We start from the raw sequence: 69,984 nt of genomic DNA, 5'->3' as shown, positions 1-69,984 counted from the left end.
TCCATGTCTATCCACAACTTCGAAATTCTTGCCATGAATATGTGCATGTGGACAAAGTGTTAGATTCAGAAAATGCATTATAAATCAAAGCATGGTAATCTCAAATTCATTAGACCTTACTAGAGCTAGATTTTGAAGAAAATTTCAATGGAAGAAAACCTACGCATTCAAAAAAGTAAAAAGATAAAGTCGACCACATGACAAATTTCATATCCTCACAAAAAAGTTCAACATTAGTTATTAGTACTTAATGCATGCCATCTTTTCCCCTTTTCATACACCAAAAACATCTATTATCACTTTTATTTTTTAATTTTGTCCCATTTTCGACGTCCATCAAAATATCTCGTCCATGTTCAATGCATTCTTTATTTCTTTTCATGGAAAAATAAACTTTCAAATTTTGTCGCATTTAATAACGCAGACGTATCACAAATTTGAACCAACAAAATTTAAGAGAAAAAAAAATGTCAAAATGTTTATAATTTGTTTGGTTGGAATTTTTAGACAGTCCAGATTCAAGGTTAGGAAGGTAAGTTTTTGTTCCAATTTCGAATAAAATTTTCATTGGTGAAATATTTCTTCAATATCTTCTTAATTGTTTATTTCAGAAGAAAGTAAATATAAATACTACGATAAAAAGGTAATGAAGTTCATTTGATCCTCGTAATAACTATATTTTATTTATTTATTTAATACATACCTAAGTATCAAAGATGAGAAAAAAAAATGTTTAATAAGAGGAGAGAGAAAAAGATTCCTTTCACAAGGAGAGAAAGATAGGCCATAAATAAAAAAATATTACTGAAATATACGCCAAATAAATTAAATGTTTATTTTTGTTTTCTATTTGAAATAATCCAGACTCTGGAATAATTCAATTGATGAAGACACAGATTTTAAGTCTGGTTAGGGTTTGCAATGGAAAAACTAATATATCAAAACTATTTAGCGACAATAAACACATGCATTAAGGAAATAAAAATACCAAAAATCAGTGGAAAGGGAAATATTTATTTTATTTAGAATTCAAAATATTTTATACTTGTTTCTCAAGTTATCTTAGTATTTAGACTTTTGTGTCTGAAGTCATCAAGTATTTAAACTTAACGTAACTTATACATGAAATACACATAATAAACTAATGTATTCGATTAGAGTAATTGACTTTTTTCAAATATTGGTTATATCTAAACCCACACTCCCGTGCAGGCACAACTAATTTTTCTAACAATTTTATCTGAATAAACTATGTGATATAATAAACACTTGGAGGTGGATGCCAACTTCTATAAACAATGTAATATTTAAAGTATTTAACGGTATCATTTACTTCTAAATTATAAACAATGTAATAGTTTGAAGTATTTAACGGTATCTTTTGCTTCTAAATTATCGCAGTTGTTCGTTCAATATTGTCAAAAGTAAATTTGTAGAAGACGTTTTGAAACTAAAGTTAATTTGAGTTCGAAATTCAAATTTTAAACAGTGTATTAAATATATTCACCTACATTTTTATCTTAAATCTATATTTATAGTTTTCGAAACAAGTTTTGATTACTGGTGACCTACTTACCATTCAATTTGTAGTAATTATACTTTGTCTTAAGTTATCTATGATTAGAGTTAATCTCCTTATGGACTATGCTCGGTTCTACTCTTGGTCGTTCAGTCTCGTGGTATTTGATGTTGACCGCTCGGTCTATAGCTGACCGTATGGTCATACGATACACAAGTCCCTTAACTCTAAACCTACTATGGCAAATGAAGGGATTTGTATTGTGTTGGTTCTTTTGTTGTTTGGCGTTTCAGAGATTATGTTGGTCATTTTTGTTAATGTGGAGGGTCTGTAAACCGTTTGATTAAGGAGTTTGTGTTGTTTAAAATTTTAGAAAATATGACCGTTAAGGAGGGGATGCATAGAATCTCGCACCATACGGAATGTGAAGAGTTAGATGATGTGGGTCATTGGATCTTGCTTGATCTGACGGTTGTGAAGCTAGCTGAGGGGCCCCTTTTGGCAATAGATAAAGGTAGGCCTCACCTATCATTTTCACTTTTGCCTTCTGATTTCCTTTACTGACAAGTCATCCAATTCTTCTAATTTGAAAGTAATAATGTCGACCTTTGATTTGTCATTTGAGGAGTCTGCAGAAGGGGCAATCGGGGTTATGCTGATGAGCATCGTCATCATTTGTGTCATTGTCGGTTTCTTCTTCAATTTTGGAATCAACTAAGCGATCATTAAACTTTCAACGATTTAGATATCACTATAGTGGCGCCTGCTTCTTATACTGAAGCGAATGTTGCGTTAGAGATTGATGCCTCTAACGAAGGGGATATGGCTGCACAGACTCTCCCGACCATCACAAGTTATAAGTGGGCATCTCACGAAGTGGGCGAATACATCACCTGTTTTCGCATGGGGAGTCAATTGTAGTGGTGGGATGATAGGTCCTATTTTGTTAAGTCCCCGTTAATGGTGAAAGTTTCAACCTGATTATTTGTAAAGGAAAACAATGGGTGTACCATGGGAAGGAAGGTAGCCTAAAGGACTTTTCTACATGTATTGTTACAAGTTTATTGTTACAAGTTTAGGGAATTTCTCATTCGTGTTCCTTTCAATGATTTTCATATATGCATACTTAAGGAGCTTAATGTGGCGCCTATCCAACTCCAACAGAACGATTGGATTTTTATGCAAGGCTCATGTTATGTGCTGCGGTTGACATCACTCTCACTCCCCCATCTTCCTACACTTCTTCTACACAGAGGGGTTGTTTCCTTTATCTTTAGAAATGGGAGGTGGTTATTTATTTTATATGTTGCCTCCTTCAAAGGGTTCAAGAACAAATACTTTAAGATTATAATAAATGATTTCGGCCAGTCAAAACCTTTTTATGAGACGGTTGACCAAAGTTTTCGTTGTATTGGATCGAGAATCTTAAGAAAATAACTTTTTGACATAAGACGACAATGACACCGACCGAGATGGAACCTGTGCACCTAATCAACGAGCTACCCCACCACCTCCTTTACCAGATTCTTGTCAATAGTCTTGGGTTTGATAACTTTTGTAATAAGGCGTTTGGTATGATGTATCATTTACTCAAGTTTATTAGTCAGTCAAGGTTAACTTGCTAACTTTTTTGTTTTCTTTTAGAAATAACGGCTTCCTACAATCCAAACAAAGGCTTATTTAAAATTATTGTAGTATCGCGCGGTGACAAATCGGTAGAAACATCCAGTCGCCCTGTTGTAAGATTCTAAAAAATTAAGTATTAGATGAGGCAGAATGTTTTAAATAATTATACTCCATTATTTTATTTTTAAAATGTCAACAATATAAATATAATTTTCTAATAAGGAGTTTCATTATCTAAGAAACTTTATCTCTCTAAAACTTCCTTCTTTAAAATTTATTTTACCTTCTCTCTAGAAATTCTATCTCAAAGAAGTAATGCAATTGAATGCAAAAACACTATTTATATTCAAATTTGAAGGTGTTCAAGGTATATGTACAAAGAGACCTTAGATTGCTTATAGAGCACTAGTAGATGAAGTAGGTGGCAAAAACTAAAGAATTTAGGACTTGGAGGCTACATGTCTGGATAGTAGCTCTTAAGGTTGTTTTAAACCCCACATCTCTTAATTCTACAACCTTCTAACTGTATATATAATACCTCTAAAGAATAAAATTAAAACTATACATGAGAAAACTTGCACTACAAGCAACTAAAAGGATAAGATACTTATTTATTCTCCTTTCTTTTAAGTCCAAGATATGTGAAGTCTCACATTGCTTACACCTTAAAGAAAAGAAGAATGTGTAAGCTTCTTTACAATCAAACAAAGAGAAAGAAACTAGAAACTATAATAGACAAAGTACAAGCCTAAGAAAACCTATGCTATTTCTTTTTATGCTTTTTGTCACTCTTTTAACTCTTCATCCTTGCCCTAAGTATGATCATATCAGCGAATATATTCTCGCTCAACTACCACTAAGTCAATAATTTTTTGTCTTTGACTTTGCCTAGCGGATATATTTCCGTCCAACAAGTCTGTATAATTTTACAAAACATAATTATGTAGATTTATGTCAGTCGAATATTGTAAGTCCAACCCAATAGCTAACACAAATGTTTATTTCAAATTTCATCATATTCAATGATTAAAACATGATTTATTGTAGGCAAAATCCTCAATTTCATCGTGTAATTCACATAAATCAATTTATAATCTTAATTTCAATTCCATTCACCAATTCTTATTCACACAGTTCAATTATACTAGCAAACACCATACAAACATATAATTAAAAATTTCAATGTATCAATCATATAAAAATTGTATGATTGTATTCCACAAATATAATAAAATTCATTCATAATAAAATTATTTATATTAAAACTCTTTAATATTAAAATAATATAATCTTTCAATTTTTAAACCACTGATAATCAGGTAAAACTAAGTGTTTGAAGAATATATTCTAGATTGTTTTTGCAATTAGCATTACCAACCTAATTCATTTAATAACCGTAGAATTAATTTTTGGAAAAGTTGATTTGTGTTGATTAATAGGAATATAAAAGACATAAATGTTGTGAGCGTAACGGACGGACCGAAGAAGGTTGAAAGTTTCAAGGGCTGTGATCTTGCGGATGACGCCAGGAGTGTGGACATAACGCAACCTGAAAGAGGGACACGTGGCGGAGTATGGTGGAAGGGCATACATAACATAACGAGACACAACATAACAGAAGCAACGTTTCCCATGCCACCACCATGACTCAACCAACTAAACAAACAAGAACCATTTTCCTGAGAAAAAGCAAAGGAAACTGCCAAAAGCCCTTCCCCTTCCACCGGGTAACCGTACCCCTATGCACTACTCTGGGTCCCACGCCCTCTTCCACGCTGGCACCTCGCACGTGCCCGCTTCCGTTGTTCCCCCACAACCCTGCCACACACGTGTCCCCCGACCCCACCACCACCACCTTGTTATTCCTTCCAGCAACACACCCAAAAACCATTAAAATATAATTAAAGCTAAATATCAACACTGCCTACGTGGCACCGTCTAGTCGGCAGCTCTTACCTGACACCATTGCTTTACTCATAGTTTCATTTGTTATCTTATCACCATTTTATTTAACTACCTTATAATAATAAAATTACAAAATTATCCTTTCAGCCTGCCACATCAAATATCTCTATCTGTCTATCTGGTCGCCCTGCTCGGATTATATTATATAGACAAAAGATCTCTCTCACGGGAGCAATTGAACAAACAAACACTATCTTTACTCTTCCTCCTTTTCTTATTTTTTAAATCTATAATTTATTGGTCTAACGTTTGGTCCACATTTAATAAATAATAATAATAAATATAGTGATTAATAACGTGGACCGAGAACCCGAATAAACCACACCATCCAGCCTGGCCACATCTATTTGCATGTCATTCTCTCTTCCTTCCGTACTGGTTCTATTTTTTTTCCTTCTTCCTCTCTCACTCTTCTCCCAATAAGAAGAATCACACCATCTTCGCACTCTTGAGAAAAACCATACAATACAATCTTTATGGCCGTTGAGGCGCGTCATCTCAATCTCTTCCCCTCCCAACTCGTAACCAACCCGTATGTTTTCATTTGCCTCCTTCTTCTTCCTTTCGCACTTTCTCTTTGAATTTGTTTTATCCGCTCATTTGAAATGTTGTTTTACAATGTTTTCTATGTGGTTGTGCAGCGAAGTGATGAATTCTGTGGATGCAAATGTCAACATGTATAACGGGCAACAGATTGCTTATTCTTCGTATTTTCCGTTATCCGGCGCCGTCACGGAAGCGGTGCTTCCTTCGTCGGTTTACAATTCGCTCGGAAACGCCGTCAAAACTGAAAGTGGTTTAACCAACAACAGCGTTGTTGTTGTTCCTCCGTTGTCGAGAAAGCGGTCCAGGGAGAATTACAGCTACAACGACTCGTTCTCGTTTCTCGGCCAAGACTTTTCTCTTCAGATCCAACAACAGCAACTTGACATCGAGCATTTAATCATGCAAAGAGTATGTTTCATTTCTTCATCATGATTTCATGTTTCTGTTTCCGATTAACTCCATGTGTATATGCTTGAATTTGAAATACCGATTTTGATGTATGATGTGTAATGTCTTCAGATGGAGAAGGTGAGAATAGAAATTGATCAGAAGCGAAAGCGGCAAGCGAAAAGGATAATCGACGCGATTGAGGCAGGCGTGATAAAGAAATTGAAGACGAAAGAGGAGGAAATAGAGAAAATCGGAAAGCTTAATTGGGCGTTGGAAGAGAAAGTGAAGTCTCTGTGCATGGAAAATCAGATTTGGCGTGACTTGGCTCAAACGAACGAAGCTACGGCGAATGCTTTACGGCTAAATCTAGAACAAGTGTTGACGCAACGCGGAATGGTGGACGATGGTGATGCCGCAGCTTTGATGGACGATGCTCAGTCTTGCTGTGGAAGCACCGACGAGGACGGTGAAGAAAAGAAAGAGGTTGAATGGCGCACGATAAGAACGGGGTGCGCAAGTGTGAAGGATAAGAAGGACGGTAGTTGCCGGGAAATGATGATGGGTGAGAGTAATGGAAGGTTTTGCAGGAACTGTGGGAAAGAAGAGTCGTGCGTACTGATTTTGCCGTGCCGGCACCTGTGTTTGTGTACTGTATGTGGATCTACGGTCCACATTTGTCCTATATGTAAATCCTTTAAGACTGCTAGTGTTCATGTTAACATGTCTTAAATTTGGAAAATGAAAAACAGGACTAGACTAGGACCATCAAACCTCTCCTTCTCAATCTCAACCATATATATCGATTTTTCATAAATTATAAAAAAAAATAGTAAAAAGAAATCATTTTGATACATTTTTTTTATTCTTTTAATGGCTGGTATTTATTTTTATGTGAATTTCGATTTCATTGAAGGTTAAATTGTCTTTTTTACAACCATTAGATTCAATTCTATTTAATTGAAATTAGCATCTAGAGCAGTTGATATGCCAATTTGGTTCCACCAAGTCTTGTGCATTTAGAGTAAATTGAATAAAATTACAGGAGATTTATTAATGTGACTGCTGTTTAACTTATTAAAAGGTCTGATTTCTGTGTCTGTTGAGAAGGTGTGGGAGGTGGAAATACTACCAGTGCATGTAAACTACATTTTTGTGAAGATTAATTGATGGAGAGGAATGCACAGGGTGGGAGATAAAATATGTGAGTGGGGGACCCAGGGTGCATGGATGGAGAAAGTGAACGCGCGTGGGAAGGCAGCGCGTGAAGTCAACGAGGTGGGGACAGAAAGTGACATTAGTGCGGCAAAAGCTGACACGTAGGACGCTCGTAAATGTCGCTGTTATTTGAAGAGTGCCTGCAACGGCCATTTTCTTAGAGCTCAGGCTTTGGACCAAAGGCCAATGCACAGGGCACAACCTGACACGGTAACCGGTGGTTTCCAACACCCGCCAAAAAAAATGTAATCTTTTTAATCTTTTAATGCTTTAAATAAATAAAGTTTTGTCTTTTAAATGAAAATTGAAGACGAGAAGCGTGAAGGGAGGGGAGAGGGAGAGAGAAAGGTTTTGGGAAGGTGACATCATTGATGGGCGTGGAAAAGACGAGGGCGTTTTGTTTTGTTGGTTTTATTTATAGGGCTAATAATAGAATAGAAAAAGGTGGTGTTAGTCTGGGAGGCGGTGCAGGTAAAGATAATATAGAGATGGTTTTGGAAGAGTGAAAGTGAAAGGGTAGGAAAGGTGATACGGTTCTTATTGAATTCAATCTCTCTGGTCACTGTTAAATAGGGACTAGAGCTGCCAATACAGTACCTACCCCAATTATATTCTCCCTTTATGTCAATCTCACTCCAATATCATTGAACTCAACATTTTCTTCAATATATATTTTTTATTTTCTCCTCCCTACATTTTTAATTTATTATTTTTACCCCCTGAATTTTAAAAATAATAAAAAGAAAAATTACTGTGAGCAGCGACCTTTGACTAATGATGGTTGGTGCAGGAAAGAAGATCCGTTGCAGTTGAGATTTGGGGAGGGTGGAGAAGGCAGTTAAAAATGGAAACCCTATTTGAGTGTTATTAATATCGGTGAATTTGTTTCTTAGGATACAAACGAATTCACACGTTAGATAAAATAAAAATAAATATGACTTTATATATAAAATATATTTTTATTAGTAAAAAGTTTGTTCAAAATAATATTATAATTAAATTTGTAATATATTTATTCTGTTATTGGTTTAGAATAACATTTATATGGTGTTAAAATATTGTAAAAGAAATGGTGTTAAAATGTTCTAAAAGAAATATTCTCATCGTTCATCTTTTAATTATGTGAATTTATGTGTGTTGTATTCTTAGGTTGGACCGAAGCATTGCGTGTGTACTATCCAATGCTATGTTTCTGTTCATGAATCATGCATGCCCTTTTGGAATGGATTGCTACTATTTTCAGTATTTTTTTCTTCATTCCCCTGGAAAGCACCGAAAAACAATAATGGTAACAGGGAGGGAAACGTGGCTCAGCCACCCCACATGTGAGCGCCACGTGACTCGTGAATGCTTCATTAGTTTCATTTTTGTTTGTTCTGTTCTGTGGCAAGTTTTGAAGTCAATGATCGTCATAAGAGGTGCCCACGTGTATCTGTGTACGTAAATGTAACGTCTGCCTTTTATCAGGAAATCCCACTTTTTATGTTTTTCTTTTCCTTTTCTTCAAATAATCTAGAAAGAATGGAAGAGAGAGAAACAAAAAGAGTAAAAACTGTTATTAATTAAATTTCTTAAACAGTGTGAATTATTTTTTCTCTTCCGCTATTTTCGACTTGAAAAAATTATTACTTCAAGTATTATACGTTAATCGAAAGATTTAGATTTAGCTAATATCATTTAATTATATTTAATTAATCTAATCTATTTTTTATTAGAACTCCAATAAAATATAAGAAAGAGGGAATGATAATTAAGTAATTAGTTATAAATTCTACTAGGATATCATTAATCAAAATAAATTAGTTAACATTATTTATATTTAATTTAATATTTACCTGCGTTGAGTTTTGGACCTTTTTTATTTTTAACTATTATAAACCAATACACAATTTTATTTAACTGTTATTGTCATTTATATTTTTCTTTTCAACAAGTCACCTTCCATTCCCTGTATAATTAATTTCTAACTTACCAAACACAAGTTATATTTTACACAACTAAAGAAAGTATTAAATACTTTTGTTAAGTTTCTAATGTATTATAAGTATTCAATTTTCTCATTTAATACTCTTTGTATTGTTTTATTTTACCAAAATAGCACACTTGGACAAATTAATTCTCCCATTAAAATATTCTCTCAAGTATTTACATAAATTACACGTTTTTTTACCTAACTTTGATCGAGTGTAACTTGACAAAAAATAAACCGGTTTCATTTCATTCCTGAGAAACCAAATTTCAAGTTAACTTTTGTATTTTGTTTTTCATTTTAAAAATAATGGAGGGAGGATAAATTATTATTGATTTGAAATTAATTAATTTGTGAAAAAAATTTATAAACAGATACATTATAAGGAAGTTTAAATTATAAAAATATGTAAACAAGAACATTTTTATACAAAATAAATAAGGGAATAATTGCAAGAAAGTAATGAAAAGTGTGCGATATAATTAAATTTATTGAATTATAAAAAAATTATTTATTTTAAAAAAATAAGTGTATGTAATATATTAATTTAGATTTTTTTTAAGAAAAAACTATTTACAAGTAGGCATATTTTAAGAAAATATCAATAACAAAAATATGTAAATAAGAAAATTTTATGAAGAAGAAAGAAAGAATTATAAAATAAGAATGGAAAGTGTTTTATATAATTGAAATTACTGACTTGTGTGTAATGAATAGGATAAATATTATCAATTACGAAATTATTTTTTGAAATAATGATTAAAAGGAAATAAAAAAGTTTATAGAAATAAATTTGACATTCGTATGATAGGCCTATTAAAAACAGGTTTATAAAATTTTATTATCTTATATATATATATATATATATATATATATATATATATATATATATATATATATATATATATATATATATATATATATATATATATATATATATATATATATATATAATTTAATGTAATAAATTTGGAAAGAAGCTTAGATGTGAAAACTTAAAAAATGATATTTTAGAAGTGGTAGTGAATTGAAAATAACGAGACTCGATTATTTTAATATTATAAGGTTTTAATATAAATAGATTTGTTATAAACAAGTTTCATTATTTTAAAACACACAATCACTAGAAACCACTTTTCTAGAGTTTTTTAACTTTTCTGTAAGAGTTCTTCTTTTCTCTTCATCTGATTGAAGAACTCAAATCATATGAGTAATCTTGGCAGTGAGCTCTTCAATTAAGACCGATCAGTTTCACCGTCTAAGTAAGTTAAGTTTCGATCCCTTTTCTTTGGTCTTTTTTTCTTCTGTTGCATGTGGGTCCTGCTCATTTTGCATGTAATGTTCGAGACTTTTATAAGACTCTATATTGATCAGTGGTACTAACGATATACCCTGATCGTGTTTCTGTTGTCTGTGGGTACAGATAGAGCTCTTTGAGCTGTGTGAGCGGAATAGGATTTTCTAGAACGATTGTCTTCTAAAAGGTATGAGAAGCTAATTTGTTTATCTTTAATTTCATGTTATAATGTATGAGTTATGTTTACTAAATTGTGATGAATTATGTTTGGATATGTATATAAGGATAGAGATAACATTGTGTGTGTGATGTTGATATGTGTATGAATAATTGCGGTTTTGATTGATTATTGGTATTGGTTGGAGTGTTCTTGATGTTGTGTTATGGTCTCTTTGTGTATAAATATTGTTGTAGGATTGCATGTAATGGTTGTCTTCATGGAAATTTAGGGGTTTTAGTAGGTGAGATTTTGAAGTAATGGTCAAAGGGGGAAAAACAAAGTTTTAAGATCTATTTTGTGATCATTTGAAACTTGTTAGAACTTTGAGTTAGCATAAATTTGTTATAGAAAGGGTGGATAGTCAATAGGTTGTGTTTTCAAATGGTTTTAGGTTTATTTTAGAGGTTTTGACTAGTGAGATTATAAAGCATAGGGTTTGTGCTAAAGTAGAGGATTTTGGGTTTGTTGTTAAGTCATTTCTGACTTGTTTAAACTTCTAAGCGGTCAAATTTTGTCTTAGAAATGATGAAATTGAGTTATGGGCTATAAAGCGATATTTTAATTGGAGTAAGTTAGAAATTCATAGAAAGATAAGTCTAATGGGGTTTGAGTTGAGTCAAAAACACTTGAATAGGTTCAATTGAGTTGTAGAATGCTAATTGGAAGAAGTAGATACATGTGGAGGTAAGGGAGTTTGAATATGTAAGGTTTGGAGGTGCAAATTCTGTAGAATTGGTGTTATGCAGAATTCTCCCCCTTTTTAATGTTTAACAAATTCACATTTAAACGATGTACGCATTCTTTAGTTCAACTTTTAGTTTTGAGTTTTGTGTGTTTTATGTTTTTCTGTTATTATCTTTTGCATGTTGTTAGTGAACACAGTCGAAAAATATATTGCAAAAGTAAATCAACGAGTAAACGAGAATAAGAACAGATAAAGCGATAAATAAATAAACATAAAATTAAACAACACTCACATACACTTTTATTAAAATAAAACGAATTACAAGAATGTAAACATGGACTCCTAAGATGAACTCTAAGAATATGGAAAAACTCCCCTTGATTATATACTATCTTAACGACATCATGTTATTCTATGCTATCCTATCATGCATCATAATACTATTATATGTTGATTCTATACTATCCTATTCTATGCATCATAATACTATTATATGTTGATTCTATACTATCCTATTCTATGTTATCCTGCCATGCATCATGCTATTATATGGTAGAGTTTTAGGTCTAATCCTATCTCCCTCTTATATGATAAATAATCAAAAAGGGTTCGTGGGAAAAGTACCATCATGAGAAGGTAAGAAGTATTCAACTATACATGTAGTTACAACGATTAATAATGTCTAGTCGTGCAAACATTAACTACTATATAGGTTATGCAATCAAACAAGTAACAATTGTCATGAAATATGCAAAATATTATAAACATTTTGCTAATATCATTAGATAACAATGTTTTGTGTAGAAGTTTTGAATGAAAGAGCACATTCGTCAAGACTTATTGGTTTGGGGTTTTCGGAAGTAGGTGATGGTCGATGGGATGTGATGTGCTGGAGAAGGAATTGAATTTAGGATGTTAGGGCATCAATCTTTGCATCTTGTTCTACAAGTGTTGTCTTGACAATCACTAGTACATGTTCAGTTGCAAGTTATGATGCAGTTGTCTTGGAGATTGTTGACTCCAGTTGATTTCCTTCCTTCGAAACTTCCCGATTAGCCACTTCTTCTGTAGTTGATGGTCTATGAACAACGGATTCAACTATCTTGTTCTTTTCATTTTGCTTCTTAACCAATCTTTCAACATTTTTGCGAATAAATTCAATAGTTGAGACCAGACTTAAAGTGTTTTCCTACCAACTGCAATTTGTTCTTCAACGTCTAGACGCTATTGCAACCAAGTCCTTGTCAAACGATCTCAATCCCTATAATCTTGAGTCATAAACACTTAGGTCTAAATTAGATGCTATGATAAACAATTCCCAAATTAAAGCGTCTATGAGTGTTATGATAAACGCAAAATCTATACTATACCAAATGGTAACTAGTTAAACTCTCAAATAGATAAGGATATTAAAGTTTCTAGACAATGATTTTGGTAAAGCCTTAAGAGTTTCAAGTAATATTCTAAAAACATGAAGAAAGCAAATTTGCTAAACACTCTAAGTGAAGAAAGTAAAATCTCAAAAGCGTTTACAACAAACTAGATGATACCATGAGCTAAACCCTTTACTTCGTCCAACGATGATAAAATGCTTTGTATTCAATGCTTTGTATTTTAGATAAAAGTTTAAATGATAAAATGTTACCTCAACGGTAAAAAATGTAAAGAACACTTTGTTGTTCTGAATAAGCATTAAATGATCAACGTTAAAAAACAACAAAAGTGATAAGAGAAAAGACATATCTGCTTCATGCATATTTATTCTATTTTGTGCAGATCACCTACTACATACATCTACTTGCTCTATTCGAAATATATCTGAAGTAGACGTTACAGACAAATAAGTTATTTTGTTTAATTCTCGTTTAAAAAAGTCTTCTTTATTAATTTTTGAGAATAGGTTTGATTTAGTATCGAATGTTTTTGCTCTTAATAGACCTAATGGAGATGTTAACATAAATTTTATAAAAGAAAGTTAGAAATTAATTATAAATAACATTCCCCACCCTTTGCATACATATTTTATTTTAGAAATAGGTCTGAATTGTAAAGTAAAACTACATATAAACATACTTATTGAAATTTCAAAGATTAGTTTGTCGCACTAATGAAAATCTAATTATTAATAAACTGATTGATTAATGGGAGAAATCCAAAAGAAGGTGGTGTAATATTGGAATCATGTACAGTTATGTATAGTGACACTCAGCCCACAGAAATTAGAAAGTAGAGGTAGTAAATAAATAAAATAAAAAGGAAAGATTTATGACAGTGAGTTCCATTAGAAAAGGTAGCTAGTGGTAGCTAGCATTAGCAGTGAGCTTGTTCGATGTATATATGTTGTGCAATGCATTGTGAAGAGCCAAAAAGGCTTCCAACTCCAAATGAGTTGTTAAGTGGTTGGAAAGGGAAAGAAAGGAAAAACAAAAATGGTGTTTGTTGATTTGATGCAGTTGGGGAACAGAGACCTTGGGAAGGACCCCACGTAGGGTAGGTACAAACGCCAAAGGTAGCATTTAGTGACCAGTCCCTAACAAGGACAACACTAAAATAATGGGCAGATTTCTTTTTTGTAGGATGGTATCTTTTGGGCCTCTTGTGGGCCCCACTCGATTAGGACAATCTGTCCCTTTGTGACCGGCAGCTTCCCCAAACACGTGAATCTGATTCCCACTCAATCTCTTCATTTTTTTAATACTATCATCTTAACCTTTGAATTATGTTCAATAATTATATATTATTTATGAGTTCAAATTAATGATAATTTAAATGAATATCTAAGAATTTTTCAATAACGTTTTCAGTACTCGTAATATAAGGTTATAAAATAACTTGACCAAAATAAGTTCTTATACTATTGTTTTAACGAGATTTGATTCCACTAAAATTTAATGAAGTTTGATATGATAAAGTATAAATGACTAATTTTTAATATAAGAAACTATGGAAAATTTTGTTTTATTTTACTTTTATCAATTTTATCATTGTAGTACATTCTGATCTGGCGCATGAATCTGATAATTTTATACATCCTTCGAAATATGAACAAGTTTATTTAAAAATATTAACACTGCAATTGATGGTCAAATTGTTTAACAACAATCATAGAAACCTAGTGGAGTGGAACTTGCCACCTGAATATGCTTTTTTATAATAATAATAATAATAATAATAATAATAATTTTTATCTTAGAAAACATCTATTGCATTGCAGGCTTCAAAATTCAGACACTAGGGGATATGATCTGTGATGCAGAGATATCGTCCTTATTTTCTTCTATGATTGTTTGTCCTGCATTTGATTGCAATTTGAATAATTGAAAGTTTTAGTATTTACTATTATTAATGTTTTAATGATTTATAATTCATTGACAAACCATATTAAATTGACTAATTTTCCATTTTCATCACGGATTGTGGATGGATTGAATTGGGTCACCTCTCACTATGCTTTCACAAGAATATTTTTTTGAATAATTATTTATTTAGCAATGGATATGGTGATACCCTAAATGTATGATTTAGAAATGTTCTATTTCCCATCAATTTGCCGTGTTGAATTTGATTGCCCATTTGAAGTGTTGTTATGTTAGATATCATATTCTTGGTGGTGGTTGTTTTCTCCTCCTCTCACATTTTTTTATTGCCATTTTCAACTATTTCCTTTGAAATTAAGAGGTCCTTGTCTTACTATGTCATATCCTTGTCTTCTTGCTTACAAAAAGAGTACACAAATTTAAGACTTATAAAATACTTGTTTTTGGAGCTATTTGATTGTAACCATGGCCACCAACATCTTCCAACCATAACTATGAATATCTGCAAGTTACAATGTACTTAGCTAAAAGTTTACACAAGTCATTTCAATGGTTGAGCCACTAATATTATCAACCTTATTTTCTTTTTATAAATCACATTGAATATTGACATCTCAGCGAGACAAATACTCTAAAGTTTATCAAAAATTGAATATTGAAATTAATATCAGCGAGACAAATACAAGTTTATAAAAAATATATTGAAAAATATAATATACAAATATATATAAATAAAAAAACATGGTTTATTATGTAATTTTGTATGTTTAAAAAAAGGTGATGAGTTGAAATTCAATTTTATGATTATTACATTATTCCTTATAAGTTTTATCAACTATTAAATTCCATTCTTGAATTGTTTTTCAACTATTGACGCACAATATTAGGCGTCTAATTAAAGCAGTTTGAGACATCATATGAACCGCAATGTTTGGTTAGAATGAACTTTGATTTTGATATAATTTTAAATCTATTCACAAGGGTTGCTTATTTGAGAACTATACTTGATTTGACTTGAGCATGATAGAGAAACATTTGCTCCAAGTTCCACGCTTTAAAAAAATAAACATAGTCTAAAGAAAAAGTAAGGCAAAGAACACCAATAGTTATAATAACAAGGAACAGTTATAGTTGATTGAGAGAACTAAAATGTAACTTGTGATTGACAAGGACGTTGTTTTTAATCAATTATCAACCTAAAAAAAATCAATTGTAAGCATAATCTTTTTTAGTGCATACACATTGATGAATGGGTGTGGGCCATTGGCATACCATCACAAGGTTCAATTGATGGTGATGATGCAACGTAGGAATATATAATTAATTTTAAAAAAATTGTAACATTTTTGTGTAAAGAAATGAATTTTAAGTTTAATTTAATTTCATCCATTTATATATTATAAATTGATTTTATCTGTGGACATGAAACCTCTAATTTTTTTTTATTAGAGAAATGGGTAAGCTGTTTAGAATGATGTTTTTGAAGATAATTGGGATTTGTGAATTTGGTGTATTAATTTGATTTGAGTTTGTGAAAAAGGCACATTTGATGAAGTGTGTTTTGGTTGAGTGGTGCATTGCACATAGGAATACCCCTACTCATACTTTTCCAAGCTTTGAATTGCCTTTACGCAAATGATCAAAAAATTCAACGAATCAAAAAATTATAAATATTGTTATTGCCCAAGGGAAAGGCTAACCAACAAAAAACTACACCACAGTACCCCATGTCTCCCTTTTGAGACAAAGACGTGTGAATAAACTAAACCACTTTCATTGCTTTGGTCCCTCTTCTTGTGCATAGAATCACACATCCATTTTTTGTGGGGTCCAAACCTTTCTTCCCACCCTCTCCATCTTCTCCATTTATATCACTAAATTAATCATTAAGCATATCCTTTTTCAACCCATTCATATGAATAGTTAATTATGAAATTCAAAACCATCAAGCTCTTGGTTCAACTTAATCCATAGTCACGTAAACACTACGCATTTGTTCTCCAATTTATAAATATTTGTTATATGTGTTGTGTAGTGGGCAAGGAGATTGAAAATGGTTGTAAGTATCTAGGCCCATGGCATGTTGCTTTCTTTGATTATGTTGGTGAAGAATTTGTAGACGTGTTGGAGTTGATGCAAAAGGGTTAGAAATGTGTGTGACATAAGTTGTCCATATCGGTGATATACATATTCCAAATTTTCAGTTGGGGGTTGGGTGGGCCTGCTCCAAGTATGAGGACAGTACAAAGCATATAATATGGATCCAAATAAAGAAAGCGCGAGGGGGTCCATCGTGCCTAACCTAACTTTCTTCCCTTGTGAAAGGGGGCACTCATGTACTACTCCATCATCATACAATTGATTTTGTTGCTTCCTTTTGTTGTATCCTAACACATGTTTTCTTCTTTAAATAAGAGGGTCTCACTATTACTGTTACTACTAGTGTACTATATGATTGTCCGGTCCAACTTATCAATTAATGACTGTTCCAGACCGATCGATCATTCTCTCGCTAGATGGTCGATCACCCGATTCTTGATTGACCGGATAACCATTCGGTACACTACTTCTCCACACTTGAGAAAACAAAGAAATTAAAATGATAACCCCTAGGGCAAGATAGAATTGGAATGAGGGTGGCTCCTAAAGTGTCATGTCCAATTCTCTTCTTCATACACAAAAATTGTGAATCTCAAAGACTAAAGGTGCCACAGTGAAAGGTGTTTTAGAAAGCCAAATAATGGAATTCTTACCTGGTTTTCTATCTCCAATGACATGTTGCCTTTAAAAATAACATTTTTAATTATTTCTGAAATTAATGTGGATGGTCATACTCAATTCTCATTATCTAAAGGCTCATTCTCTTTCCTTTTTAGTCATTGTGATGAGAAAGGATTTTGTTTTCCTTTTGATTCCTTTTCTTTACGAAAATCTTATTATAACATTGTCAATTACCTCTATTTTGCTAGTTTTTATTGCTCTCTTTTAAGATTTGCTTTGAGATGATGGTCTATATGTATATTATACCTTTTATTCTGAATTCACTTTGTAAGGATAATGGGTGATATGAATATAATTTTCAAAAAGGACATGGTGGGTCAAGATAAGCAATTAAGAATCCATAAAAGAAAGAGGCATATACCATTCACCTAGAAATCCATAATCATAACTCACATAATGAGAATTTCTTTAGGAGGGAATTTGAATGACCTGCCATGAGGGTACTTTTTACAAGGGATGATGGATTTGGTGCGATAGGTGGAGTAAGGCTAAAGATAAGGACATTATTTATTGCATTTTTGAATGAAGAAGGCCCTTCTCTCCCACTATGGATGAAATATGGAAAAGAGAAAGCTAAAGGAAGATGAGAATAAAAAAGGAGGAACATTGTTAACTATTGTTTTCCTCTCACCTTTAGACAAAATATTGGTACATGTGTGCTAGTGTAAACATCAACTCCCTCCACTAACATAATATCCATGTGCCAACATCACCTAGGCTTACTCATCCCATTAATTGTTTGTTGGAGTTTGTGGTCACAACCCCATCTCCCCCCATCTTGGGTAAAATCATTATGCCTTTGCCATCCCTCTTCTTTCTTTTAAGTGGGGGCTTTGTCTAAAAGTGTTAATAGCTCTTTCTTGTCTACATTAGACACACTTCTAAAAATTTTGCTTGTGATCATATGTGGGCACTCATTATATCTAGTGTCATATAGATAGGAATTTTTTCTATGTGGGTTGATAGTGTTAGTGTGTGTAGTGGGATGGGATTGGAATAACAATTTGATCACCAATCAAGAGCAAGGTTGACATAGATATGTACTAAGTAAACCCAAACCCACTTTGAAAAAGATATGCATTTTGCAAATTGAAAATTTAAAAATATTTCCCCCCTCTCTTTCTATCCTCTTTCTTTTTTATGATAGTCCTACATTGAGTCATGAACAAGAGAATTGAGATTGACATCACAGAGAAACGACCGCTATATATCACTTTTGGACCGAATATATGAGAGGAAAAAAAATTTAGTATTATCATCAATATCAGAGTGCATCATATTGTGCTGTCCACGATTCTTCTGGTGAAGGAGGAAGATCAGGCCCACACTCATAATGGACCGTAAATTTTTGTTGTTGGAATTGACACTCCATTTTCATAGCTCTGGCAGATTCCCATTGTGGGTTTTCTACAATCACTCAAGATTCTGTTTTCTTCCTTTTCTTTTTCAGGAATAAAATAAATAACAAAAGATATGAACATAAAACAAAACATAATTACTTAAGGCATGACGTTTTTTTACATTATTATTCTAGTCAAACAGAAGCTGCACCATCAGTTTTATTTACCTTTTCCCCCTCCCATGCTTTTTAAAGAAGGATAATATACATATAGTGTTTTCACACTTGATAATGTTCTTTCCACTATTAGCATGTCCAATCAATTCACAGTTGAGTAATTTAGTGGAGAGGATCAATGGAAAGATGAAGAGATTGCATCAAATGCAATATCACATCCATTCAAATCAGACTTTGATGGCAGGCGCACACACACACACACTATTCTCAGTGCCTGTTGTCTGAAATGGTAACAACATGTTTCGTGTTCCAATTCTATTTTACAGCATTATTAATTTTGATCTAGGTAATATTTGTTTTGTTTTTCCTTAGATTGTACTAGTGGGGTGTACCCTACAGCACGGGGATAGATAATAATATGTCACACTTATGATATATAGTAACATAGTAACTCAAGGACTAGCACACTTCATCTTGGAATTGTCTTCTAGCTATTCCCATTGTATTTTCAATTTCCATCATCACTTTTACACACTCTCACTACTCATAATTGAGGTCTTCTCTACCATCTACAATCTACCCACTTGCCACTTGAAGCTTCTAATCATACTGCACAACCTAAAATGCTATATAGTTTATTGTACTTGCACATGAAAAAACAAATAGGGCCATGGGTGAATTAATGTGTGTTGGGCCTCAATCACACTTGAATGGCAATAACAGTCTCACCTATTTGATCAAGCAATGTTCCTGTTTTAATAATATCTCTCTCATTTAGCCCTATAATGGAATATCAGACAGTGACTGCACACCTTAGACTTGTCCCCACCTTATAGTGTATTGTGTAATATGAGGTTAACACTCCCCATGTGCTTATCATTCAATGATGTTATACTGTTATAATATCCCAGAAATTAATAATAAAATCAAATCACACACTTCAATACAATAATTTATTATTCTCACAAACTGACAACAGGTGTATTAAAGGCTACAGAAAGCTATTTCTTACTCTACCGTCCAAAATGTAACATTGTTAGAGAAAAGTGTGGATGAGAGGAAAGTCTGATTCAAGATGATCACCAACTTGAACTAATGAATGCTAGCTGATATACATGATGTAACAATATTCTTGTATATATATATATATATATCTCAACTAAAAACTAAAGATAACCCTAAATAATCACACACCTTAAAATGATGAGTAATGAGAAGAATGTAATAAAATACAAAAGTCGGTGTTCAATTAGTGATGCACAATGACGAATCATGGAGATGCTGAAACAGACACCCGTGTTTGGTACCAGAAAACGAAAACATGGATATGCATGTGAAGCACAAAAGGGAGTGCCACAGACAGACATAATGCACACGTCAATGCAAACAGGCAGCAGATAATAACGTCGAGATGAGTGTCTTTTAGTCACAGATCCTAGTGGTTTGCATGCTTTGAAACTTGAAAATGACTTATATATGAATAAGGCCTCTGCAGAATTAATGCAGTGTGTAATCCTAGAAAACTGAATTTTGATACTTCAGTTTCATGCTTACTGTTTAATACAGTATCTCATTATCAAAAAACAAAAAATAAACCACTGTTTACTCATTCAAAATACAAAGTATTCTTGTATATATTAATCTATAAAACCTAAGAAACTGAAAATAGTGATAGTATCTACAGACCCTCATCACAGTAACTATATTTAAGTCTATGGATATTTTGGATTTGAGAATTTTGTAAGATTTGAGTGACAGAGAATGATGTTAGGTAAAGAAAAAGTTGTATTCGTATTGAAAAATGAAGGGCTGGTATGAATGACATTATTTTTGGTTAAAGAGAGAAAGGAGTTAATAAGAGGTCCTAACATATCAATAACAGTTGATAAGATTTTGATTGAACAACATTAATATTGAGGGACAACTGGTGTGCATGCAAGAAAAGAACCACTTGGATTTGTTGTTATGAGAAAATCAGAGTGAAGTGGAAGCTTGTTTTTGTCTTAATAACTACGTGAAAGCACTCTGCACGTGTAGTACCTGACGTTTTCATCACAGAAAGAAGTTCCTGCTGCTGCTAGCTGTATCCATTTATCACCATTCAATCACACAATTTAATACCCTATTTTTTCCCAAAGCTTTTTAGAATAATTTGTCATTTTAGGTTTTAGGGTCAGAGATATTTTTAAGAAAACAAGATCTAGGTCCCTAACATTGATGTCTTTGCTTCCGCAAAAACCTCACGGATTATCTGCATAATTTGCAACTTCATGGATGCAAATTTAGGTTTGTAATTTTAACTTAAAAATTAAATATTGGTGTTTCAGGTAGGGTTGAGATCCTTTACTCAAAGCACTCAAAACTGTCTACTCAAAGCTTTACAAGGTCCTCCATCATCCAAGTTATGTTGTTTGGTTTCTCTCTTTCGTGTCTAAGCGATGTAGGAGAGTACCTATCAAAAGTTCTCCTAAGGTCAAGTTAGTGATTTTGCGTAATAATTTTTTTAATAAAAATTAGTAATTAGAATTAATTACCTAATCTCGTCATATATATTTATAAATACTATATTGAACTTATTATTAGGTCTGTCCCATTTATTACTAATGATTATTATTTTCATTAACTATTCATTAATAGCTATTATTACTCAAATTAATTTTCAAACTGGTTGATCATTTTCTCACTGAATGGTCAGTTGTCCAGTCTTTGAGTGACCGGATGTTCCTGCAGTAGAGTTGGTTTTAAAATCGGGTTTATATTACTATCCATGATTAAACAAGTTTTACCTTTGAAAGTTGTGATTACCGCCAAAACGGCAATCATCCACATCCTATGTAAAAGAAGTTCAATATAGTCTAACATATTAGGTTTATAGATTCCTATTGTTAGAATTACATTGAGCTTTTTCCAACTAAATGTTCTAACAATGAAGGTGATTCTCGTCCTCCTTATTCCACTATAGTTTGCAACTAAATTTCACGCGAAATTGTTAGGACCACCTCCACATGTTGAAAGATGTTTTCCTAGTTCATCTTATATATTTAAAGATCCAACTCACTCTTCAACTAATGTTTCACCACTTCAATTTCAATAGCAGAAGCTTTCAATACTTGGAACCACACCTCAAGTTCTCACACTCTAGATCTCCTCTCATATTTTATCTACAAATATTCTTAACTGGATTATTATGTTCCATTCATTTCGATTTAAACTTAAAATTGTTTGATTTATTTTCTTTTTACTGATTGTGATGGTGTCTTGTTATATAAATCTTTACTCTTATGATTCCTAATTACATAACTTACAAATAATTTTGTGGTGAGGAGGTAATATAAAAATAAGAATTTCAAAATTTGCTCTACTATTCAATATATTCAATCTATGTATATCTAAACACTGCATGCATGGTTACATAGATACATGTAGTAGAAATTGGAAATTATAAAAGACTGACCATATATAATTTCATCCATAAGTTCACAAATTACTAGCATATTAAAATAATTAGGACAAATTAATTTAATGGACACGTCTGTTTATCAGTGGTTAAAATTTAAATGAAGGGCTAGTGAGATTGTGGGTTATTGTATGTTTAAATGTCATTTAACGAGGATTTAAAAGTATTTTTATCTTTAGAATAATATATACTGTTTTTTTTGGTGACTTGAATTCTGAGAAAAAATATAACTCTGGATTAGTGATTAAGAACACGTTAGGAATTGTTGAAGGTAGACCCTCAGCACAATTTAATACATTTTTCATTCATTGAATTTGGAAAGAAAACCAAGCACCCATTTTTTTGGGGGATAGATTTTGAATTTTTTGATTAAAAAGTTGGAAACCTTCATTTTGAGTAGTTTTAGTCTATTAAGATTTTTAGTTGAATAAAACTATGAGCTTACTAAATATATAATAAATTTGAAATTTAGTTTTATAAATATGATAATTTAAAACATTTTAAAAGAACTTAATACTTTATTGGATGGATGTGAATTTAACCCATGATTCATGGGTGAGTCTAATCCATCCTTGAAAAAGTTCTTTCATAGAAAGTCTCATCAAGTAGAAGTAAAAAAGACTTAACTCCCAAAATCCATATCAAGTGAGTTAGGGTTATAGTTAAGAGAGGTGGGTTATAGTTAAGAGAGGTTTGACGCTACTACAAACTTTTAATTAACTCTTTAAAATAAAATCATTTAAGTACACATATAAAAATATATATTTTATTAAATAGTCTAATATGTTCTAATTTTATTATATTTAAATTAATATTTTATATCATACTTATTATTATGTTATTAAATAAAATATATAATATATAATTTAATATTGTTATTGACTATAATCTATTTATTAATTTTATAAATTTTTAAAAAAATAAAACTTATAACATTTAATAAAGCAGTACGTGATAAAATCTCAAAGATAACTAAGAAATATGTAGTCTAACCAAAATGTAAAAATATTTGATTAATATTAATAAAACTCACTAATTTTTTTTTATAATTACTATATATATATATATATATATATATATATATATATATATATATATATATATATATATATTAAAGAGAATAAATAGTTGGTAGAATTTAAGTATAAATTTAAGTCATACATTAAAAAAAATAAACAACATATAATAAAAAAAATCCATAAACTTATTATTCACAAATTCATTATTTTAAACTTTCATATTGAGACGTTGTATTTAGTTTTAAGTTAGATCTAGATGAATTTTTTGTATAACAAAATTAAATGACTATCTTATATACTTTAAAAATATGTTTAGCCAGTCAAAGAAAATTAAATATGTTTAATGAGTCAAGGATTTCAACATCATATCTTGCTGCATAATTTTCCTATATAAACAAGCAACCAAGTTTATTGAAACTTACAAAGTCTATGTTAATTTGATTAAAATGATTGTATATAATTCTTTGACAAATTAAAACTATTTAGATTTGCAACAAATTAGGAGTTAATTATATTTTTTCTTTTATTCAAAATAAATATTTTTTCTAAAAAGAAGGCCCATGGGTTGGCCCTAACCCACAAGGCTATTTTGACCCTATAGACTTTTTCAATGAGAGGCTTTTGACCCTATGAATTTTTTTGCCCCAACCCATGTGGGTCAAGGCCAAACCATTTGATGGGGCCACATTAACAAGTCTACTTGTTGGATAGTCTAAGCCAAGGTTGACCATCCAATAAGCCACAAACCAGACGATCATACGGTACATTGGTCTACGTAGATGACATGATTATTGTAAAAAATGGTTAAACAAAGAAATTGAATTTAAAGGAAAATTTGAGGCCCAATTTGAAATGAAAGACTTGAAAAAAATTTGAATACTTCCTTATATAAAAGGTTTTTATTGACAAAAGGAGATTTCTCCTAAAGAAAATATGAACTTTATCTCCTTAAATAAACATGTAAGTTGGGATGTAGAACCTCAACTCTCATAATTGAAGTGAAGAAAGCTTTTCAATAGGAAAAACCAAATATTAGAGATTGGTATGAAAACTTATTTAATTATCACATACATAGACAGACATTGCTTATGAAATTAGTGTTGTATGCCAATTTATGCATAATTTGAAAGAAGAACACACGTAAGCAGCTGTCAATATTCTTTTGTACTTGAAATCAAACCCAAGAAAAGAGTTATTCTTCAGGAAAAAAAGACATTTTGGCCATGATGACATATCAATGTAGACTATGCATGTTTTATTAATGACAAAAAAAAATCTACATTTGGAGAAAACCTAGTAACCTAAAAAAACAACAAATGGGATAAAGTATTTTTGCTCTAATATAGAAATAGAATTTTAAGTCCTTTCTTAAGTTGTGGTTAAGGACTTTAGATGAAGATGATATTTGATGACCTTAAAATAAAAGTTGACATCTTCATTAGTGTTAGGAAGAGATACAACAAAAGTTTTTTCGAAAATCGATAGCAATTCTAAAATTGAGGCATATTAAGACAAGATAAAAAAGGAAATTTTTTTTACCTCGATTATACTCGACCTGATATAACATTTGGTATAAATTTGTTAACCAAGATATAATTTTCACCTACAAAATAAGTCATTAAACTAGAGTAAAGCATATACTTCGTTACCTTAAAGGTAAAATGAATATCAACTTATTTTATCCAAATTATTCAAAATCAGATTTAATTGGTTATGCAGGTGTAAGTTATTTATCAAATCCTCAAAGTGATTGATCACAAACAGAATATTTGTTCAAATGTGGTGGTACAACAATTTCATGGCGATCTATGAAACAAACTATGCCGACAACATCACCATATCATGTAGAATCTTTGCACTACATGTGGTAAGTCATGAATGTGTTTGGTTAAGGTCTATAATTCAACATATGCAACAAACTTGTGGTCTATCCTAAGGAAAATGGACTCAACAGCCAAATATGAAGACAATAATGCATTGTTCAATTGAAAGGATTGTAAAAAGATCCAAAAGATTTGCCAAGAAGAACTTTTGAGCAATTGATTTATAAAATTAAACTCTGTCGTCTTAATGATACATGTTTACATGAGGGAGAGAAATAGAAATGTAATTAACTATATTATATTGAAAAATAAAGAATGATGTACTCTTTTTTCTTTCAGTTTTTATCCCAAAGAATTTTTCCTAGTAAGGTTTTAAGAAATACATTATCTTAATGAACACATAAGAATGTGTTATGAATTAATGGTTGTCCATTGATTTGCTGCATTTACTCATATGATGGATTGATTTGCTATAATTACTCATATGATTAATTACTCTTTATGATATTTAAATATTTGTATTAATTATTTGATTTGTATAATTTTTTTGATTACATTTTGTATTTATGAATAAAAAATTTCCTATTAGTAATAATACAGACGAAATTAGTCTTTATTATCTTTTATGCTCTCTTCTTTCTATTTCATCTTCAGCTTTTAGGTTGAAATACGTTTTAAGAATTTGGTCTTGTTATTAATAAAATGACTCTGATGATCACTTTGCATTGTCATCATTGATGCGTTTACGTCCTTACTTAATAAAATTTATATCAATAAAATCCCTTCCGTTAAATCCGTACAAACGGCATAATTGAAGCACTTTTTAAAGGAGGGACTAATTTGATATTTTCGAGCGAAACTAGGGACAAAATAGGGTATTAAGCCTTTTTTTTAATATTTAGTTTTAAAATACAAAAATGATGTTGTTTTTAGTAAAGGGTATCAGGTTCCACATCTTTTTTCTATGTCTTTTAGTGTTGTCCAAATTCTGTCTTGTGCTTAATTGACTATCGCAACTTTTTCTTTTCCATCAAACACCATCTAATTTACACCCTTTTTTTTCACTTAATGATATCGAACTCAATTTAAAACATCAAATCAACGAAAGAAAGCGACAAAACACGATTATCTGTTGGTGTCAGGAGTTGACGCCAAAGTGTGTTAAGGCACAGCCATTTTAGCTGTACATGTCTTGTTCTTACTCCATTCCACATGTTGTGGTTTGCCATTACAACACATGCAAAAGTAAGATCCACTGAGATTAGCAACAGACAAACATGAATACAGAACATGTAGTTCCATTTCAAAATTCATTCACCTAAGAAAATGGTCGACGAGGTTAGTGAATCCATTCTTCTCGTTCTCGTTGCACCAAACAAAACATGAATCAGATTTCAATTTTACAAAAATGGAAAAGAAATCGAAAATGAAAGAGATTAAGTAACTTTGATTTACTCTTAATATATCATTTAACTGTTAATATATCATTTGTAAGTTAGAATAATGTCAAGTAATATTCACTCAATATATTAATAGTAAACTTTAACATCAAACCTGGACACATAATTTAACACCAGACCTCAATACATAATTTAACAACAAACTTCAATATTTATCATGACAGATGTGTTAACATTTTCTGTTAAGGATTACATAATGTCAATGATAGATCTAAATTGCTTAATTTTGAAAAATTGAACAACCAAATTACATTCAAAAGTATCAACCAAATTTCAAACTTTGCTATGAAATTTTGTTCCTACTTTCTTACCACAAATGTTTATATATTCTCAAAGCAATGATTCTGATAAACTTGGATGCTCCAAGTACAATTGCAAACACAGAGGTTCACTGCTCATTGATTTGATAGGGGTTATAAGTGGAGGCTGCTGCCACTGTTTTGTGTCAGTTGGGATCCACAACTCTGCTTCTTTGCTTGTACCAGTCTCCGGTAGGGATCGAAAATAAGCAGTAATCTCCCACCTGCAATCTGTTTACAGGAAAGGAAAGAAAAAGTTTAAACATGTGTGTTTCAGTTTACACACACCAAAGGAAAAATTTCAGCATGAGCTTTACAAAAGTATCAAAGAAGTCACAAACCACATCCACTTGATTCAAAACTAGCAACCTCTAATATGTGACTATGAACTGAAGTTGATGATAAGATATTGACATAAAAAATGAGCAGATGATTTGGTAAATATGCACACACACAAAGAAAGGAATTGTTTATTTCACAAGAAAAAGAGCACATCATTATGAAGTGAAAAAATAAAAGGCTAAATTGCATTTCTGATCCCTCTTTTATCGTTAATGTCCAATTTTGGCTATCAATAATGTCTTGCAGCAATGAAATCCCACCATTTACATACTTAGATGACACTTTATTGAGTTTGCGTTTTCATGGATACATTGATAAATCCAATCTATTTAAATTACTTGATAAATCAATATAGATACATTATAGGGTCAGCTTGGTTCAACTTTAAATAAATGTTTTTCCTCTGAAATAAGCAGTTTTTGAAAAAATGACTTATTGAAAAGCTTTTAGATACTTTTAAATAAGTAGAAATCGGTTACAGATTTTAGAATAAGCAAATTAGAGTCATCAGCAGGTACATTAAGGTTCTTAACTCAGTACAATGTTGTTAGATAAGTAGATCATTAGCCGTGTGACTAACTTCTGTTATTAATTGGATTAGAGTTAGACTGATGAAGAACCTGCTTTTCTTAATTAGGAAAATTAAGGGATTTGATAGTTACATAAGTTACTGGGAGACAAAATCATGCTATTCATATCATAGTAGAGAGACCAAATGTGGCATTAAGTCAAAGGGAAATCAAGGAGAAGTCAAAAGGGTCGCAGAACTCTTTGCAGCAAACATAATTACACTCGCATTTACCAGGAGGCAGCCCTTTAGAAAGAGATTTTGAGTTTGACAGTTTTATCAGAAATGATCTGAGAGAGATCTCAAGATCAACCTCTTCCACCTCTGAACCATAAGCTTGGTTTACTGCAAGCTTGAATACAAATTTCTCCAATGGAACATTGTCAGCATTGAAGAAAATAACAGCTACTGTCTCCACCATTCCCTAGCAAATGTAAGGTATAGAAATCAGCATGCCGAAACAAAGCAATTACAAGCAAGCTTGGATGCAACATGATAGTGTGTGTTCGTATAGGATAATGGACCTTAAGTGAAGCATTAACTTATTTAAATCTTCCGAAAAAGAATTAGTCTGCAACACACGTATCACTCGGAGAAATCACTAGTAATTATTTAATGATTCCTGTTGAAAACAATAACTACAAAGGAGTATGTTGTAACTAGACACACACAACACAACATCATCACATATTACATTGTTATACGTTGACATGACATGGCTAGCAACCAATATTTGATAATTCAAATCCAATGGCAGCAAACAACAACTGCTTAGAATATAAGGTTGAGTGCATAAAAGAAGAAAACAATTGAAATTACCAAACAAGACCAACCTTTTGTACAAAGGGTAGAAGCCCAGTAACAGTAGCATGTATGTAATATCTAAGCTGAGGATGGCGAGCCCTTTGAATCACCACATTCCTATACCTTCTCCGTTCGAAGGCACCTTTTGCACACACAAACTCAAATAATGAAAACTAATTCCAATTAATTTAGTTTCCAATAACTAGAACAAAAATTCAAAGTGAATTTTACAATCAATCCTTTTTTTCTTCTTCTTGCCACAAACCAAAGGGAAAAAGCGTATGCAATAACCAACTAACCAGAAGGATAAACCCCATTGAGAAAAACAACAGCGGTAATAGCCACCTCCAAAAATTCAACCAAAACCCTAGCTATTTGGCCTGCAAATTTCCACGCAGAACAATGGTAACTCCAGACCTATTATGAAATTGATGAAAAATTAAAACTTTTATTGATTAATTTCAAACCTTGCGGAGTTTGATTATGCCTGCGTTCCATCTTCTTCAAATTCAGTTCCCCAACACACTCCAACTGAAGAAAACAAACTAAGCCTTTTCCTATTAGACCATGAAAGTTATGAAAATTACAAATTTACCGCTATATCGACCCGAAATTTGATTCGGATCTCACCAATGCTTAGTGGGTCGGTTTTATGACCCGAATATTCGTCTTCCTTCATCTACACTCTAAAATTCTTCTTGACTGAGTCACTACCCCAACGACGGGATTTTGATTTTCCATTGACAAGGGAAATGGCAGGTGAGATTTTGATAGATTTTGATTTTCTCTCACCACATTTTGTGAGAGAATTAGCATTTGGATTAGGGTTTTGGCTTAATCGTTTCGTTGGATTTTGATGTTGGGTTCCAAAAGGGAAAAACAACGAAAAGAAGGGAGGCAGAAGAGGGAGAGCATGCGTGGTGGTTTTGGGCGACATTGGACGGAGCCCTCGAATGCAGTATCACGCTCTTTCACTCGGCAATCAGGTTTCTTTTTTCTCCCCTCATCTTTCCAATTTCCTGTAGTAATTTAATTTAGTTTAATTTGATTTGACTATCTATTTTTTTTCAGTTTTTTTTTTTGTTTTCATTTTGTTTCGGAATTCATGCAAGTATTTTTAGTTAGTTGTAAGTTTGCCAGAACGTGGATCATGTTAATGCCTTTTGAATAATTCTTCTGATTTCATGTTTGGATTGGAGAAAAGAATGGTCTTGATTTATAATGTTTAGGGAGTTGGATCATACATGCCATAATTCTGACGGTTTCTGCAGCATGATTCTTAAATTCAGTGCAGACATTTTCATGTCATATGTTTTAAGTTTTGTGTAATCAATTGAGAGCTCCTTACCTGGTAGCTTCGGCTATTAGATGTTCTGAGACCAATTGATGCTCAAAATTTCACTTTTTTTTCTGTAATTTAATGTTTGCTTAAGGATGATGTAGTCTTGGGGATTCATTTAACCACAGTGGTTAAGTCGTTATTTGTTATCTGAAACCTCATTGGTTTAGTCATGTATTACCGATATTGTTAAATCTACACATAATAATTTGGAATTTCCATAACTGGGCATAAATGACCTTTCTTTCATATTTAGGAATGAGGATTAGGTATATATTCACACTATTTAGTCATGATTCATGAGTTACTTAAAATGTTTAAACTTTTCAAACACTTTTATTTATTTGAGCTGTTCGTTGATTCACTGCCTTTTCTATATATGGTATTGCAGGCTTCCCTGGAGGTTGACGTGGTTGCATATGGAGGTATCGTTTCTAATTTCAAGTTTTTTATAATGAATAATTAGAGTTAGATTTAATTATATGCTAAATTTCTAGTGCAGAATGAGTGCATTTTATCGTTTAATAACGATTTGTAACAGGTTCAGAGCCCCATACTGCACTTCTTGCCAACCCATCTATTCATTTTCACATAATGGTATCAATGTTGCCTAGATCTAATCTTTTCCGGGCAAGTTATCCTCGTATTTTACTTAATTTGATCTAGAGTGGAACTTTATCAAATTTTCAGAAGCAGTGGTTTACAGCCAATCAACGCTTACCAAAGATACTTCAGCCCATTATGCTTTTGTTGAAGCCGATAGTTCAATTTCTCATGCTTCTTTGGTTCCTTTGTGTAAAAATACCATCTCCTGATGTTTTTATTGTCCAGGTTAGCCTTTTAAGTTTTCTTCCTATTTTTCCATCTTGGTATTTAAGCTTACTTTTTTTGGCTTCCTTGATAGATTCAATACTCCTTGTTCTTACTAAGTTAGACATAATATTGGAAAGCTTATACCTGCAAAATTTGATTGTTGTCTTGGATCATAGCCTTTGTTTGAGAAGCATCCTTATAAGCAAATAAACAGTAAAACTATCTTTGCCAAGTATTTTTTGTTATAGGTCGGTTTGGACTACTAGAGAAATTCTGATGTGCCGAACTTCACTGTGCCTCTTTCATATATGATATTGGGAACTCAACACTTTGAAGGATATTTTATTAAATGTGTAATGATTCTGATAGGACCCTGAGGGTAGGAGAAAATGGAATAAAAACAAAACATAGTTTGTTAGGAGGTGTAGGGGATGTTAGGCGGGGGTTGTTAGTCTGGGTAGTGTCCCTTGGGGTGATAACTATATAGGGAGGAAGGTGTCTTGAGACAAGCATGTTGCTTTTGTATCTCTGATAGTAGACAGGATTTGTTACATCCTGTGTGAAGGGAGGTTGGTCCCTTGGATGTTTTCGAACATATTCATTGTTTCCAGAATAATAATACAGATTTCCCATCGTGAGTTTGTGTGTGTCCTGTAACCAAAACCAAAGAATTCTGGGCTTCTTGTCACCAAGAAACCTATCAGATTCATTGATAAACAAAGCAAAATGACCAGAAATGGAGGCAATTTTGATTTTGTAGCTTTTTGCATCACTTATCTCACTCTTTTGTTTGTGCAGAATCCTCCTTCAGTTCCAACCCTTGTGGCCGTAAAATGGGCTAGCTGGTTGAGAAAATCATCTTTTGTTATAGATTGGCATAATTTTGGGTATACTCTACTTGCACTGTCATTGGGAAGAAATAGTCATTTTGTCTCCTTATATAAATGGTACTACTGTAGCGTCTTTTTAATTTTACTCGAGAACTTTTTACTGGTGATATGGCTTTGCTTTTTCAAGGTTGCTGCAAATGTGATTATTTTCTTGGCTCCAATTAGGTTTGAGAAGCATTATGGGAAAATGGCAGATGCATCTCTTTGTGTAACAAAAGCAATGCAGCATGAATTGGCTCAAAACTGGGGAATAAAGTAAGAGAGTCGACTCAGTTAAAATATATTATTTAACATAAAATTGCTTCTGTGATCAGCGGAGGAATCTGATGTCTATATCTTAATTCTTCATTTTATAGTGCTACAGTTTTGTATGATCAGCCTCCGGACATCTTTCATGCAGCTTCATTGGAGGAGAGGCATAAGGTAACTCTGGTTATTATTATTTATCAAGAATCCTTAGAGATTTCCATATATAATATAGACAATCTACAGTTGTTTTGCAGATTAAATGAGGACCTGTTTCAGCCTCTTGGTGTCAGAGATTGTGTCAGTAATGGTAAGATTGCTTTTGTAATCTAGGCATATATCAATCTTAGTCGTTAGCACATTTTTTGTTTATATGCTTACTTCTTACAGGAACTTCCTTGATTGCTAGCCGTTGCCAAAACGAGACCCTGTTTACAAATGAGGTTGGTTCAAGCATATATTTCAAGCCAAATCGACCAGCACTTGTTGTAAGCAGTACGAGCTGGTACGTTTATCATAGTATGAATTGCCTCCTTTTCTAACGTGACAATACCTTGCATTCATGTTCTGATGCTCAGGAGTTTTTGTTTTTTCTTTAGTGAAAACCTGGGTACAAGACAACATTTTATCCGTTTAAAATAGCACTTTCTTTTTTCTTGCATATTATAAAGTTTGTTAGATGGACCTTCAGTGAGAGAAATGAAGCAAAATAGAAAAATATAAAGCCATGGAAAACCTCCATTGACTAGGATAATTTTGACTTGTACTAGCCAAACTTGAGTGCTTTATTTCTCAGACTTGTGGCACTTTCAGGACACCTGATGAAGATTTTGGTATTCTATTGGAAGCTGCTGTAATGTATGATAGACGCGTTGCTGCCATATTGGGTGAAGATGATTCAGTAGATGAGGAGGTCGTGTGGAAAGAAATATCTGATGGAAAACAATGTTTATATCCCAGATTGCTATTCATCATAACTGGTATAACTATTGTTTTTCTTTCTGAAGTATTGGAAATCATATGGAATTTTCTGATGTGGGATCTTCATTGATAAAGGCAAAGGTCCAGAAAAAGAAAAGTATGAAGCAAAAATAAAGAGATTAAAACTTAAACGTGTGGCATTTCGTACTATGTGGCTGTCAGCTGATGATTATCCATTATTACTAGGTATCGTGTTCCTTATTTTAAAAGTGATCTTGTACAGTGGTGAAATTCTTCATTTAACAGTTTTTGGTCATTTCAGGATCAGCTGATCTAGGTGTTTGTCTGCATACTTCATCATCAGGATTAGACCTTCCAATGAAGGTATCCGTTATTATATGTTGGTGTACAAAGCAAATGTCTTTACATGGTTATACTGAAATCCTCCCTGTAATAATCTGCTGTTTTGAATCATTTAAGGCATTGCACTCATAAGCATCTAGGGCATCAAACTGTGATAAATGTTATGTTGATTAAATGGGTTTTCCTATAAAATTATTGAAATTCTTGAATTACATCAGTATTCATATTAAATTATGTGCTTCATTGGAATATATATCCATCTGTGCAGTCTAATATTAGTTGTCATAAAAAGATGATGTTATTTCTTCTATACATGTTCTGGCTAATTTAATTCAGTTTTACTGAGTGGGCTATAACTGCTTATATTTCTTGAGGTTTTTGAATTTTCCATTTTCTGTTAATTATGTACCATGAGATAGGTTCAGGTTGGATCCAGCTTTGAATCTCTAATGTTTCTTTATGTGTGATATTACATTCTAGTTCTTCTTCCTCTTAATTTAATGTCTAGAACTCTGTATTGGAAATTGGATATTTTCATACCTAAACCGTAGGCTTTTTAAGAGGATGTCAGTTTTACATTGAGTATGTCGCATTTTGGAAGGTTTATAAAACAACTACTGAATCTTATTAAATATTTTGTTTATTTCTAAATTTTTATTTTTTTTAACTGTACCAGGTTGTGGATATGTTTGGCTGTGGACTGCCTGTTTGTGCTGTTTCGTACTCTTGGTAAGCTAAATACATCCTTGAAAATTGTCTGTGACTTCTTCTGAAGTCCAAAAAATTTGTTCTTTTCATTTGAGTCAAAGCTTTTACCTTCTTGAAGCATTAAAGAACTGGTTAGAGTTGACAAAAATGGTCTTCTCTTCTCTTCTTCATCAGAGCTAGCTGATGAACTTCTGGTATGTCTGTTAATAATTACAAGCTTCAACTTTCTTATTTGAATGTGGATACACAGTTTAAGATTGCTGTCGGTTAAAAACTTTTGTTTTATAATGTATACAGTCTAAATGTCTAATCTTGAGCGTACTAATTTGGTTCCCTGAATCTACACAGCTTCTCTTCAAGGGATTTCCTGATGACTGTGATGCATTGAAGGTCCTCAAATATGGTGCATTAGAAACTGGTTCTTCAGCTAGGTGGACTACTGAATGGGAAGAACATGCAAAGCCACTGATATCTGAGGCAAGTTCATTCTGCTAGGCTATGCACTTTGTCATTTCGTTGTAGTTTACTATTTTTCTACTTGTCTTGATACATGCGGTTTATCAATTGGTCTTACTCTTGAGAACTTTTAAAATATGAGCATATGAATTTGCAGGTTTTGTCAAGATTTTGAATCTGTTGATTCTTTAGAAGACATCTTTAACTTCTCTAACAGAAAAAATGGATAAGCTGTTGGCCTAATACAACGAGAGTTGTGTAATGCGATTTGCATCTAGTGGTTGCATGCAGATTTCATGGAGTTTTTTTGGCAATATCCAAGTCGGAGTCACCTTGTACAGAATAGCTATGCAGCAGGGTTTCAAACATATGTCTGTTGTTGACTTTCTTTGTATGAAGTTTCAAATAGGTGTTCTCTGTAGAAATTGGTATCAGGATTTAGGATTTCATTTCCTTTGAACATCCATATGTTTCCATGAAAAAGTGAGGTTATTATACTAGAGCTTCTGGATTAGTTTTTTTGTGGTGAACTTGAGTTCAATCTTCGTAGCATGCTAGTTATATAAGCTTAGGACAGCTATCCCAAAATCTAATTTACAAACGGGGAAGCTAAGATGCGAAATTGAAACATAAAATATGAAGTTATGATAATAAAGAAAGAGAGAAAGAATGATCATTTGGAGTGTAACATGCAACAGTAAAGTTGAAAAACTACAATAAACATCAAGTAACATTAAGATTGAGAAATATGAACACAAACTAGGAAAATGGAAAAGAAATTACTGTATATTTCTATCTAAGAGAACTTATTGACACATCAAAACCTGTCCTCGAACTCGGAGAGAGGTGTGATTTGTTCCTTCAAGCCTTTCTTCCTTCTTATATCTGCAACACGAGCAGCAGCAGGAGTGCCAGGTTCTAGTGGATCAGATGACACCATATCCCAATGGTCAAATACTAACTGGGGGAAAGCCTGCCCCCCGGTTTGAGCCCTTAGTGATTCGTTGAATTTAAATGACTCAACAACAGGCAAATATGCCTTGACATTGTAAAGTGGGGTGCCTGGCCTCCAGATTTCCTCGAACACATGCCCTCTTTTTTGGTTAAGAACACTGTATATACCGCCAAGGACCTGTTCAGGTGCCTGTATCTCCACCAGATACACAGGCTCGAGAAGTCTCGGTTTTGCTGTTAGTGTGGCTGCATAGAAGACCCTTCTAGCTGTTGGAATGATCTGGCCACCTCCTCTGTGAATAGCATCAGCATGAAGAACCACATCACAAATCTCAAAGCAGACCCCTCGCATTTTCTCATCAGCCATTGGACCTCCTTTTGATGCTAACTCAAATCCAGCAACAACTGAGTCTTTGATTTCACTGAGGTACTGTATACCCTTGCATGTATCTACCACCATGTTGGGTCCTTTACCCTCAGGGCCAAAACACCATATTTTCTTGGCCAGATCCTTGTCCCAACCAAACTCTTCTGACAATATTTTAGACCTATTTTTTGGGTCAACCCCCGGTCCAATCTTTTCATCATCAATAGCCTTTGCTAGTCCATCTTCCATAGGCCTTGCTTCCATGTATAGGCGGTTGTGTTTGTTTGGTGACTTGCTCATCACTGTACGGCAAGATCTCTCAAACACAGTCTCGCAAAAAGAGACAATAGGATCAGATATCGAAACCTCTGCTCCATTCATAAAATCGACCTGTAAGTCCTTCAGGCAGATTTCTAGATGAAGCTCACCAGCAGCAGATATTATATGCTCTCCTGTCTCTGACATTGTGCACACCACCATAGGATCTGACTTAGCTAAACGTTTTAGACCTTCTTGGAGCTTTGGAAGATCTGACGGAACCCTGCATGTAACAGCAACACTTACCACGGGTGACACAGAAAACTTCATAGCTCGAATGGGATGTGCATCAAATTCCTTCTCATTGGTCAATGTAGCATTTTTTGTTATGAATTGATCCAAACCCACCATAGCTACCGTGTTGCCACAAGGCACATCCTCAATAGTTTCCTGTTTCTTTCCCATCCAAATTACAGTTCGCTGAACACTTTTAACATACAAGTCCTTTTTATCTCCAGGGACATAGTTTGGTCCCATGATTCTGACTTTCAAACCAGTTGAAACCCTGCCAGAGAAAACTCGACCAAAAGCATAAAACCTACCCCTATCAGATGCAGGAATCATCTTTGAGACATAGAGCATTAGAGGTCCTTCAGGGTCACAGTTTCTGATAGCAGAAGCATAAGGATCATCCAGGGGACCATTGTACAAATTCTGGACGCGATACTGCTGAGCATTGGCAGGAGAGGGAAGGTGATATATTATCATCTCCAGAAGGGCACTACTTGCCGGGAGCCAACTCTGCATAACACGTTTCATCAAAGCCTTTCCAGTCAAATCTTTTTCCTCTGACTTCATGTTTACCCCAAGCTTTTGCAACTTAGGCCACAGCTCATCCCTCTTTTCGCTCATGCAAAGCTCAATAATATGTTTGATCGGTTCATAACATAACATAGCAAAGCCACGCTTACAGGTAGCAGTTCCGGTGTGTTTGTTGGTCCACCTTTTGGTGGCAGAATCAAAGAAATTCGCACCCCAAAGCCTACTCATCATCTTTGCCTCGTCAATTCCAAACTTTGAAGCATACATCTTGGCAAAGTTGGTGAGGGTAAAACCCCATCCATGCAAACCAGCAGAGAATGCAACTGTTCCCTTCTCAGGGTAAACTTGAATATCACCAAGTACAGCATCTTCATATGTTGCCATGGTCACATTTGCACTCTCAACAACCCTCTGAAATGTAAGGTATGCCTCCTCTGGATCAAGGTTGAGCTCGAGGAAGCATCTATCCACCTTGTTAACTGCCAAAACAGGCTTAACCCTTTCTCCAAGAGCTTGTCTTAGCACAGTTTCAGTCTGTACGCATACACCCTCAACACAATCCACCACCACAAGTGCTCCATCGGTGATGCGAAGCGCAGCCGTTACCTCAGATGAGAAATCCACATGCCCAGGTGAGTCAATGAGATTTATAAGGAACTCATTCCCTTCACGCTCTCCCTTGAAGTTCTTCAAATCACCCTTTGGCATTTCATAGTAAAGAGAGATACCAGTGGACTTGATAGTGATACCTCTCTCAGCTTCATCTTGACGGGTATCTGTCATCCTCACATCTCCTGCAACCTCTTGTGCTATGATTCCAGCAGCAGCCACAAGAGAATCCGTCAGTGTGGATTTTCCTGCATTCCAGAAGCTAATTAAAATAAATACTGCAGTGTTTACAAGGCAGTGACAATACTGAGCTATCAGGGACCAGAAATTTAAGGAGAATGTGAAAATCTTTTCTGTTTTATACCCCGTGACAAAGAAGATACAAAAGCTAATCAGCGAAAACTATTGTTCAACAATGTCAACCATTAAAAGCTAGGAAGAAGGACTTCACATCAACGCAAAAAACTATAACAACGTACCATGATCTACGTGAGCAATAACAGACATGTTCCTAATGTTGTGTTTGCGGTCCATAATCCGCCGAAGTTGATCAACTGTGAACTTCACCTGTACATGATTATCCAGTTTAGTAGTTCAAATCATCCCTTGAGAGAAAAAGAAAATGGGAAAATAATGCCAACTCACCATCTTAACAAGTTCTTAATCCTCTCAAACACGAGCTGACTTGGAAAAGATCAACGATGATGATTAATGAACGCATAAATAAAATGTTTAGTATTAAACAGAAATTGAAAAAATGCCAAAGAAAGTTACAAAACCGCTTGATGATTGAAAATATCATATTGATTCACTGTGGATAATATCAGAGCAGAAGTTACCTTTTGCTAGGAGAGAAACAGAAGGCAAAAGGGCTCAAGAAGATGGTGGTAGTTTGAGTCTAAGACCAATAGATGACATTTATAGAAGATCCTGATTGTGTAAAAACCATGTTCAATAAATGTTTAATGAAGTTAATCATAAAAAATCTTTGACCAGAATTTTGAGTTGGATAACCTTAGTATACTTTTGGTAGAGTGATCCGTTCAGAAAGTTTCTTGGAGTGTTGTGCAAGAAAATTGAATTCTATAAATATTGGTGACACAAACTAAATTATTTTCTGACTTGACCATGGACTATCTGGAGGAGACTCAGATGTTTCTATAGTGGCAGCTTCTTCCTGCATCCTAACAAATTTGTCCTGCACCCCATTAAAGTTTCCGGAAATTTTGATCCGGAATAAGGCTGTGATGAGTGTCTTCCGAAAAAATATTTCCGGAATTGATTTAATGTATTCCAGTGAAATTCGAAATTAATAGGTTCGCAGAAGAAATTATGATGGTTGCAGGAAAAGAAGCTGCCTTGTACAGTCTGCTTTGCTCCAAGTACAAAATGAATTATTGCAATTTTTTGTTGGGTGTAAAAATAGACAAACGATAAAACTATATTTCATGAGAAAATGAAAAGGAGACTAAATTTAAAAATTAGCTGCTTATAAAACGAAGAAGGATTAATTAAAAAAAAATCTTAGTGTGTCTTTTTTTTTTTAATTGCAGATAGTTAAAAGATTTTGTTATCATTTAATTGTAGTTTTAAACTTGAAGTTAATATAAATTATATCGTTGTGTTAGGGAGGATTTGTACAGGAATCAGTTTGATTTTTTTGCCGGAATTTAAATTTTCACAAGAAAGTAAATCTATAGTTTAGTGGAACACTGATAACGTAATTTAAATTAAATGATACTTACAAGTTACAACTCCTCTACTTTAAAATGACATGTATTCTTTCCATTTTTATATATATTTATTTTCTTGTACTTTTGATTTTTAAATATATTTATTTTCTTGTACTTTTTATCAATGTCATTTATTCTTTTATGTTTTTTCAATACAATGAAATTCATTTCTTTCATTATATTTATATTTGTAAAAGAGTATTTTTTTTAAAATTTTCATAACTTCTATTTAAGTTTTAACAATATGATATTTTAATTTTTAAATAAATTAAGAAAAATAGTATCATTAATATTGTCGGTTTTAGAAAGTAAAGTTCTGTTACGATTTTATTCTTAAAACACCCCTCCAATGGTGAAAGGGGGAAGGGGTATTTAAATTGTACTTGACATCGACTCCTAAATGATGTGAAACTATTAGGTGTGATAGAAACATGTTCCTAGCCAGCTCAATATGCATATTAAAGAGCACGACCTAATAAGACCCTTTAAGCCTCTTCATTATGGAACAGCCTAAACTTACTTCTACTTTAAAAGTTTTAATTAGGATTTGTTATAATTGGATTTACTAAGAATAAGATACAAAAACATGTTAATAATAGTTTTTTAGTTGCATAAATGTTCTTTGAATATTTTAAGGTATGTTAGTGCAATTACAGCTAAGTTGAGATGATTGAGGTATGAAAATAAATTAGTTAAAGTTTCATGACACCTTAAAGATAAATTTAAGAATAACAAATGATCAAAACCACAATAAATGAAGTCAAACATTGCATAAGAAAGATAAGAAAAGCATGAAAAAGTTATGAAATTTGGCTAAACCAAGAAGAGGCCGTCCAACAAAATTTGGACCTTGTGATTTTCTTTATTTTTTCTACAAAAGGACTTTGATAATTGATAAAAGATAATTCGAAAAAAATATATCTTAAAATATTTTATTTGATATTGTTAAATAATTATCTTATTTAACTATCAATAAATATCAAAAAATAATATTTGTCAAATCTTTTTGAGTATTTTTTCACTGACAATAAGCTTTATTACTATCATTAATGCCATAAAAATTCCTTCATCAATCTAGGAAATCATAAACTTTGAACATTGGAATCAAACTATGAAAAAAATCAAGCTATGAAAGAAGAAATAAATACATTAAAAAGAAATTCAAGTTAAGAAATTGTTAATAAGTCAAAAGACAAGATAGATGAATATTTATAATGAAACATAAAACTGATGAAATAATAGAAAGATATAAAGCTAGATTAGTGAGAGAAATATATAAAACTAAATTAAGTGATTTTTATCATGAACATGTCCTAAGAATTTATTTTTTCAGTTTTCTCATTGTTTTATCAAGTCTTATAGTGATATTCTCCATTTTTAAATGATATATTTTTTGGGGTAAGGTTATTTGACTCAAATTAGTGAGGACTTTCGGTGCCTCCGCAAATACCAAATTCTGTTACAAAAGAAAGTTTTATTGAGACGAAAATAAGGTCAAACCCTCATGTTTAAAGAATATAGTTTGAAGTGATTTTAAAAGGATTTATTGATGATAGAATAAAAATGTTCATGATATTTAAAGAGACATAATTGAATAATAGTGTCAAAATATCTTACCAAAATACCCACCAAGCAGCCATGAAATGAATTTTAGTTATGCCGATCAAAACCAATCGCCCTCACAGCTTAAGAAACCACGGTAAACAAATCTATCCTTTTCTAGGAACAGCACACTGTCATTGCCCATCGCACTCAATCTATATAATTTGATTATTTTGCAACACAAAAATATTGAAATAGTATCTTTCAAGCAAAATTCGCACAAATAGTTCGAACCAACATCGATGCAAAATCCTATGGAGCAACAAAAATACATCGATGCAAGCACAAATAACAAGTACAACAAGTCACTGACAAAACCACAAACAAAACTCGACAAAAATTTAAAACTAAGGTTTGGAAAGATAAATTCAGCTAATAAGTTGAAAAATAAATAGTTCTAAAATAAAACATTTTAAAGCTTGTCTTCGTACTCAGATAGAGGAGTCATCTGTTCCTTCAAGCCCTTCCTCTTGCGAATATCCGCCACAAGTTGTGCAGCTTGTGATCCAGCCTCCAATGGGTCAGAGGACATCATGTCCCAATGATCAAAGACACACTGTGGGAAAGCTTGGCCTGATGTTGCAGCCCTCAATGTGCTTGAGAAACCAAAAGACTCAATGACAGGGAGATATGCCTTGATGTTGTAGAGTGGGGTACCTGGCCTCTGCATTTCCTCAAAGACGTGTCCACGTTTCTGATTGAGGACACTGTAGATACCACCAAGAGCTTGCTCAGGAGCCTGGATTTCAACCAGGTAGACAGGCTCAAGAAGCCTTGGTTTAGCAGTAAGCTGTGAAGCATAGAACACTCTCCTGGCAGTAGGAATGATCTGACCACCACCTCTGTGGATAGCATCAGCGTGAAGGACCACATCACATACTTCAAAGCAAATAGCTCTCATGTTCTCCTCAGCCAATGCACCTTCTTTTGATGCCCACTGGAATCCAGCAACCACAGAATCCTTGATTTCATTCAGATATTGCACTCCCTTACACATATCAACCACCATGTTGGGTCCAGTGGTCTCTGGGCCAAAACACCAAATCTTCTTAGCAAGATCCTTGTCCCAGCCATACTCTTCAGACAAGATCTTAGAACGAACCTTTGGGTCATCCCTTGGTCCAATCTTGCCATCATCAATGGCTTCAGCCAGACCCTCCTCCATTGGCCTTGCTTCCATGTACAGACGGTTGTGCTTGTTGGGTGACTTGCTCATCACTGTGCGGCATGACCTCTCCAGTACAGTCTCCCTGAATGACACAACCGGGTCAGATTTAATGATCTCAGCTCCACCCATAAAATCATCCTGCAAGTCCTTCAAACAGATCTCAAGATGAAGCTCCCCGGCTCCAGCAACAATGTGCTCACCAGACTCCTCAATTGTACAAACAACCATAGGATCTGATTTGGCCAATCGCTTGAGACCTTCAACAAGTTTGGGAAGATCTGAGGCAACCTTGCACTGAACAGCAACACGCACAACTGGGGAGACAGAAAACTTCATGGCCCTAATAGGGTGAGCATCAACTTCCTTCTCATTCGTCAATGTAGCATTCTTAGTGATAAATTGGTCCAAACCCACCAAAGCAACTGTGTTACCACATGGCACATCCTCAACAGTCTCCTGTCTCTTACCCATCCAAATGACAGTACGTTGAACACTCTTGACATACAAATCCTTTTTCTCTCCAGGAACATAATTTGGTCCCATGATCCTCACTTTCAAACCAGTTGAAACCCTGCCAGAGAACACACGTCCAAAAGCAAAGAATCTACCCTTGTCAGATGCTGGAATCATCTTTGACACATAGAGCATCAGAGGACCATCAGGGTCACAGGCTCTGATAGATGCAGCATATTGATCATCAAGAGGACCCTCATACAAATTTTCCACACGGTACTTCTGAGCAGTTGATGGAGAGGGAAGATGAAAGATCATCATTTCCAATAGAGCAGTACTTGCTGGAAGCCAGGTTTGCATCACCCGCTTCATCAATGCTTTACCCATGAGGTCCTTCTCATCAGATTTCATGGTGACACCAAGTTTTTGCAGCATAGGCCACAGCTTATCCTTCTGGTCATTCATGCAAGTGTTAATGATCTGTTTGATGGGCTCATAGCAGAACTGAACAAACCCACGCTTGCAGGTAGCATTTCCAGTGTTTTTGCTGGTCCATTTCTTTGTGGCTGGATCAAAGAAGTTTTCACCCCAGAGCCTCTCCATCATCTTGGCTTCATCAACTCCAAACTTTGAAGCATACATCTTGGCAAAGTTCGTCAAGGTAAAAGCCCACCCATGTAACCCTGCAGAGAAAGCAACAGTTCCTTTCTCTGGGTAGACCTGAACATCACCCAGAAGTGGATCTTCATAAGTAGCCATGATCACATTTGCATTCTCAATAACCCTCTGGAATGTTTGGTAAGCCTCCTCTCCATCCACCTGGAGCTCAAGGAAGCACCTGTCCATCTTGTTGACAGTCAGGACAGGCCTAATCCTTTCTCCCAGAGCTTGACGTAGCACAGTTTCAGTTTGGACACAGACTCCTTCAACACAGTCCACCACGACTAGGGCTCCATCAGTAATGCGGAGTGCAGCAGTAACCTCAGATGAGAAGTCAACGTGTCCAGGGGAGTCAATGAGATTAATGAGATACTCATTCCCATTACGTTCTCCCTTAAAATTCTTGAGAGACTCGTCACTCATCTCATAATAGAGTGAGATACCCGTAGACTTGATTGTGATACCACGCTCAGCTTCATCAGCACGGGTATCAGTCATACGGACATCACCTGCCACCTCTTGAGCAATAATTCCAGCAGCGGCAACAAGAGAATCGGTGAGAGTTGATTTTCCTGCAATAGAAAAGCAAAAACAAGCAAAGTACCATGATTTCATAATCTTACGAACACACAATATATAGCAAAACGCAACAGCAAAACTGTTGTATAAAATATATCTCATAAATAATTGTTTTTTACGCAAGGATTTTGTTAAAAGCCATAACTTAAAACAATACCGAAACACCAACGGAAATTAAATTAAATATTTTCATTTATAACACAACGTGAGGGAACATAAAATTAGAATCAGACAAGTGCATGAAAGAGAAGTAAACATAAAATATGAAATGTGTTAATCCATACCGTGGTCAACATGGGCAATGACAGACATATTACGGATATTGTGCTTATAGTCCATAATGCGACGGAGCTCTTCGGCTGTGAACTTCACCTGCATCCATAAAAATTCTCTATTCAGATTGAGAACATTCGAACAACATAAAATTTATGAAAGCATTCGAACTGTATAAGACTTACCATTTTGACTAGTCTTTATTTTCCAACAAAAAATGAGTCAAAGCTGATACATTAAAACACCAAGGTTAGATAAATAGCAATATATTAAGCAGGCAACATAAGGCAAAACATGAAAAACGAATGTTGTAGAATACCCCGATCAAAAATTAAATTGCAGAAAAATTAAAGAAAGACAACATAAAAAATTTAGCATGACCACATAAAAATTCATTGGTGTTTATAAATTAACCCTGATAAGCTTCTACAGATTAAAAGAAAAACCGAACATGACTTATCTCAATTTTTCAAAACCCTAGGGTATCATTCAAGAAAGACAAATTACATCCAACAAATCAGCACAAAACAGCAACAACAGGTTAAAACTAAAACACGTTAGCAGTCAAGAGAGTGAGTGTCTGATGAACCATGATACATATCTTACAAAGAAAGGTCAATGTTCAGATTTAAATCATCTGCTTTCGAACCAATGATATCAAATCTCATTAAAGGAGAGCTAAATATGAATTATTTAGCAACAGCTAATCGAACAACACGAACACAAAATACATAAAAACACGATAGCAAGAAAAGATCCAAAAATACTAAAAGTGGAATAACAACACAAATAGATCTGGAGAAAAAACTGACACAAGACAAAGGAGAGTACCGATCTGCTTGAAACCTCAAAAATACAAAGAGATTGAATGAAGAAAATCTATAGGAAGACGAACCTGGAAGAGGGAGAGGCGGCGAAGAGAGTAGTGCTGCCCTCTCTAACGAAAGTATATAAAGCGGTGTGTGGTGAGACAAAGTGAGACCTCAAGAGAATTTAAGGGTTCTATTCCACCACTCAACGCAAACTCAATCCTCAAGCATGGGCCTTGGGCCTTCATCTCTAACTGTTTTTCGGCCCAATATAATATTTATTTCCCTTTTATTAGAAAATTATTATTATTTTTAAATAACAATAATGTACCAGTGAATCTTTTTTCCTTTTTTATGTATGGTTTCTGTATTTTTCTTTTATTTATTTTTCTAATATTCAATGTGGTGTTTGTTTATCAATCTAAATCTAAATTTTATGAAATAAATATAATTAATTGTTTTCAATTTCAAAAATATTCTAGCAGAGAAATTATATTTGATTTCAAATTCTAACTGACATATTTTATATTTTATTGAAAATTTTATAAAATTTTACGATAAATTTATGTTGAAAATTTTAAAAAGAGCGTAGATTATGTTATAATCTTTTTCTAGATTTTAAATAAAAATGATCAATTATTTTAATTATTTTAAAACCTTAATGTTAATAAAAATTGAAAATAAAAGTAAATTAGGAGGAGACATATATTGTTCCCTATAAAAACCAAAAAAAAAAACGAAGAGTTTATTTAATATTTTACCATGGGCCGGATATTCACAGTTTTATTATGTAAAATATATATTTAAATTTTAAAATAGAGGGAAAGATGTTTTTGTTTCTCTATTAAACTTCCAAAATATTAAATATGTTTCCGAAAAGTTTTGTATTATTTTTTTATCTAACAAAATTACTTTTTAGTTATAAAATTTGTTAGGTTAAAAAGTTATTAGCATCCCCTTTCCATTTATTTTGTTATTAATTTTGAAAGATGTTTACATTTTAGGGGAACATGACAATACCAAAAATGTTTGAGACATATTTAATCTATTTAAAAGTTTAAAGATATATAACACACATCGTACCTCAAAAATGTATATATTAAATTTAACAGTTTTGTAATTTTGGAATAAACGACAATTATTTCCAATTGTATTAAAAATTAAAATATATTTTATAATTTACAATATTTTATATTTATAAATCATTTAAATAAAATTATTTAAATTAGATGCTAGGAATATTTCAAATTGGATTGAATTATTTCTCAATAAAATAAATAATTTGTTATAATCACATCGATTTGTCATCATATCACTTTCATTAAACATTGGTTTAATGTCTCGGTAGGTTCCTATTTTCGGCGTGAATCTCAAATAGGTCCCATTTCTTTTCGGCATCTCAATTGGGTTCTTTTTTGTGTAAAATTGTAGCAATTAGGGGTCTGCCGTCAAATTGAACAAACGACACTTAAGTTTGGGTTTGGTGGCGTGACATTAAAAAAACGAGTATGAATTGATTTTTTTATTAAAAAATGGATTGCACAGATGTTAAATCATGTAACTTAAGGACAAACTGGGAAAAAAAATTATGTGCAATCCTGCAACTGAGAAATCGAAATCAGATTGGGAAAAAAATTGGACTCCAAATTAGAGTTCGTGGGAGAGAAAAAGAAACCCCAATAATTCCCCAATTCAAGCCCTTCAAAGAAATTTCCAAATCCAATTTCATAATCTAACCCCAAAATTGCAACAGTTGAATTCCAAATCATTTTACAATCTGCAGAAAGGGAATCAAAAACCACCACCCCCAATTCGCGGGCCACACGCGAGAACAGAGAACTCAAAAACCCCAAATGAAAACCCTTGCCACGAAACGCAGAAACCCTCGTAACCGTAGAGGCATCGCCGTCGCGAGTGATGAACGTTGCGTGTGATCCGCCGGTTTCGCATCCTCCTCCCTGCAACCAGAACTAAACCAGAAAAAGAAAACGGAAGAAACTCCCTCCCTTACGACGCGAATCAGCGCAAGAAAAGAGGGAAAGGGAAAAAGAAGAAGAATGTCCAACGCGCTGTCGCAAACCACCACAAAAGCCGTTTGGTCGCGCCATCTCCACACCGTCGCCGCGCCATCACTGCCGGAGTCATCTCTCGTTCCTGCGATACCCAGCCATACCCGGGAGTAAGAGAAAGGAAGAAATCTCTCTACGTTGCGGTTAAACCAAAGGAATAGAAAATCTCTCACCTTCCCCAATTTGATTTCGATTTTGGGAATTGCAGAGGAGAATAGGGCTTTCGGCACTTTTTTCCAAATTTGCCCTTGCTTAAATTATATTTCCACTATGTACATTTAATTTTTTAATTCAAAAATTAAAAAAATATAATTGACACACGTTTTTAATGTCACGTAAATTAAAACTACACCGTCAGCATGCCACACAATACTCTCCTTAACGGCGTTTGTTCAATTTGACGGCAGACCCCTAATTGCTACAATTTTACACAAAAAAGAACCCAATTGAGACGCCGAAAAGAAAAGGGACCTATTTGAGATTCATGCCGAAAATAGGAACCTACCGAGACATTAAACCTTAAACATTTTAATATTATGCAATCAATTACAAGTGGTTCATATTGGAAACAGGGTTAGTTATTCATTTAGATTAATCTAACTAATTTAAAAATAAAAAACAATTAAATTAGTTGATATTTATACCTTAACAGAAATTTAAATCTGAATCAAACCAATTAAATTTGACTTAAATGATTTGAAAATTAAATTTTCGATTTACAAATTGGATTAATATGAAAAACTAATAGTATATATTTTATATTTTACCTGAAAAACGTATATTTTAAATTCTGTTATTTTGGAATAAACCACAATTATTTTACAACTGTATTGAAAATTAAAATATATTTTATAATTTACAATGTTTTAAATTTATAAATAATTCAAATAAAATTATTTAAATTGGACGCAAACTAGGAATATTTCAGATGGGATGGAATCTATTTCTCAATAAAAGAAATAATTTGATATAATCACATTGATTTTGTTACCATATCACTTTCATTAAATATTTCAATATCGTGGAATCAATTTAAAGTGGTTTTATCTTGTAATTAGGGTTAGTTATTCATTTAGATTAATCTAACTATTTTAAAAATAAAAAACAATTAAATTAGTTTGTATTTACACCTTAACAAAAATTTCATCTTAATCAAATCACTTAAATTTGACTTAAATATTTAAAAATTAAATTTTCGATTTACTGAACAACAATCAAGTCTATCATAGAATCCTAATTTCGTGAAAACATGATAGAAACAAGAATAGGAAGAACCTTACTCAATCACTCTTCAATTTCGGTCCCTCTGTCAATCCTAATTTCGATCCCTCTCACTGAATCAATTAACAATTTCGAATGCTAGAATCCTAATTTCGTGACAAATATTCCCAATTTCAAATTTTAACAAATTTAAAAATGCTTAGTATATGGATATTGAGGTACCATGTCCTCCAATCTGTCACGTAATTTAATGAAAATCAGGTCACAATGACACATGTTAGCTTAAATTTAACTTCGTTATCCTAATTTAACGGTAAAGATCCAATTACTGGTTTTTCACATTTAAGGACCCAATTAAGACAAAAAAAAAGCGACCTATTTGAAAAAATCCAACATAAGACACTATCAGAATGATTAAACCAAATATAAAAATATATATACAGTAGTTGAATACCCTTTTGGCTCTATTAACTATAATTTTAAAAAGACCGTTAATTCAATTTAGTATATTTTAGTTAATTGAATGTTGTTATGGACCACTTCTATGATCTAAAATAATATTGAAATTACACATAGACATCATACCGACCTCTCAAAATGCCCACCGACCTCAAAACATGTCTTCTAGACCTCTGAACATGTGACCTCTCCATAACTCTTTCCAACCTCTCCATATGTTTTGTTGACCTCTCAACTTGTCTTGTCGACTTCTCAACATGTCTTGTCAATCTCGCAACATGTCTTCTCAATCTCTAAACATGACTTCTCGACCTCCTGACTTGTCAAGTTGCCTTACCAACCTCTTATCAAACTCTTAGTCCAATCTCAATTAAGTGGAATGCTCGGATATGTAAATTTGAAATAACATAACATGCATAATTGATGTGGAGTTCTCATATGCATTATTCTATAACATGCTTAAATTCATATAACATAACAAGACTAACGTTTAACAATATTACTGTTTAAGGAATAACCATAAACTAAAGTACAAACGGTTTACCAACATCACTAGTACAAGCCAAAACATCACTTGTACAAGCCAAAATTATCATATTACTTTGCACTATTCAATATTAAAATACTAATTACAATTAATATTTAACAAAACATAACAAAAAAGTAAAAATTGTTAATGTCCACGATACAATAAACAAAAATAGCATAATTTTTTCAACTTTTCTCTGTTGTTTATAATTTTCTCTTCAACTTCTCGTTCTTCTTTTTTAGGTCTAGTATAACTTTTTCTTTTTCAAAATAAACTTAATCTTTTCAGTTTTGGCTAAGATAGTAGCTTCAATTTTAGATTCTCACTCATCAACTCATTCAAAGTATTTACAATGTGAATTTGTAAATAAGAATTACTAACTAACAATAAAAACTTCATCAATATAAGTAATGCATTTTTTCACTCAGTGCCCAATTTCTATATCTAAAAAATAATCTTCCTTTGTTCTTTAAAGTGATTGCCTTCAATAACAACAATCTTCCCCATAGTGTAACTCCCCATTTTAGGGTCGAAGCATAAAAATTTAAAATTTTAAAAACACAATACCATTGTAGAAAATCCAAATTCAGTTAGTCTTTTTAATTAACAAAAAATAAACCATAATTCAAATTTATTATAAAATAAAACTAAAAATAAAAAAGTTTATTATAAACAAAATCGTAAAATTCCTCAACTCTCAATTAACTCACTACGCTACACTGTATCTAAATTATTTGCATTATTATTTGTTCCCGTATAATGACACAAGTTATACGATCATCAAATACACACAAACAAACACACACAAGGGTGAGCTAACAGAGAATCAAACATAATCTAAAGTAAAATAACTCACAAATGTCATACATTCATCACAATATTAAACACACAAAATTAGTCAAAGAAGGTACACGTCATTACCAAAAATCAGTTATCTATCCTCCGTATCCTACCATACCACTTGTACATCAGAACCGACCAGTTCGAGTCATCCTACCATCACAGTAAGATTTGTTTCCCTTGCCCCTCAAGGACTTACGAGTAAATAATTCGGTGAATCTCACACCAGGCACTATACTCAACAATGAGTTGGAGCAACGACCAAAACATCTTTCCCCTCTCCATTGCATCGCACAGGTGAGAAGGTACGAACTTCAAACTATTATCTTCCATTGCCTCACTTTGTGATAAGTGCTTTATATTAGTGAATTTCAATACTTAATTAGCACTTATTTTGTTTTGATTATATATAAAAACTATGATAACTACCTTAATTTTACTTGTTTTGCAGAAACACACAAATTCAAGGAGTTAAATCTGCATTTTTGATGAAAATAAGAAGATTTGCATTCATTTTGGAAGAATCTGACTTGCCATAACTAGAGCGCCACCTGAGGGCTTTAGCTACAGAATAAAACCCACCAAGGAAGGTTTCCTTAAGCTATCAACTAAGGCTTGAGCCATGGGATAGTGCTTCATTATTAATCACATAATTTACAATAATGAAAAACTCTACATGATCCCCAATCTCACCCTTTATTCCCATAAAGATGAAAGAATTAATTTACATATCTTCCCTAAGACAAACTCCACAAATTAGTTCTCTTCCTCTTGGTTAATCTTTGAATGTTAAATCGCGATTTGTTTATCAAATTTCTGTCTTTGAACACGAACTCCATTAATTATAGCTCTTCTCGTCTTCGTTGATTCTAAGACAAATCCCACAAGTCTCCCATTTGTTTGAACGCTAACCCTGATTTTAATTTGATTTGAAATGTTAACTATACACGTGTCTTGAGGACATTACACACTGTTAGCTATGTCAGAAAGAAACAAACGGTATTGGCTATGGAGGACTAAATCTGGAATTTTCTAAAAGGAGATGGATGAAAATAGATCAAAGTTTGATAATAGAAGTATGAATTCAATTTTTTTAATTGGGTATGAAAATAGGAATGTGTATACACATATTCGTCATGTCCTCATCTCCATGCCTGTTTCAATACTCATTCCTATCTTTATTCTCATTTTTCATTTAAATTGCTAAAATGATAATAAATAATTTTTTAGGTAACTAAAATGTTTTTAATATATATATATATATATATATATATATATATATATATATATATATATATATATATATATATATATATATATCACTTGGTTACCACAAGCTAATTATTCCTGTAGTAACTTTTTTGACATTTCTGACTTCAAATTTTAAAAGACTAAAGGATCGATAGATCATGCCCACTGTTTATATTCATATTGGAAATCATAATCAAAATCAAGTGAACTTTTATTTTTTTGTTTCACACACCGAGATTTTTGTTCTCGTTATTAAGTATATAATCTAAAAAAAATTATGAATATGATTTTTTCTTTCGAAAATGAGGATAATAAGGATGAGAGAATGAAATGTGTTCCTACTCTATTACGTTGTTATGGTTAACTTATATTAATATGATACTAACATAAATATTTATTTATTTAAAAAATATATAAACAATCAAGGTTGGTTTAGAAATGATTAAGTCACTATGTTAATATCGAACATTGCACCTTACTATTACTTGATAGTTAAATCATTTAAAAATAATTTTACCTTTAATTTTTTGTAATTCAAATAAAACAAAAGCTTAATTTTTACCAATAAATCATGTATCTTTTAAGAAGAAAGTATTTGTCAAAAAAATAAATATATATTGAGATATACATTTAGGGAGTTAATCATTGGTTTGATTTTAAAAATCACAAAATGGCTTAGATCCTTTGATGTGACTTGGTCTTGTTGAAATAGAGAGTGTAATAAATTATTACCTGACTCTTTTCTTCTTGTTTCCGTCATTTCTGGAATCCTTTTAACACTTCCAAATTTTGAACTAAACTTTCGTTTCTGCAAATTTGTCACTACCACGGACGGAGGTAGTGTCTCTCCCCCTTCTCTCTCTATTGCTGCATTTGGTTCCATTTCTTTTCTGCAACCTCGTTTTTTATTTTTTCTTTTGGGTTCTTTGGATTCTTCCATCTAATACTTCTTTCAAAGTATAATTTTGAAGGAAAATAAAAATTCTATTTTTACCTAGAAATGGAAAAATTATGCTGGAAAATAGAGCTAAATTGGATATCAAACAACTACACGAATACTCTTATACTCTATTTGTGAATTATGGCCTGTTAGATAGAACATAATAGTTTGTTCTTTTGTTTACGATTCAGAATCGTTATGTATTGAATTTGTGATCTATTTGAATTATAATGAAGGTTTTTAATCTTTTGTTCAGATGTTGCATTGTTACGTTATTGTTTTCGTTTTGGTGTTTTCACCATTTATTGCCATATCAAACGCAAGTGCTGGTGATGCTGATCCACGATACAGGTACACACATAACTCTAATTTTTCTTCAAATCTTCTTTTGTGAAAACATGTAAATTGTTATTTCAATTTCGAATACATATTACACAAAAACAAATTTTGGGGTTTTTATGTTCTTGTTTTTCTTTGGACGTTAGGAATTGTGTAAAACAATGTGATGAAAGTGGATGCATTGCGAAAAGATGTTTTCCAAACTGTAAAATTTCTGCAGATGAAGTGCCTGTTATTGGTCCTCCATGGGGCATGTTAGAGCCACTTTATGCACGATGGAAAAAGGCCCATTGCAAAAGTAACTGTCACTACAATTGCATGCTTGATAGAGAGAAAGAAAGGGAGTTACTAAATAAAGAGCCAGAAAAATACCATGGTAGATGGCCCTTCAAGCGTATATATGGAATACAGGTTATGTTTCTTGATAACTCATTCATTCTATGCTTCATTTCAATTTAAACATAAATTATCCACGGTTGTTATCTGTTCTGTTATCTAATCAAACTTGAATTTTTACTTTTGGTTTTTTTTAATGATTGTTTGATGCAAATTTACTACTGAATAATCAGAAAAAAAGTATAATTATGATTAGACAATAATACAGACAATACCTATGAAACTGCATACAAATTTTGTCGTTTGATTTGATGTCCAAAGTCATAAAGTTTTTGTTTAAAGATCTAACATGTCATCCCTTTTTCAGGATCCTGCTTCCATGGTTTTTTCTTCCCTCAATCTTGTAATGCATTTACATGGTTGGATGTCCTTTTTCACTCTTATATACAATAAACTTCCTCTAAAGGCACGCAAGAGGCCCTACTATGAATATGCTGGTTTGTGGCATATTTATGGGCTATTGTCCTTGAATTCCTGGTTTTGGAGTGCAATTTTTCATAGTAGGTAAGTCACTTAAAGCAGATAGTTTTGATATTTTAATTTTACCAAGGCAAATGGTATTCTAACATAGTTGGATTTAGTTATAGCAAATGCAAATGGTAGTCTAACTTATACATGCTGATGCTTTTATTGTCCTTTAAAGGTTATATATATTTCCTTCCTTTCAAAAAATTACTATATTTCCTAAAATCCCACCAAACTAGTTGAAAGAAAAAGAAACAACCTATCTTAATATCTGTTTAATTTAGTGACACGTTTCTTTCTCACAATGAACTGCAGATATTGTGAGACAATAGAGAGGCTATACAACTTTTCTGCAGTTGCCCTCATTGGATATTCCTTGATTTTGGCCATTTTAAGAAGCTTCAATGTAAAAGACGAAGCTACTAGAGTTATGATTCCTGCTCCATTGATATCTTTTGTGGCAACTCATATAATGTACCTCAACTTCTTTAAACTAGACCATGGTAAGTATCCTCCAGTAATCTTTACATTGCTGATTATTCCTGAGGACAAGAATCACATGAAACCATTATTTTACTTTATTTTCCCCTCAGAAATATGTTCTTAGCTATCTATTCCATCCAAATGTGTGGTTTTTATAGAAATAAATTTTAATTTGTGTTTTCCTTCACTATTCTTTTATTTTTCCTTATACCATTTATATTTTTCCACTTTCTTATGACTTTTTATGAAAATGTTTAAAACTCTGCAGAATGGAACTTCAAAGTTTGTCTAGCAATGAGTGTAGCACAACTTGCAACATGGGCAATTTGGGGTGCTGTTAGTCACCATCCAGCTCGATGGAAGCTTCGGTTTGCTGTTCTTATCAGTGGCCTTGCAGTGTCCCTACAGATATATGATTTCCCTCCATATGAAGGACATGTGGATGCACAAGCTCTTAGGAATGCCATTACTGTTCCTCTGACCTACCTTTGGTGGAATTTCATCAGGGATGATGCTGCATTTCTAACCTCTGAACGTTTAAAGAATTCCAAGAAATCCAAGTAGCTTGTGTTTATTTCAAACTTCTGATTTTTCTATTTGTTTATTTAACAAATTTAGATGTTCATTGCTCAGTTTTGTATTCATAGTTGGGAAAATGATGAAATTTACCTTATATAATGTCTTCTTTAATGGGCCCATTTATTGTTTCAACATTTCCCTTCATATTCCCGTATATCTTAACTAATTTATATAAAACTTAATTTTTATTGGCCAACCTTGTATATCATTTCGTAGATTTTGTTTATTTATTTATTTAAGTTTAAATTCCCTTTCAATTCTCATTTGTAAATGTAAAATTTTGGTTTCATAAAATTTTATTAGAACATAATCCTTCTATTTTCTAAAATTAAACTCTGGGTCCAACATTAACGAATATTTATAAACAAAATTTTAATTTGCTTTTGGTGATAATAAGTATTAAATTTATTGTAAAATATTATTATTATTATATTATTATTATTATTATTATTATTATCATTTTACGTGAATAATAAGCTTGTTAACATTACCAATATATATTAATATTTTCGGTTAGTAATTCGTAATATATTAATAATAATCTAAACGTGTAATTAATTTGTTAAGCAAAATGAAATTGGTGGTTTATATATTTACAGGGACTAAAAGTGCATTTAATTCTTTTTTTCTTTGAACGTTTATTTTTTCTGATATGTGCATAGTGTCTTACATTAAAGAATTTCCAAGTGTTGTTTGCTGTAAATATAGGGTGGACAGAATATAAGGTGGGCAGAAAGAATTCTGAGAGGTCGGTCTTTGTAAACGTATGTGGACCATAGTATTACAATTTTATAACAGGACATCACGGTAACATAGTAACTGTCATAACCAACCGTTACTGTTTTGGTTTAAAACTAAAGCACTAACGGTAAAAAGTAAAGAAAAACTCAATTTGAATATTATATTTTTGTTATAATTAACCTTAAATTTTATCTAATAAAATAAAAACTTAAATAATTAGTTACAAGATTAAATATATTTTTTATCCCTAAATTATTATTTGATTTTGTTTTTACTTTTTTTTTAAATTTAATCCATTTTCATCCATCTCTTTTTAAAAAATTTCAAATTTAATTTTCTATCACTAACACGGTTAGTCTTTTTTTTCTCTAACATGACTAACGGTATGTCATGTCCTCAAGACACGTGTACACTTAACTTTATCTTTCTCCTTCACCTATGAAAAAAGAGACAATCCTCTTGTAATTTGGAGAACTTAGTTGAATGTAAAGTTAATTTACTAAAATTGTAAGTCTTCTCTTCCTAAGTTCTCACCTCATGAATTGTCTTCTTTTAAACCTTTTCATACATTATCTTTCATGGTTGACCTCACCTCCTAGAAAGACATCTACCAAGACCACTCAACACTAACATCTTCATCTCTTCATCTTTATTTGCTTATGCTACTTTCATTGATCATATGGAATCCATCTCTTTGAAGAAGCTTCATCAACTCATCATTGAGATAATCTTATGTGGAATAAGCCTCCTTAAAGCAATCTCTATCAACTTGACTATGTTCACATTACCGTATTAAGTGATTAATGAAACAAAGCTATTGATCAATCTATTTGTAATCTTGTTTAATATATTATGTTACATGTCATTCGTATGTATCATATTCACAGACAGAATATGACCACATTGACAAATATTTGAGTAAAATAGAGACTAAATTTAATAATTGATAAACAATTCAAATTTCATTCATGGTGAATTTGTAGACATTACAACAAATAGTGATACATGATGGATTACATCAACCTACACACATCAACCAAAACACCTCAACCTAAACATTAATATTACATCAACAAAAATAAAATCATTATCAAAATGTTCACTACACTAACAACACACATAACTCTTACTAAGAATTGCATCCTTTTATTCAAAACTTTCATTGAATTCTCCAAATCAAAAGTCTTATTCCTTTGCCTAGAAATTATACCATCTATTTTCATCAATATTTTCTTCAGAGCTCCACTTGAAATAGTTATAAGAAATCTGTCATTCACAAAAAAATCTTTCAAAGTCAATGTTAATTATTGATACATAAATCCTAACAAAGTAACAAAAAATGTTACTATTAATCAAACCTTGTAGTGACGACATTCCCAAAATTTTCTGCCAACATTTTTTGAAGTTCTTGACATTTTGATTACTGCCATGTCACTATAGTTGCAAATGAGGACTATCCCAATTGACCTTGAACCACCCCATGTGACGAATGATAATTTTGTTAGACCCATGTATTCGAACAAGACGAACAACATCGCGAAGAAGGCATATCTCAAGAACCATCCACCACGACTTCTCTTAATAGAACGACTTTGCTTAATCAGGGAACCAATTCCACCAACCATCCAAAAACTTAAGCTCTCTTCCCACTTCATATATAAATCCTAATCCTCAAACTCAAATTAATTTCATCTTTCAAAGAAACTATTTTCAATTACCACCATTCCCACGTATATCATAAACTTATATCTTATTCAATAATAACTGACCTGAACACTGAGTCGTTAACAATTTACACGTCGTCACTAAAAAGAATCAAAATGAATAAAATTTACAAAACTTGAAACCACTTTGAACAAAACTTATGAAAATAAAGACCAAAATAAGTATTAAAAAAACATTTATAAAATAACACAAACAATATAATGAAGAAAAAAAAAGAGTGTGACTAAATAATACATTGACATCCTTGAAAAAACACACACCTTATAACCCACTATAATAATATAATAATTTATATTAAAATTTTAAGTAAAAACTTAAACAAATATGATTAAAATATTATTGTTTTGAATTATGAAGTATATGCATTTTATTCAGCGGGTATCATATTATGATCAACCAAATTATAATAACAAATTTTGAAATAAAAAATTATTATTTGATAACCACCTTTTTTTATATCCATCTTACATCATCTTTTAATAATAAAATATTATATTTAACCAATAAAAAGTAGGTTTAATCCTTTTCGACATCCCTATTTGTGTAGAATTGTCTCAGATAGGTCCTCGTTTTCTAAAGTGTATCAAAATGGTCCTTAATTTTGAAAATTGAAATCAATTGAGACCTTTCCGTTAAGTTGGTTGGACGGCGTTAAAGAAATTGATGCGTGGGTTGCTGAGACTACCAAATAGTACTGACATGGCACATTACTGTTGTTGACCTGGCTTGATGGTGAGTTTTTATATTTAAAAAAGTTAAATTTTTAAATCAAATTGCAACCATGGTGGAAAACATCCAATTCATCTCCCAATCCATCCTCCACAACCCCCAACCTCTACTTCGCACTTCTCTCCCAACACTCTTCCACAACCCCCAACCTTTACTTCGCCCTTCTCTCCCAGCGCTGCAGCACTCGACAAAGTATAATTATTATTTTCAAAATCCAATTTACCTAAAATTGATGAATGATCAGAGACAAAAACACATTTGACTCAAACTAAAAAGTTTCAATATTTATGTGCGATTGGATCAACTAGATATTTATTTTAATGCCAAAAACTCAAGGAATCAGAGGTGAAGTGAAAGAGACGAAATTTGTATGCACAAACATTCATTTATCACAATGGGGAAGCTTTTGAGTGATTCAACCACCATCGCAGAACCATTCCAAGGTTCGCCGCCAGCAGTGCTTCCATGGCGGGATCCCAAATCGGAGTCTATTACTGCCGTAGGTCTCGTCGTTCCGGTTAGTGGTGCGACCTTCGTCGGCCTGGAAGAGCAGCAGCGGTGCCACCTCTAGAACCTCCATGTCAAAGGCGTGCTCTGTGAAGCCGTCACATGAGGTAGAGGACTCGTCATCTTCTCTGCCGTCGTCCTCCCATCTTAGATCTGTCGTTTCCCGACTCTCACACGGCGGCGAGGAATTGTCTATTCACGGCGTCTCGGAAGGCGATGGGACTCGAGGAGGTGGACGCGCGCGAGTTGCGGCGGAAGACGGTGACTCGGTTCTCGGAGGATCTTCGATATGTGCGTTTTGCGGCGGCAGACGACGATCATGTCGTTCAGGAGGTCAAGTTGTTGGCAAAGAAGGAGGATCTGCTCTTGGAATGGTTCTGCGACGGTGAGGAAGATGAGATTGAATCACACAAAAGGGTGTTGGTGAGAAGGTTGATCTCTGGTTATCCAGAGAGGAGAGAAGATGAGGTTGGAGTTGGCGAGGAAGAGGAGAAGGTTTCCACGTATCTCAGATTTACTGTGCCACATGTTATTAAATGCCAGCTCACTATGCCACAAGACAAAAAATTTAACGCCGTCTACGATAGTTAACGGCAAGGACGTTATTACTTCAATTTTACATAAAAAGGAACCTAAACCAGCTTTTTCAAAATAAGAGGACCTATTTGAGACAATCCTACACAAATAGGGATGTCGAAAATAATTAAACCTAAAAAAGTAATATAAACTCAAATAAAAAATAAAATAATAATATTTATGATTGTTAAACGGTGGTATAAAAAAGTAATAGTGTAAATTTGTGGTCGGAAACAAAATAAACAATACTTGACTAGTCTACATTAGAATGTAGACGAAGAGGTCCCTGACCCAGAGTAACTTCCATCCTACCTAATCCAAGACTTTCTCACGTCACAAAATATTACCAAAATTCTTCATCATTATTGCCACCACAACAAGGAGAAAGAACATGGGGTTTGAAGTTTCAGACTCTGAGGAAGTAAACACTGAGAGGGAGCGTGAACTCAAAGCATTTGATGACACAAAAGCCGGTGTCAAAGGCCTTGTTGATCATGGGATCACAAAAATCCCAAGAGTATTTCATCATCCACCTGATGAACATGTGAAAGTTTCAAATTCAGGCAGCACAGCTGAAAGTATCCCTGTTCTAGACCTTGCAGAAGTTGACAAGGATCCAAGTTTACGCCAAGGAGTTATTGACAGAATAAGGGAAGCATCTGAGAAATGGGGTTTCTTTCAAGTGGTCAACCATGGCATCCCTGTCACTGTTCTAGAGGACCTCAAAGATGGCGTGCTCAGGTTTTATGAACAAGATACTGAGGTGAAGAAAGATCTATATACCCGGGACCAGATGAGACCTTTTGTGTATAACAGCAATTTTGATATCAACACTTCACCAGCACTCAATTGGAGGGACACTTTTGTGTGTTGTCTGGCTCCTAATCCTCCCAAACCTGAGGACTTGCCAGAAGTATGCAGGTAAGTTTTTGTATGTACTTGTTGAAAATCCAACTGGGTGTCGAAGTTTCTGTGTGAAAAACCCATTAATTCATTGTCTTCAAATTTTAGATCCACATGAATCTCTTATATAACTGAATTCAGATGTAATTGGTGTTTATGTTTACTTCATTAACTTTCTAAACTTCCTCCTTAATAAACCTAACATTACCATATGACAAGATGATTGTACTTTTTGTGATCATTACTTTAAAAGAAGTTCTTAAGATAATTTATTGGATGCAAGTTGAGCTCATATTGTGTGCAATCTTCCTGTATAAGATTCAACCTTCTAGTAGCATACAAATTGTTATATAAAATGTAGAGTTAGGCAAACAAATATACAGACCAATCCAAGGTACAAAGAGGAAGAAAATGCAAAGTTAAACTTTCTATTTCAACCATAAGTCACTAGATTAATTGCTATCTGTTTGCATCTTGTTGTAGGGATATACTTTTGGAATATGGAACACATGTGATGAAACTTGGAATTGCAGTATTTGAATTACTATCAGAAGCTCTAGGGCTGGATCCAAATCATTTAAAAGACATGGGTTGTGCTGAGGGGCTTCTTTCACTTGGCCATTACTACCCTGCTTGCCCTGAACCAGAATTAACTTTGGGAACCACCAAGCATTCTGATAATTGTTTCCTCACAGTGCTTCTGCAGGATCATATTGGTGGTCTTCAGGTTCTTTACCAGAACACATGGATTGATGTAGCCCCAGAACCTGGGGCTCTTGTAGTTAACATTGGTGATGTTCTCCAGGCAAGTGCTATATTCTTAGAGTAAATTACACTAATTACTCCTCAAGTTTTGTGAAATTACACAAACTTTTCCTATTTTTGTAACAATATTTTTACTGAGTAAAAAGCAAAAGCCTGATACACTTGACAACTTTACAAGTGATATGTGCATTGAATTTAGATGAGTGACATTATTTTTTTTTTCTTGAACTGCAGGTTATGACAAATGACAGATTCAAGAGTGTAGAACACAGAGTTCTGGCAAATCTCATAGGTCCAAGAATATCTGTCGCATGCTTTTTCAGCAAAGGTGTTAGATCATCAGAGAAACTCTATGGACCTATAAAAGAGTTATTATCAGAAGACAATCCTCCCAAATACAGAGAATTCACAGTTAAGGAATATGTGCACTACTACATGGATAAAGGCCTTGATGGGATCTCTGCTCTTCATCACTTCAGGATTTGAGTTGGATTGATGTGGTTGAATTTCCACAATAAATGCATTTGAAATTGAAACATTTATCAAACTCAATGTGATTATTATCGTATTCCCGGACTGGAATACTGTAGTGTCACTTGCCTTGATATTTTAGCACTTGCTGTTTGAAGATATAACGATTCAAGTTCTACGTTGCAACCCACAGTTCTTCATCTCTTTCTTCTGCGAAATTTTAACTGTTCTTAGGAAACCTAGTTTACACGAAAATTATGTTTTGATATATTAGGTAGAAAAACTAATTGTATGGGATGACGGACCGATTTATCATTGATCGGGAGGTCAACGTTTCCGGAGGAATGTTGATCGAACGACCAATTTTTTCAACTAAACTTTGATTTATCAGTTTCAATCCTAAGTTACTATAGACTGAGTGACACATCAGTAAGTCGATCATCTACCGTCATCCTAATTAAAAGTTTATTTCAAAATTTATAAATACAGAATTAAGGTAAAAAGATAGGTGATTATATTTATTATAAATTTGAGATTTTACTATATTAACCGATTAGACATTGACTTGAATGTTGGAGTCCCTTTGACAAGTACCACCTGCTCGGCTAAAGGATTAAAGACAAATGATTGAGATTAACTTTGTAAGGAAGACTTATAAGACATTAAAGGATTGACAGAAAAGCGTGAAGAAGTATTAATTGTAATTCTCAACCTAACACTCGAAACATTAATATTCCACAATTTTAGTTCTCACTTAAAGTATGTCACTAGAGATGCATAAGTTGTTATCACAACATACAACTATCATAAAAGAAATTTATGTTGTTGTGCCTTCCTGACCCAATAGACATACTAAAAAGCATTGCCAACAAGGTTTATTAAGCTAGATGGAGTTGAATTTCAAAAGATGTTGACGTGGAGACAGGTCTAAAAAAAGGCAAGATAACTTGGTCAAAATACAAGGTCTAAAACAAAAGATATATGTACATTTTTACAAAACTTAAGAGGAGGAAAGAGTAATTTTGGAAACACCATATTCCATAAGAGGAGAAATCCTTGATGTCCTTCTTTTTCTTCCAATCTCTTAACCCGAGTTCAAGTTGTAATTCCCTAGAAGGCTCTCCACCAAGTTCTTTGGATGATTTCCATCACTTCACCAATGAAACAAAAATAAAGAAACTCGAAGTGCATAGTAATGATGCTGATGCGAAAGAGAAGAAGAGAGAAAAAAAATAGTTTTTCACATTGTCTTTGAAAATGTACTATATTAGATCTAATATATATGTCCATAGTTAGATCTATTCTTATCCTAATCGATTTAATAAGTCAACAATTTTTTTATTTATTTTTAATTAATATATTAGATGAGTTACTTTTTTTAATCGATATAATATTTACATAAATTATATTGATTTCAACCACAACTAATATAATATATTTATCAATATTTACAAAATTGTTATCATATCATTAATTGAATCAGTTTCACTGATATTATATTGTGTTCTAATATTTCTATTTGATCTCTCATCACATTATAGATGTAATTTTACAAAATTTATGAAATTTTATTATATACATGACAAAACATTTCTTTCTTTATATATATGACGTGTTTTTTCACACTTCTCAAACTATGAAAGTTCATCTAGTCATAAATGACTTGGATAAGTGGGGCAAATCGTTTATTTGTACACACATTATGAATATGTTATTTGATTAATTTATAAATTTATAATGTGGAAAAATAAAATAAAAAACTTATTACATTTAATTATAGTTTTATCAAATTGGGGTTGTCGAGTCTCAGACTCGCCAGTTTGTTCATGTCAATATTTACATTCTTTATTACTCTTTTTGGTTCAGAAGACTTAAAATACATACATACCATACACCATACACCAAAACCACATTTAGGTTTGACGAACCCAATTCTCTTGTGAAAAAACAAAAAAAAAAGCTATTGAATTCATCTATAATGAGCTGTTGCATAAAAGTCCTGCTAACTTGTTGTGTTCTTGAAATAACGATTAAGGAATTAAAAGAGAAATTTTTTGTGGAAATTATATAGGAACATAAAAAAATCATAAGAGAATATATATTTCCACATAGAAAATTTACTTTTGTTAATTTCTTAACTAGTAGTCTTAAATCATTTTATGTTATTTATAAACATTATCAAATAGTTATATAACTAACTATAATAATTAATTCATAACTAACTTATTTTAGGTTCCAATCATAGAATACACATTCTAAAATCTCTTAAATTTCCAAAATCATCAAGATTGCAAGCAATTGTTCATTAGATCACAACTTGAAGTGCAATAGTGCAGAGGTTCCACTGCCACTTGCATAACGATGTGCCATGTAATCTTTTAAGGAAATTTCTCTGTAGACTGGTGGATGGTCTTCATAAACCAATTCCTTTATTGGACCAAAGACTTTTGATATAGGTGTTCTGAAAAAGGATGCAACTGAAATTCTAGGGCCTTGATGATTTGCCAAAACTCTATGTTGAACACTGATGAATTTGTCATTACTCATAAGCTGCACAGAAAAAAGAGTGAAACTGATCATTGCTGTTCAATCCTTATTTGATATGTAGCACCTCTTATACATTTTTTGACATTGAGTCTACATAGAAGTGTAACACTAAATTCCATAAATGCAATGGAGATTATGTATTCCTCAGTAATTCTAAGATTTTCAAGCGAAATTCCCACAAATTTTGTTCTGTTTAAATCACAGTATGTAACATATAATAGCAACATTACTTTAAGCAACGTTAGTTTTTTAATATTTGGGCTTGCCTCATCATCGACCTGTCAACCACCATAAAATTTGAATTTTTCCACGTACCTATAAATTCAGCCATAAAGAAAGTGAAGAATCCAATTGTCAATGAAAGGAGCAATCTCGGTATGGGATGATAGACATAGAAAAGTCGAAATGCAGGGAAGAAGGATGAAAGACTAAAGAAGCATTTAAGTTTGCAAAGTTTTATTAAGATAAATTTAAATGTGATAGACTTAAATGGTTTGTGTATTGGGGACTCCCGGACCCGGACGGGATCGACAACCGGTGCTCATACAACAATAAGACCAGACGGCTGTGGTAGATAGATTTCCGAATATGATTAAGATAAAACACTGATTAAAGAAGATTGAGTTGTGGTTGGACCGTGATTAAGGCTTTGTTAATCCAAAGCCCACAACCAAAACTATAAATACAAATCAAAAATAAAAGGTAAAGGGATTCATTAATTGCGCATTTATTACAACACTTAGCTTACCGATCAGACTATCCCTGACCTGACTTTGGCATTGGAGCACATTTAACAGGTACATCTCCGGTCGGTACACAGGAAACGGGACGAAGCTTGACCAAACGAAGCTTGACTGGACAGAGAAAACAGGGAGAGCGTAGACGGAACGACATTTGGAGGAAATTGTGCAGGATTTAGGTAACTCGACCTTATACCGAAACAGTTTGCTTATTTGTTTAGGATCTTTATAGGTGGTTATTAGATAATAATTGTGTCTTAATGATAGAGTTTATATGGGAGATGAAAAACCAAAATATAAGTCTATAAATTGTAACACAACCTAGCAAAACAAGTAGTAACACATAAGTAAATCAGATTATTCTAAAGAGTGTGTCATTTTGCTACCAAGAAATAGGAAGGGTAAGGAGAAAAATGTGCATGGACGACTGAGATTGACAGAAAAATAAGCAGTGACTGAATAAGAATGTTTTTATATGCATGAAAAAACTCACCTGCAGAAGATCTCCAATGTTCACTACAAGAGCCCCATGCATGGGAGGTACACAAATCCATTGACTGTCATGAAGAACTTGAAGGCCACCCATCTGATCTTGCAAAAGTATTGTCATGATGTCACCATCTGAGTGCTCTTTGTTTCCCATAGTCAATGCCGGCTCAGGACATGGAGGGTAATAGTTGCATAGAAGAAGTAGCCCTTCAGCACAACCCTTTTCTTTTAGGTGAAAATGATCAAGCCCAAGAGCCTCTGACAGTAACTCAAACAAAGCATAAGCAAGAACCATTACTTTCTTTGAGTATTCAACCACAATATCTCTGCAACAAGTGTGTCAACTCATCAAACACAAAAAAGTATTAGTTGAAAAAAATTCAGTGTAATGATATCATATAACCATTTGGATACTGTGCCAAGAAGTTGTAGTACTGGAAAGTGTAAATAATTTTAAAAGTACTATTACTGTTATCACAAACCTACAAACTGCAGGAAACTCTTGGGCTTTGGGGTGATCAGGTGCCAAGGAAAACGCAATAGTATCCCTCCAATCTGCATAAGGGTCTTCATAAAGAGTATAATTGGAAAGATAAGCAACTTTTCTGCTGAAATCACGAGTGTAGTACTCTTTTCTCAGCTCTGCATCTTGCTGGTGAAACATGCGAGTTCCTTTGATCATTTCATCCAAAACTTGAGTTGGAATTCCATGATTTACGACCTGAATAAAACCCCACTTCTCACATGCATATCTAACTTTTCCCACAACACCATCTCTCATATTAGGATCATCATGGATGCCAGTGAGGTCAATTATGGGGATACTGATCTTTGAATTCGATGCACTGATTAAGCCCCAACTCAGATCATTAGAGTGCTCACAATAGAACATACGTGGAACTTTTTCTACACCCTTTTCTACCAGTCCTTGAACACCAGACTTTGAATCATCAAATGCCATGAGTTCACTTTTCCTGTCATAACTTGGAAGTGTTTCTTCTGCCTCCGACTCACGCGTGCTTGTTACTACTACCATTTTGATTATGCCTCAAATATGAGTAATGAATGTAACTAGCAAGAGTTCAAAACATCTCGATTGAAGAGTATGTATATGGAATAGAGGATGAAGAACGTTTTCTTTCAAATTTCCGTAAAAGGTGAATAAATTAGTGGCATCCTTGTTGATTGCCAAAATCCCGACCATAAAGGATAATAACTAAATTATTGAACCAAGTTCAAATATCATAAGAATAATCATTGTTATGAGGAATTAATTTTCTGTAATCTTGATTATGAATACTTAGCTATTGAACTTGGTTCTGATATCGTGTTAAGAAGATGACTTTAAACTTAACTCAATTTTATAAAATTGGCTTGTAAGATAAAATTTACATCCATTTATATATTATAAATTAATCTCATTTGTAGTCGATCTAGGTATTTTCAAACCTATTTTAGTATGTGACCAATAAGGTTTGAGTGTGTGTACTAAAGAAAGAGACAGAAAAAAGTTTGATACTCCTTTGTCAATCTTTAGTGGTTTTACACGTAAGGTCGCAATTGGGAGGTATCTTATCCTCAGTTGCAATCCTTTTATGCTGCTAGCACATGATTTTATTGAAATTTTGCATGACAGAAGGGTGTGAAAAATCAAGGTGCTGCATTGAGATAAATAAGGCCAACAAAGAAAAATATTATCTAATTTCATAATCCCTATGGCTTAAAAAAGGAACAGTTATCATAAAACAAAATACTAAAAACATCATCGCCCACCGTGGGGCTCGAACCCACGACCACAAGGTTAAGAGCCTTGCGCTCTACCAACTGAGCTAGACGGGCTTGCACATGAACTCAAATTATAAAAGGTAAGTTACATAGTTTATTTCTGTAATCCGAACAGATACGTTTTCTCAAAGCATGCAATATAACTTAGTTTTCAGTTCTTGAAGCCAGATGGCCTTGTAGCAAAGTCTAGTAGTAGAATGAAATATAACTTAGTTTTCACACAATCACAACTTCAAGAATGATATTGAGGAAGCGCCAAGTTGTTTTGAGTATTGATGCGCCAGGTAGTCTTTTAAAGAAGTTTCTCGGTACACTGGTGGATTGTTTTCGGATAACAGTTCTTTGATTGGACCAAAGACTTTTGAGACACCCTCTTCTGACCGATCACCAATTCCAAAAAAGGATGCGATTGATGTTCTTGGCCCAAGATTGTTTGCTAAAACTCTGTGTTCAACACTGATAAATTTGTCATTACTCACAAGCTGCAACCAAAAATACCACAAACTTTTAATGAATCCAATTGAAATTCCTGATTTCATTTGCTTGTTTTGTTTTCCAATTCAATTAAAGTTATTAGACGATTATATTAATGAGCTTGTTATGGTAGTATTTTGCATTGCATTTCAATCTGACATTCTTTGTTGTGAAGTACACCATAGCTAAAGGAAAAAAGCATTTAAAATGTTGAATGAGAATGTTGTTCATGCATGATCAACGCACCTGCAGAAGATCTCCAATGTTGACTACAAGAGCTCCATGTATTGCTGGTACATCAATCCATTGATTTTGATGAAGAATTTGAAGACCACCCATTTGATCTTGCAAAAGTATTGTCATGAAGTCACCATCTGTGTGCTTACTAGTTCCCATACATAACTCTGGCTCAGGGCACGCTGGGTAATAGTTACCCAGAAGAACAAGCCCTTCTTCACATTTCATTTCTTTAAGGTGCAAATGATCAAGCCCAAGAGCCTCCGAAATCAACTCAAACAAATCAGAAGCAAGTGCCATTACCTTTGTTGAGTACTCTGCTACAATATCTCTGCAATTGAACAACATTAGTTGTTTTAAAATACCAAAGTAAAAGCTGTTAAAGATGTTTTCTTTTTAAACCTAACTCAATCTTACAAAACCGGTGAAGTTTGTATCCATTTATATACTTAAATTGGGAGTGAAACAATATGTTCTCACAAATCTCGTTAGGATAGACTCTAACTTGACTCTGATACCATCTTAAGAAGTGAACTTTAAGACTAACTCAACCCTACAAAAAGTTATGTGATGTTTGCACCCACTTATATATTATAAATTGACTTTATCTCTAGTCGACCCATAACTTTCAATATAAACAAGAGTTTTTATTTAAGAAGTAGACTTTAAAGTTTAATTCAATTTACATTTTGAACATAAAAATTAAATATTTACTATCTTTTATTTATGATTGGTATGAGAATATATAACACGAAAAATTCAACAAATAATAAATCTAATTAAAATAGATTATAGATAATTTAATATCATATTAAAAAGTAAATTTTAAATCTATATTAACCTTTCAAAAATCAATTTGAAATTTGTTTAAAAGTCTAATCCAACAAAAAAGTTCTGCAATAAATTGGAAAGCAGGAAGACACTTAAGGCAAGGACAGGAGGATTAAGGAATAACCTAGTGAATTTATCATATTCCCATCACCAATGTAATGTAGATATCATCACCACACCAATATGAGACTATCTTAAGAAATTATTCATAAGTTGAAGTCACGATGAGAAAGACCAATGTTAAAAAAAAATCATCACAAACCTGCAAACTTGAGGCAACTCTTGAGCTTTGGGTGGATTAGGTGTCCAGAAAAATGTGATTGTGTCCCTCCAATCAGTAGATGGGTCTTGGAAAAGACTATAGTTGGAAAAATAAACGACTTTCTTGCTTAAATCACGAGTGTAGTACGTTTTCCTGACGTTAGCATCTTGTTCATGAAACCTTGAAATTCCTTTGATCATCTCATCCAAAACATGAGTTGGAATTCCATGATTTGTAACTTGAAAGAAGCCCCAGTTCTCACATGCATTTCTGACTTTCCTCACAACAGCATCTCTCAAAGTGGGGTCATCATGGATGCCTATGAGATCAATGGTCGGAATAGCAAATTTTGATGTTGTAAAGTCTTCACCGATATTAGATCTTGAGGTATAGAAAATAGGTGGAACCTTTGTCACACCATTTTCTACCAGTCCTTGGACACCCACCTTCGAACCATCAAATGCATTCAGTTCACTTCTTCTGTCATAGCTAGGAACTGTTCCTGCCTCCATCTCTTCTGTGTTTGTTGTCACCATATTTTGAAGCTATCAGTGTATCAAAGTTGTGATGAAAGTAAGTACGAAGGGTTCAAAGGATCAAGGAGGAGCAGAAGAAAGTAAACAAATATTTTCATTTCAAATTTCCCTGAATAAACTACAGACATCGACTATTATATCACTGAACTAGATAAGCTATTTTATTTGTATCTCTTTGAATCATATCACTTTTAATTGAAAAATAATTGTTTTAGTTATGTGACAATTTAATATCCCAAAAAAAAGAGTAATAATGATATATTTTTACGTTCATTTTGACACATAATATTAAGGTAAAATAGTCATAAAAATGTAAATTTTTATATTATTTTAAGGAAGAAGAGGATAAAAAGAATAATGGTATTAGGACATACTTTTACATTCATTTGACATAGAGTACAAGAAGAAATTGGTCACAAAAGTGTAAATTTTATATTTTTTAAGAAAAAAAAATAAAAAAATAAGAAAAGATAATGTCAAATGAGTGTAAAAAATTTAGATATATCAAATAATATTTTATGGATAAAAAATAAGAAATGATAGTGTCAAATGTAAAATTTTTTTACCAAATATATTTTTTTATCCCAAAATTCCTGACCTTGTCAATAAGTTTTTCATGTCTATTTTATTATTTTAATGTCCAAAAATCAATTTAATGTTGAATTATTCTTTGAAGATTAATTTAATATTAAATTATAAATTTCCAGAACTAATTTATTATTAAGTTACACAACAAAATATAGTGTTACACTTTTTACATAATTAAAATTTAAATGTGAATTTTGTATCATTCAAAATTATCACCTGTCTAATTTTTGTAACTTTAGTAGGTGAAATCATACATCTTAAGAATTAATTCTATGTATAAATGAAATCTTTGTTTGAAATGTTATAAAATTCAATTTAATTTAAAGATTGGGGGGATGAACCCAAAAGATGTCAGACAGGCAATACAAAATTAAAGGAGAAGGACCGACAGCGATTTCGTATTATTGGTGGTCCTCTGGCATCATTTCGAATTTTTTCTATTTCTTGTTGCGTTAAATAAAAACCCACATTTTAGTTATATTTTGAGTGGAATTGATTTAATTTTGATTTTAGTTTTAGAAAAGATTTAATTTTGAGAGAATAGGAAAGTTTATCACATGTGTCTAAGTATATATAAGCTACGTGTGTTAGATATATTCAACTCTTATGTTACAAGGATTAGTCGACTACATATAGTCCAAAACAATTTCCGTGATAAATGTTGAC

The 69,984-nt window shown here is 32.9% G+C and overlaps 9 protein-coding genes and 1 non-coding gene across 14 annotated transcripts; 4 read left to right on the top strand and 6 right to left on the bottom strand.

Moving 5' to 3' along the window:
* Positions 1-5,400: 5,400 nt before the first annotated feature.
* Positions 5,401-6,899, top strand: LOC108332468 (probable BOI-related E3 ubiquitin-protein ligase 3). The gene is made up of 3 exons (XM_017567745.2): positions 5,401-5,642; positions 5,752-6,064; positions 6,176-6,899. The coding sequence occupies exons 1-3, from the start codon at positions 5,587-5,589 to the stop codon at positions 6,773-6,775; spliced, it is 969 nt and encodes a 322-aa protein (XP_017423234.1). The 5' UTR covers positions 5,401-5,586; the 3' UTR covers positions 6,776-6,899.
* Positions 6,900-26,936: 20,037 nt separating this feature from the next.
* Positions 26,937-29,588, bottom strand: LOC108334052 (DNA polymerase zeta processivity subunit). The gene is made up of 6 exons (XM_017569661.2): positions 29,449-29,588; positions 29,286-29,363; positions 29,118-29,198; positions 28,848-28,960; positions 28,249-28,438; positions 26,937-27,335 (listed from the first exon to the last, which is right to left on the bottom strand). The coding sequence occupies exons 1-6, from the start codon at positions 29,495-29,497 to the stop codon at positions 27,136-27,138; spliced, it is 711 nt and encodes a 236-aa protein (XP_017425150.2). The 5' UTR covers positions 29,498-29,588; the 3' UTR covers positions 26,937-27,135.
* On the top strand, positions 29,444-35,073 carry LOC108334051 (UDP-glycosyltransferase TURAN). Of its 2 annotated transcripts, none has more exons than XM_017569660.2 (17): positions 29,444-29,577; positions 29,692-29,804; positions 30,549-30,582; positions 30,699-30,754; positions 30,848-30,988; positions 31,769-31,857; positions 32,026-32,115; positions 32,217-32,283; positions 32,353-32,416; positions 32,497-32,611; positions 32,920-33,086; positions 33,163-33,273; positions 33,350-33,411; positions 34,067-34,119; positions 34,217-34,292; positions 34,447-34,575; positions 34,712-35,073. In XM_017569660.2, the coding sequence occupies exons 1-17, from the start codon at positions 29,571-29,573 to the stop codon at positions 34,727-34,729; spliced, it is 1,392 nt and encodes a 463-aa protein (XP_017425149.1). In that variant the 5' UTR covers positions 29,444-29,570; the 3' UTR covers positions 34,730-35,073. The 2 variants fall into 2 exon arrangements, with proteins under 2 accessions (XP_017425149.1, XP_017425148.1); XM_017569659.2 differs by having other exon boundaries at positions 31,769-31,917.
* Positions 35,074-35,230: 157 nt separating this feature from the next.
* LOC108332595 (elongation factor 2) lies at positions 35,231-39,024 on the bottom strand. Of its 2 annotated transcripts, none has more exons than XM_052871167.1 (4): positions 38,404-39,024; positions 38,210-38,248; positions 38,044-38,131; positions 35,231-37,812 (listed from the first exon to the last, which is right to left on the bottom strand). In XM_052871167.1, the coding sequence occupies exons 2-4, from the start codon at positions 38,210-38,212 to the stop codon at positions 35,372-35,374; spliced, it is 2,532 nt and encodes an 843-aa protein (XP_052727127.1). In that variant the 5' UTR covers positions 38,213-38,248; positions 38,404-39,024; the 3' UTR covers positions 35,231-35,371. The 2 variants fall into 2 exon arrangements, with proteins under 2 accessions (XP_052727127.1, XP_052727126.1); XM_052871166.1 differs by having other exon boundaries at positions 38,210-38,244.
* Positions 39,025-41,086: 2,062 nt separating this feature from the next.
* Positions 41,087-45,071, bottom strand: LOC108333946 (elongation factor 2). Its single transcript, XM_017569474.2, has 4 exons — positions 44,928-45,071; positions 44,218-44,260; positions 44,044-44,131; positions 41,087-43,752 (listed from the first exon to the last, which is right to left on the bottom strand). Exons 2-4 carry the CDS (start codon positions 44,218-44,220, stop codon positions 41,312-41,314), a joined length of 2,532 nt encoding a protein of 843 aa, XP_017424963.1. The 5' UTR covers positions 44,221-44,260; positions 44,928-45,071; the 3' UTR covers positions 41,087-41,311.
* A 6,910-nt stretch (positions 45,072-51,981) lies between these two features.
* LOC108332596 (uncharacterized) lies at positions 51,982-54,520 on the top strand. The gene is made up of 6 exons (XM_017567917.2): positions 51,982-52,047; positions 52,407-52,501; positions 52,636-52,900; positions 53,193-53,389; positions 53,666-53,853; positions 54,102-54,520. Exons 2-6 carry the CDS (start codon positions 52,407-52,409, stop codon positions 54,395-54,397), a joined length of 1,041 nt encoding a protein of 346 aa, XP_017423406.1. The 5' UTR covers positions 51,982-52,047; the 3' UTR covers positions 54,398-54,520.
* A 4,404-nt stretch (positions 54,521-58,924) lies between these two features.
* LOC108332374 (1-aminocyclopropane-1-carboxylate oxidase homolog 1) lies at positions 58,925-61,015 on the top strand. Its single transcript, XM_017567610.2, has 3 exons — positions 58,925-59,611; positions 60,077-60,398; positions 60,593-61,015. Exons 1-3 carry the CDS (start codon positions 59,082-59,084, stop codon positions 60,842-60,844), a joined length of 1,104 nt encoding a protein of 367 aa, XP_017423099.1. The 5' UTR covers positions 58,925-59,081; the 3' UTR covers positions 60,845-61,015.
* Positions 61,016-63,012: 1,997 nt separating this feature from the next.
* Positions 63,013-65,801, bottom strand: LOC108332435 (1-aminocyclopropane-1-carboxylate oxidase homolog 3). Of its 2 annotated transcripts, XM_052870163.1 has the most exons (4): positions 65,088-65,801; positions 64,610-64,931; positions 63,643-63,691; positions 63,240-63,379 (listed from the first exon to the last, which is right to left on the bottom strand). In XM_052870163.1, exons 1-3 carry the CDS (start codon positions 65,639-65,641, stop codon positions 63,647-63,649), a joined length of 921 nt encoding a protein of 306 aa, XP_052726123.1. In that variant the 5' UTR covers positions 65,642-65,801; the 3' UTR covers positions 63,240-63,379; positions 63,643-63,646. The 2 variants fall into 2 exon arrangements, with proteins under 2 accessions (XP_017423187.1, XP_052726123.1); XM_017567698.2 differs by lacking the exon at positions 63,643-63,691 and having other exon boundaries at positions 63,013-63,379; positions 65,088-65,795.
* Positions 65,802-66,248: 447 nt separating this feature from the next.
* On the bottom strand, positions 66,249-68,848 carry LOC108332436 (1-aminocyclopropane-1-carboxylate oxidase homolog 1). Of its 2 annotated transcripts, none has more exons than XM_017567699.2 (3): positions 68,195-68,848; positions 67,111-67,432; positions 66,249-66,872 (listed from the first exon to the last, which is right to left on the bottom strand). In XM_017567699.2, exons 1-3 carry the CDS (start codon positions 68,728-68,730, stop codon positions 66,615-66,617), a joined length of 1,116 nt encoding a protein of 371 aa, XP_017423188.1. In that variant the 5' UTR covers positions 68,731-68,848; the 3' UTR covers positions 66,249-66,614. The 2 variants fall into 2 exon arrangements, with proteins under 2 accessions (XP_017423188.1, XP_017423189.1); XM_017567700.2 differs by having other exon boundaries at positions 66,710-66,846.
* On the bottom strand, positions 66,372-66,444 carry TRNAK-CUU (transfer RNA lysine (anticodon CUU)). The gene has a single exon. It is a non-coding gene; the product is annotated as a tRNA-Lys (tRNA).
* Positions 68,849-69,984: the final 1,136 nt, after the last annotated feature.

The sequence above is a fragment of the Vigna angularis genome, chromosome 11 (genome assembly GCF_016808095.1).
Source record: "Vigna angularis cultivar LongXiaoDou No.4 chromosome 11, ASM1680809v1, whole genome shotgun sequence".
Lineage (NCBI taxonomy): Eukaryota > Viridiplantae > Streptophyta > Magnoliopsida > Fabales > Fabaceae > Vigna > Vigna angularis.
The sequence above is the reverse complement of the archived record's forward strand: the minus strand, read 5'-3'. Positions and strand labels throughout refer to the sequence as shown.

Excerpts from the sequence above, each read along its gene's own strand:
- LOC108332468 (XM_017567745.2), top strand. The coding sequence starts at position 5,587 with ATGGCCGTTGAGGCGCGTCATCTCAATCTCTTCCCCTCCCAACTCGTA. Across the intron at positions 5,643-5,751 it reads TCCCAACTCGTAACCAACCC|CGAAGTGATGAATTCTGTGG; the intron begins GTATGTTTTCAT and ends GTGGTTGTGCAG. Across the intron at positions 6,065-6,175 it reads AGCATTTAATCATGCAAAGA|ATGGAGAAGGTGAGAATAGA; the intron begins GTATGTTTCATT and ends TAATGTCTTCAG.
- LOC108334052 (XM_017569661.2), bottom strand. The coding sequence starts at position 29,497 with ATGAAGGAAGACGAATATTCGGGTCATAAAACCGACCCACTAAGCATT. Across the intron at positions 29,364-29,448 it reads AACCGACCCACTAAGCATTG|TTTGTTTTCTTCAGTTGGAG; the intron begins GTGAGATCCGAA and ends GAAAAGGCTTAG. Across the intron at positions 27,336-28,248 it reads TTCTAAAGGGCTGCCTCCTG|ATTGCAGGTGGGAGATTACT; the intron begins GTAAATGCGAGT and ends TCCTGTAAACAG.
- LOC108334051 (XM_017569659.2), top strand. Across the intron at positions 30,583-30,698 it reads TGACGTGGTTGCATATGGAG|GTTCAGAGCCCCATACTGCA; the intron begins GTATCGTTTCTA and ends GATTTGTAACAG. Across the intron at positions 30,989-31,768 it reads CTGATGTTTTTATTGTCCAG|AATCCTCCTTCAGTTCCAAC; the intron begins GTTAGCCTTTTA and ends TTGTTTGTGCAG.
- LOC108332595 (XM_052871167.1), bottom strand. Across the intron at positions 37,813-38,043 it reads TATTGCTCACGTAGATCATG|GAAAATCCACACTGACGGAT; the intron begins GTACGTTGTTAT and ends TCTGGAATGCAG.
- LOC108333946 (XM_017569474.2), bottom strand. Across the intron at positions 43,753-44,043 it reads CATTGCCCATGTTGACCACG|GAAAATCAACTCTCACCGAT; the intron begins GTATGGATTAAC and ends TTTCTATTGCAG.
- LOC108332596 (XM_017567917.2), top strand. The coding sequence starts at position 52,407 with ATGTTGCATTGTTACGTTATTGTTTTCGTTTTGGTGTTTTCACCATTT. Across the intron at positions 52,901-53,192 it reads AGCGTATATATGGAATACAG|GATCCTGCTTCCATGGTTTT; the intron begins GTTATGTTTCTT and ends TCCCTTTTTCAG. Across the intron at positions 53,390-53,665 it reads AGTGCAATTTTTCATAGTAG|ATATTGTGAGACAATAGAGA; the intron begins GTAAGTCACTTA and ends AATGAACTGCAG.
- LOC108332374 (XM_017567610.2), top strand. The coding sequence starts at position 59,082 with ATGGGGTTTGAAGTTTCAGACTCTGAGGAAGTAAACACTGAGAGGGAG. Across the intron at positions 59,612-60,076 it reads GACTTGCCAGAAGTATGCAG|GGATATACTTTTGGAATATG; the intron begins GTAAGTTTTTGT and ends ATCTTGTTGTAG. Across the intron at positions 60,399-60,592 it reads ACATTGGTGATGTTCTCCAG|GTTATGACAAATGACAGATT; the intron begins GCAAGTGCTATA and ends CTTGAACTGCAG.
- LOC108332435 (XM_017567698.2), bottom strand. The coding sequence starts at position 65,641 with ATGGTAGTAGTAACAAGCACGCGTGAGTCGGAGGCAGAAGAAACACTT. Across the intron at positions 64,932-65,087 it reads GAGTTTCCTGCAGTTTGTAG|AGATATTGTGGTTGAATACT; the intron begins GTTTGTGATAAC and ends CACTTGTTGCAG. Across the intron at positions 63,380-64,609 it reads ACATTGGAGATCTTCTGCAG|CTTATGAGTAATGACAAATT; the intron begins GTGAGTTTTTTC and ends TTTTCTGTGCAG.
- LOC108332436 (XM_017567699.2), bottom strand. The coding sequence starts at position 68,730 with ATGGTGACAACAAACACAGAAGAGATGGAGGCAGGAACAGTTCCTAGC. Across the intron at positions 67,433-68,194 it reads GAGTTGCCTCAAGTTTGCAG|AGATATTGTAGCAGAGTACT; the intron begins GTTTGTGATGAT and ends GTTCAATTGCAG. Across the intron at positions 66,873-67,110 it reads ACATTGGAGATCTTCTGCAG|CTTGTGAGTAATGACAAATT; the intron begins GTGCGTTGATCA and ends TTTTGGTTGCAG.